Below are 60,948 nucleotides of genomic sequence, written 5' to 3' on the forward strand. Positions count from 1 at the left end.
CTGCTACTGACAACAGCCTGGTCAGTAGACACTTTCTGCCTCCCCTTGGACGCATGCTTGGGCTGCTTTGTTTGAATTTGCTTTTCCCCAACTCATGACCCCATTTTCATAATCACCCCAGTCATTACTCCACAAAAAAAGCATTAAATGAAAACCTTCCTGCCCCAAACCACAACTACTCATCTTATACAAGGAACTTGCCAAAGTGTGACAATCTCTTAAACCTTTGCTCTGCACAGGTTTTTTTTTTTTTTTTTTTTTTTTTTTTTTTTTTTTTTTGAAACGGGTTTTATCATGTGTCTTTGTATATTTATCTCCATTTTGAAATCGTTTAGCTCTTGTTGCGGTAAATATTTAAAAAATGAGCTCGACCGGTTCCCACATTACCATTCCACGTATCATGACCTGGCTCCCTCTGACCCTGGCAGTCCACGAGCCATTTTAGCGTGGCACCCCGCCACACTGCTTTCACTCACTGTCCCCTTATCGGATTGTTACCACCCCAGGCATGCACATCCCAATTCTGCAGGCTTGGTGCTCCCTGCCGCTGCACTCTCTCCTGAACTCAATTAAGTCTCCACACGAAAGAGTACTCCACACAATAACCTCTGATTCAATTGATAAGATACAATTTTCCATCTAGACAGCACAGAATTCTACACACACCCATCCCTTAGAAATATTCATAACAACCTTATCAATGCGCAGAGAAGAATTTTAACATCTGCCGCCATGTTGCTCCCAGCTGCTTCTCCTTGTTCTAGCTCCTCCTTCTCCTTCTAAAACTTTGTTTCTGCCCACCTTTCCTTCTCATCCAATGACAGGCCTCGCTTTCTTCTGGACCTGCCTTCCTGCATAAAGACACCATCTTCAAGCTCTAAAAGTACCCAGCTATGCAATGATCGTCTATCTGGCAATAAAAACATTATTTAATGAATGTATATTGCTCTGCAAGGTAGGAAAAGAACAGGCAGATCTTCGTAAAACTATCTCCATTTTTATCCTTTCAGGGTAACAGTTAGGCATAGGCCCAGAGCTTGCTTACTTCACCGGAGAAGCTCGGAGGCCTGTGTGGGATTCGAAAGCCAGGAACACAGCTTTGATTGGGGGTGATGTCCTGAGACATGGGTTAAATTTAACTTACATCATTAACGAGACAAATTTTAGGCTAAGATTTTAGGTGTAAACAATCTGACAAGGTGATTGGCAGCCTCTCATAGAGCCTAGTGATTAATTAACACAGAGCTTAATTAATTTTGTAAGGCAAGGAACATTATTTCTTTGCAGTGAAAAATCAATATTTAAATAGATGAAGTCCGTGCTCATCCGTAATTCCACCCAGACATTTAACCTACTTTCTTTTTTTCTTTCAGTTCTGTGAAACAGGATTTCTCTGTGTAGCCCTGGCTGCCCTAGAACTCTCTTAGTAGACCAGGCTGGCCAAGAACTCAGAGAACTGCCTGCCTGCCTCTGACTCTCGATTGCTGGGACCAAAGGCTTGAGGCATCGTGCTGCCGAATTTACTTTTAATTCTCATTTCTTGATAAATGTTATCTGCTTCCAACTATTAAGGTAATTGAAAATATATAATATTGTAACTCATTATTGTTGAATGTCAAATGTTACATCCATTTATTCTTGCTTTGATTTTTCGAAAACATATTTATGTTAGTCCATGTAAGGATAAGCAATATCCTTAAAGCTGACAGTGTAGCAAACAGCTGCAAAAATATTCAGTTCTCTGCTCTTGTGGGGAACTCACCACCAGTGTGTCCAGTGTATCTTCAGTACTTTAAGCCTGCAGGGGTTAGAGTTAATCTTAAAGGCTAAGGAAAGGTAACACTTTTTTTTAACATTTGCCATAGTAAATTCTACTCAAACAGCAACAAGAACAAAACACTGAGTATATGAGTATATAGGATCTTCTTTGGCTTGACAAATTTTTACTGTGAGAGATCCAAAGAACATTTAGAGTTGGGAATTAGTCTAGTCATCTTCCTCTGACTGCTAGAAAAGAAGCTGTAACTTGCCCAGGTACTAAAGATTAAGAGTAGGCAATATGGCAGCCATAAAAAACATGTAGGACATGATCTCCCTGCAGCCAATAACGATAACTCACTCTTCAGACAAAAAGCTGTGAGCGAGAGACTCAGGGAGAAATAGGTCTAGGGACAGCTTGCACTCTAGTACCAAGTCAATGAAGAAAAATGGGCATCTACTTTTTACTCTTAAGTTTTCTGTTAAAGAACACATCTTAACAGACCCTAGAAAATAAACAGTGCCCTACAGAGGACCAGATCCATCTTGGAGAAGGAAGTCCCCTTTGAAACTGGTTGCATATCTTCCTTCTTTGACAACACACAATCATTTAACTTATGCTCTGACAAAACTGTATTTCATCTAAGCTTTCAAGATATTGTAGTAATTTAACGGTGATTTAGCTTTTAAGTAAATGCGCCTTTTATCTTGGCTCTTTACAGCCATAGAGCAGAGGGCAGGAAATGTAGGAGAGCATCTGAAGCCAGAGAGAACTGGAGATGCCCAAGCAGGAGGAAGAAAGATGTGGAGACTGCATATTATGTCTGTTCTTTTGTGACTGGGTTATCTCACTCAGGATGATATTCTCTAGATGCAGCCATTTTCTTAAGAATTTCATAAAGTCATTGTTTCTGATAGCTGAGTAGTACTCCATTGTGTAAAATGTACCACAATTTTTGTATCCATTCATCTACTGAAGGACATCTGGGTTCTTTCCAGCTTCTGGTTATTATAAATAGAGCCGCTATGAACATTGTGGTGCATGTGTCTTTGTTGTATGTTGGAGTGTCTCTGGGGTAAATGCCCAGAAGTGGAATAACTGGGTCTTCAGGTAGTACTATGTCCATTTTTCTGAGGAACCGCCAGACTGATTTCCAAATTGGTTGTATCAGTTTACAACCCCACCAGCAGTGGAGAAGTGTTCCTCTTTCTCCACAACCTCGCCAGCATCTATTGTCATCTTAGTTTTGGATCTTGACCAATCTGACTGGTGTGAGGTGGAATCTCAGGGTTGTTTTGATTTGCATTTCCCTGATGGCTAAAGATGTTGAGCACTTCCTTAGATGTTTCTCAACCATTCCATATTCCTCAATTAAGAAATTTTTGTTTAAGTCTGTACCCCATTTTTTAATAGGGGTGTTTGAATTCTTTGTATACCTTGGATATTAGGCCTCTATCTGATGTGGGGTTGGTAAAGATCTTTTCCCACTCTGTTGGCTACCGTTTTGTTTTCATGATAGTGTCTTTAGCCTTACAGAAACTTTGCAATCTCATTAAGTCCCATTTGTCAATCTTTGACCTTAGAGCTCGAGCTACTGGTATTCTGTTTAGGAAATTTTCTCTTGTGCCTATGAGTTCTAAGGTTTTTTCCCTACTTTCTCATCTAATAGTTTCAGTGTACCTGGTTTAATGTGAAGATCTTTGATCCACTTGCACTTGAGCTTTGTACAAGGAGACAAGAAAGGGTCTATTTTTATTCTTCTGCATGCTGTGTGCCAGTTGGACCAGCACCATTTGTTGAATAGGCTGTCCTTTTTTCCATTGAATGTTTATGTGAGGGCTCATTTCTGGATCTTCTATTCCATTCCATTGATCCACGTGCCTATATCTGTACCAGTACCATGCAGTTTTCAGCACAATTGTCTTGTAATATAGCTTGAGGACAGGGATGGTGATTCCCACAGATGTTTTCTTGTTGTTGAGGATGGATTTCACTATTCTAGGTCTTTTGTTATTCCAAATAAAATTGCACATTGCTCTTTCCAACTCAGTGAAGAACTGGGTTGGAATTTTGATGGGGATTGCATTGAATCTGTAGATTGCTTTTGGTAAGATTTTTAAAATGTTGATCCTTCCAATTCATGAGCATGGGATATCTTTCCATTTTCTGAGATCTTCCTCGATTTCCTTCTTTAGAGGTTTGAAGTTCTTGTCATACAGGTCCTTCACTTGCTTAGTTAGAGTCACACCAAGGTATTTCATAGTTTTTGTGACTATTGTGAAGGGTACCTTTTCCTTAATTTTTTTCTCCACATGTTTTCCTTTGAATATAGGCAAGCTACTGATTTGTTTGAGTTAATTTTATATCCGGCCACTTTGCTGAACTTGTTCATCAGCTGTAGGAGTTCTCTGGGGTAATTTGTGGGGTCGCTTAAGTACACTATCATGTCATATGCAAATAGTGATGTTTTTACTTCCCTTTTCCAATTTGTATCCCTTTGATTTTCTTTTGCTGTCTAATTGCTCCGGCCAGCTATATCCTCAAATTAATAACCTCTTTTCCTATATTATTGTTACATATATACATATGTGTATGTATATATACCCACAAATACTTAATTACAACCTTATAAAAATGCATTTGTATACTTTTATGCAAAAATGCTTAAAATTTGTACATTTATCTTTGTTTTTTAAAATAAAGTTTTAAAAAAGTATAGATTGATGTCAAGACAATATATGATTGGACAGCAGAGAGTGGGCAGGAACAAAGTTTTGGGAAAGCAGAAAAGGAGAAAGCAAGAAATTCATGATGGAGGAGGCAAAGGAGAATGGTTCATATCAAAGTGAATCAGATAGGTTGTATCTTAAGTGGGTGGTTTATATATTTATTAAGTGGCAGTGATTGTACTGTTAAGATGTATTGTGGATTGAGAATTTAACATATAAATCTGTTTGATAAGTTAAGAAAATAAAAATGATGTACTTAAACTTAAAAAAAAAAGAGAGAGAAGGACGTTGAGGGAGCATTTCATGTCAGCGGTGGCAGCTAGAGCCCTCATGTCTGCTTCTGTTACCAGAGCCCAAGGAAATGCTACACTAGGCTTCTGTGACAGCTTGATATCATGTCATCTGTTCACAAAGGGGCAGTAATTTGCTAGTAAAGATAAGTGTGACTTTCAGGTGTCTCCAGAATAATATCCAGCTCAGTTTCCTTCCCAATTACAAACCGATTCACCTGGTTGAGCTAGCTTATGTGGTTTCCTTTTTTAGTTTTAATGACTTTTTTTTCAGAGAGCATCCTCAAAAAGAACTCTCAAACACAAGCCTTAAATAGGAACCTACAATTCACACTAATTGATTGCTTATTGAGCTTCCAATCGAATCTTTGTGTACTCACTCCATCGTGAAATTGAAAAAGAAAAATGAATTTCAAAGCTTCTAAAGCTTAGTTTGAGGCTATCTTTTTTTAAAAAAATCTCTTTGCTATTTGCCTATCTTTTTCTGCCTATACTCAACCCCTAGTTTATTTCACACATTTCACATTCCGTATATCAAATAGTTCATAAAGATACAATTTTGAAATCTAGACTCATATTCAACTCCTAAAAGCTATCACTCTCCAATTGGATATTTGACAGCTTAGACATAAAAATGTCTAAAAATCTCCAATTTTCCACTCTATAATTCAATTTTTATTATTTTGTATTATAAATTCATTAATTATTGGGTATATGTCATTTGCCGTATTATGGCTGAGAAATGATCAGTGAACACAAAGACAGGAAGCAAGAACAGTGCTAGGAACACTGCTTCAGGAGGGCCTTTTCTTAAAATCAGAGCAATAAATAATGGTAATTTATCCCAGGGTTGTCCTAGAGGTACTAGATGTGTTTTCATGGAACCCCAGTAGTGTAATCACATGAGAACTACAGTATTTTCTCATAGACTGTACACAAGTTAATAACTAGGGGACTAGAAAGCAGGCTAAGCAGCTAAGAGCACTTGCTGCTCTTGCAGAAGACCCTGGTTCTGTTCCCATGTTCCCAGCACCAAAATGACTTATAACTTTCTGTAATGGCAATCCTAGGAGATTCAGTTGTGTGTGTTTGTTGTGTGTGTATGTGTGTATCCTTGTGGTACTTTTCTGCTCCCCACCCCAATGGTCTATGTTCCCGAATGAAAGACACACACACTGCCCTTATATTTTGATATGCCTTAAACAGCACAACAACTGAGCCAATTCCTAGCCTTTATGTGGTTAATCCACTTCCCACTGATAATCCCGAGTTATTGCATACTAAATTCTATATTCTGCCTCGGCTGCCCCGACCCAGAGGACCACACAACTGGGCTGCATTCTTCAGTTCCCTTCACATGCTGGTTATGCCTCCCTGTCCTTCACTCTTCTTTGGCACAGCATCTCTCCTGTCCTTCTCCTTTTCCAGATATGGCATATCTCCTTCCTCACTGCCCCCAGTCCAGGAGTCCTAAAAGTCGAATCTCTGTCCACCCTGCCCAGCCATTGGCTGCTGTCATCTTTATTTATCAACCAGAACCAACTTGGGGCAGGGTCCCTCAGTGTCTTATGTGCAGACACTCACCTATGAAGTTGTGGGGACCAAAATTAACATTATAATACAAGAAGCATTAAGCCAAACCTATTACATTCAGTGACTTCTTCTGGCCTCCTTTAGCACTGGTCAGAAGTGTATGCGCATATGCAGGCAAAACACTCATAAGCATAAAAATGAATAAGTGCTTTTTTTTGAGGCAGAATCTCACCAGGTAGTTCTGGCTATTCTGAAACTCACATTGTAGACAAGGCTGGCCTCCAGTTCATGGAGATCTACCTGCTTTACCTCTACCTTTAGAGATTTCTGTCAGACATTCAAGTGGTGATACTGAACAGGTGATTGGAAATGTGTATGTGTGTGCTCAAATTAAAGGCGCCAGGTGACGAGTGTATATTTCAGTGTTAGGAAAATATACGTGACATTTTATCAAGGAAGTGAGATGAAATGTACGAACAAAAAGGACCAAGAGTGGAAAGGACATTCCAAAATTAAGAACGTGGGGGATTTGTGGAGGAATCATTCAGAAAGAGCAAGAAATTGCCAGTGAACAAAACCATTGGAAAATGTGGTGTCTTGGAGCTCAGAGAAAACCTGTGCATTCATAGAGTGGGGGTGAGGGAGTGGGGGCGGGGCTACCACTGGGACAGGAAGTGAGCACTGAGAGAGGTCGACTGGGCTCAGCAACGCTTCATCACTGGGGTCCAGGACAGCAACATGTTGTCAGGATGATAGATGTCCCAGAAAAAGCCTGATTGAAGCTGTGAGATTTTTCAAACTCTTTTCAGGAGTTTGCGCTCCTCACTGGCACTAGAAATGTAGAGGCAAGTGTCGGAAGAAATAGGATTAGGATTTCTTTATTCTTACAAAACATGTTAATTGAAATATAACAAATAGGATTTGTAAAACACCCTAAATACCCCGGGAATCGTTTTTACAAGGCAAGGAAACAGACGTTGTCAACGAAGACAGCTTTATGCCCGATTCCAGGTATTATGTACCAAGTTTGTTTTTCTCGTCTTTGAACTTTACATAACTAAAGTCAGTCCTGATGTACACCCCAGTGTGGGTTCTCTTTTTGAAGACATTTATGAAATTCATCCATGTTATCGTATGCAGAAGTGTGCATCTGTCTTCCTTCCTGAGGAGCACGCCATTGCACACGGTCCCACTTCTAAACTATACCTACCACCTTTCTGTGTAATTTAATGGACACGATTTATTCGTTAAACCCACTGTGGTGTGGGATTTTGCTATCTCACTTTAAAAGTTTCCTAAAGCAAAATATGAAACTCTTAGGATAACTCCCAGAAGCTTTATGGCTTTGCCTTTTACATTTAGATCTGGGGCCTGCTTGGAATCTCTTACGAACTCGCTCTGAGGACGAGGTTCAAGTTTGTGCTCCTCAGCTAAACGCACCATTTCCAATCGCCATGACCCTCTGCCTTGTGGGGTAAATGGCTGCACATACTTAGAGCCACATATAAAGTGTGTACTTCGGTCCCTCTTTTTGAGTCCCAAATAAACATAATTATCACATCTTTTCCTGATGTTCCACTGTCTGTGTCATCTTCCAACTTGGTTCACTTTTATTCAGGTTAGTCTCCACTAGGTTGAAATGATCCCACCTCTAATTACATTCTATAAACAAATCAACATCTTGTATTTGAAATGCTATGTTAATTTTATCTCTTTGAAGGTACAGACATCACAAGGAGGGACAACGGGTAACTTGGCAGTACACCTTCTGTGTTACAAATCAGCATTTTCATCTGTGAACATAGTGAATTTCTCCACTTTCTCCAAGTCTTCTTCAGTTTGCCACAGTCCATGTTAATAGTTGCCTATGTGTAGGGTTTTTGTTATTTGATACAAGTGTTTAATGCTTACTAATACTTTGTAATTTTTTTAAAGAAACTACTTTATAACTTACTGCTATTATATAGAAATTTAATCTTTTGTGCCATCTAGGTACACAGCAATACAGACAGGCAAATTCATTTTTTAATTCTACAGTTTGTATATTAATGTGAATATTCCTCGAATGTGATTATGTAATCTCTAAGTTTAGAATTTACTCCTTTTTATCTTTACAGATTTTTTTCCTTTCTTCAATCACTGAAAAGAATTCTAATTACACTAGAACTTAACAGACATGGTGAAATCATTTTTTTATTTTTTATATAGGCTTTAATTTTAGGTTTTTAACTGTGTGTATGTGTATGTGCCAGTACATAGGTTTGTACCTTACTCCTCTCAGTCTACTCCTCCAGTTACAGCCTTTATATCCCTGTCAACCCATCTCTTCTATTTCCCCTTCCTATGGAGATACTTCCTTTCCTGTCGTCCTTGTGATGACTATGTAAACCCCCTCGGAATGTACAAACAGGCCCCTACCGTTCCAAATCCTAAAGATAAAAAGGTTTTCAGATGATGCCTGGTTTCTCTGATTTGCTGTTATCCAGTTATCCTGATATTCCCCAGCAAAGTATTTTTTAAGTGTCTTGATTGAGGGTTGTCTTTGTCATCACACTACTTTGGAACGTGCTGTTGGAGTGACCTGACTGCCTTTCCAGGAGATACTTGGTTTCAGAGTAAACTCATGTCCTCTGTGATGGTATGAATAGGAATGGCCCCATAGATTCACAGGGTTGAATGCTTAGCTCATAGGGCGTGGCACTCTTAGGAGGTGTGGCCTTGTTGGAGTAGGTGTGGCCTTGTTGGAGTAGGTGTGGCCTTGTTGGACTGTAATATCCATTTCTCTTATGTTTTTCAATTTGATGGAGTGCCATTTTTAAGTATGTCCCTTTGAGTCTCCGTATTCCCTTAATGCCTGTTGATATTTCTCCCTTTTCTCTTCTAATTTTATTAAATTGAATATTCGTTTTCCATTTTTAATTAACTTGCTAATGATTTATTATTCTTATTGATATTCTCAAAGAACCTACTCTTTTCATTGACTCTTTATATTTATTTGTTTTTTATTGTTTTGAGCCCTGGGTGTGATAATTTCTTGCCATCTTCTTCTTTTGGGCATCATTTCTTCTTTTTGTTCTGGAGTTTTCAATCGTCAAGCTACAAATGTGTGTGTGTCTGTGTGTCTGTCCTTGTGTATGTCTGTCCTCATGTGCCTGTGTGTGCGTCTTTGTGTGTGTGTGTGTCTGTGTGTTTGTCCACATATGTATGTGTTTGTGTGTGTGTCTGTGTGATATAAGCACTTAGTGTTGTTAACTTACCTCTTGGAATATCCTTCATTGTGTCCCATACTTTCTGGACATGCTATATTTCCATTCTTATTCAATTCTGAAATGTTTTTAAATTTCTTAATTTCTATAATTGACTTGTTTTTCACTTATTAATGAGTTGTTCATCTTCCATGAGTTTGTAAGCTTTCTGTTGTTGTTGATATCTAGATTTAATCCATGGGGATCTTTCTGAATTCTGCAGATGTGTTGTCCTGGATGTTACTGTGTTTTTGCACTGGTGTCTAGGTATCTGGATTTAGGATGACTGTAATTCTAGCTGTTTGATATCTGGTCTTGTCTTTATGGAGTGTCTTTATCTTGTTCTTTGGTTTTTGTTGCCCTGTCTGGATCTTAGGAGAGAATGGTAGTTGTATGTTGTCTAGTAAGAAGCGCTTCTGAATTCCTGCTACATGTGTCCACTGTAGGTCCAGGGAAGAATGTGTTTTTAGGTATTGGGGGCTGATAAGAAGGAACTGGGTTAGTCTAAATTGAAGGAAGGGGGCTTCAAGTGTTTATAGAAAGAAGGAAAGCTATGACTGCCCTCAGGGAGTGGAGTTAATGAGGGAAAACTGGCCCTTTCAAGTGGTCTGTCTTAGTCAGGGTTCTCTAGAGTCATAGAACTTACAGAATGTCTTTATTTACTGAGGGAATTTATTCTAATGAATTGGAGTCCAATTAATCCAACAATGGGCAGCTATGAATGGAAAATTCAAAGATTGAGCAGTTGCTAGTGGGTTCAGCTGGTCTTCTGTAGAAGTAGGTTCCAACAGATATGTTGGCATGTAAGAGTGAATCTTCCTTCTTCCAATGTCCTTATGTAGGCAGAAGACTTGGCTCAGATTAAAGGCATGTACCACCATGCCTGGATCTAGAACTTGCTTTGTCCCAGGCTGACCTTGAACTCACCGATCTGCTTATCTCATTCTCTTGGGATTAAAGGCTTATACTACCTTTCATGGGCCTAAGCTTTTCATGACCTCCAAGTCTCAAGATTTTCATGTCAAGATCCAGGTCAGAAGCCTGTGTCTTGCAGCCTCAAGATCTGGATCACAGGTGTGCTCTCCATTTCTGGATTGTAGTTCATTCCAGAATCAGTCAAATTGACAGCCAGGAGTAGCCATTATAATGGGCTCCTGACAGAGAAATTTGTTGGAAGAACGGAAACAGAGTGAAGGTGAGATGCCTGATTCCTAGACCAGCAGGTCCCCATGTTGAGAGTGCCTCCCTCCAGTTATTTCTGGTTGACCAAAAGCCAAAGGGATGGTGTGAATGAAGAGGGCTGGGTCTTGTAAGCATCTGTAAAGTCCCCAGGGAACAGAGACAGACAGGGAGGGCAACCTCTGCTGGTCTAGAGTAAACAATTATTCAAGCAAATACTCTCTTCACAATTTTGAAATGATCAAATATTTTCTTCTTTAGTATCTTCACATAGTCAATGATATTGTTCATTTTTAGTTATTATGTCAATCTTGCTGCCCTGAATCCTAACTTGATTGGGAAGTAGGTCTCTTTCTCTCTGGATCTAGTTTCACAATATTATGTTGGAGAGATTTACAAGGAAGAGAATGAAAGCCATTGGCCTTACTTGAAGTATTGTGGTTGTGTTCTCCTTAGTCTGATCAGGAGTGCCAGGCCAGCTCCTAGCAACAGGACACAGCTGATCAAATGCTGTTCTTAGTCACTGTCTCTGCCAACTGTGAACTGCTAGACCACAGGGCACTAACTCAGACAGAGCTCTCTTTGTTGTCTCAGACCGGGAGTTTGTTCAGAGATGTAGGAGGTGGTAGAGGGTCACCGTGTCTGATACATTCTGTTACAGGACTCCACAAAGTCACAATCACAGCCCAGGTGAACAAAATGGCCATTCATTCTCTTAGTAGACCCAGAAGCCCAGGTCTGCACTGCCGGCTATGGTAGTTTAAATAAGAATGGCCCCCTTAGGCTTGAATATTTAAATACCCAGTAGAGTTAGGAGGTGTGGTCATGTTGGAGAAACTGGGTCACTGGGCTTTGAGATTTCAAAAGCCTATGTTACCGCCAGTGTTTCTCTGCCTGCAGCCTGTGGGTCAGGATGAAGAGCTCTCAGCGTCCTGCCTGCCACTCTCCCTACCATGATCATAGTGGACTAATGTTCGGAAACTGTAAGTAATCCTTAAATTATATACTCAGTATATATATATTCAATTTATGTCTTCTTTTATATATCCCCTTCGTTGTGGTATCTCTTCAAAGCAACCAGAACACTAACCAAAATATAACATCACAGGATATAAAACATGTCCCAAACTTCAACTTCTGTTTCCTAGAGACACAGGTATCTTTTCTCCTTTAGTTGGCATACAACCTTCTATTTGACATCTAGAATTTGTGTCTGCATAACAAAAAGGAGTTGGTAAGGCACAAACTACAGACAGGGGTATGGTCTTAGTGGCAATAGTACACAGACTTTTTAAAATGCAGAGATGCCTTAGGTAAGATGGTACAATTTCTGGAAACCAGGCTGGAGAACAAGGCTGGAACAAGAACAGCTCTGGGACAGTCCATCACTCTGGACGGAGTCAAAGGCCTATAATCCCTATCAGCCTATAAGCTACTATCAGATAAAGTTCCTCTCCTTTACCTTCTTCTGTTGGTTGACATGTTTGGTGAAGAGGAGGTATCTGAAGTACTTGAACTAAATTTTGGAGACAGCTGCTCATTCAAGAATAAATACACATTGTAATAGCAGCCCTTGTTTGGCAATTTTAACTTTTTCCTTTTTTTTTCTGCAATAGTAATAATAATAATAATAATAATAATAGTAATAATAATACAACTATTATTTGTGGGTCATAAAATGTAATAACCATTATTATTGTTTTATTATTATTATTTATTATTATTGTTATCTTTTATGATCTTCAAACAAAACTGAGTCAGGGCCATGCAAAGTCCTTCTGTGATATAGGTCATAGCTATCTCGTCTTTGGCACTGAAGCCATCAGAGGATCCTCCTTGGGTAAAGAAAGGAAGGAGAGGAAGTGAGTTTGGGGTGTGCCACAGCCTCCTGTCCCACCCAAGGACAAGCTCCTTGGCCTCTTTCCTTGTTTGCTTTGTGTCGCAGGAGTGAGTCATAGTGCTTTCCAATGGGAGCTTCTGTTCTTAGGGCCTGTCACATTATAGTCTCTGTTGACATTTTCTCCAACAGAAGTCAGTGCTGCATAGTCACTAAGTCTGAGAGAGAGAGAGAGAGAGAGAGAGAGAGAGAGAGAGAGAGAGAGAGAGAGGGAGAGGAGAGGGAGAGGAGAAAACACACACAACCATTTCTATGGCAGTCAATTTATGATATGAACTGATGTTCTCAAAAACAAAAGCTATATTTACAGGAACGTATCACCTAGCTGACTAAGCAGAACATCGGTAGTTGCGCTAAGTTGGAACATTACAGGTCCAAACACAAGCTATGGAAAATTAACTTAGCCCCACTTCTGAATATGACCCAGTTTCCTTGTGACGACTTTGTAAACCCCCTCGGAATGCTCAAACAGACCTCTAGCGTTCCAAATCCTAAAGATAAAAAGGTTCTCAGATGATGCCTGGTTTCTCTGATTCGCTGTTATGCAGTTATTCTGATGTTCCCCAGCGAAGTATTTTTTAAGTGTCTTGATTGAGGATTGTCTTTATCATCACACTACTTTGGAACGTGCTGTTGGAGTGACCTGACTGCCTTTCCAGGAGATACTTGGTTTCAGAGTAAACTCATGGCCTCTGTGATGGTATGAATAGGAATGGCCCCATAGACTCACAGGGTTCAATGCTTAGCTCATAGGGCATGGCACTATTAGGGGGCATGGCACTATTAGGAGGTGTGGCCTTGTTGGAGTAGATGTGGCCTTGTTGGAGTAGGTGTGGCCTTGTTCGATTGTTGGAAGTATGTCAATGTGGAGGCAAGCTTTAAGGTCTCAGAAGCTCTGAACACAGATTCAATGGCTCCCAATCACATTAAGACCTTCACTCTGCCAACTCTGATGTAGAATGCTCAGCTTCTTCTCCAGAACCGTGTCTGCCTGCATGCTGCCATGTTTCCTGTGATGATAATTCCTCCTGCCAGACTTCGAAGAATCAACAGTCTCAACTCAAAGTCAAAGTCACTTCCTTTATCATGCTGGTAATTTAAGCGTTCCGCAGCATCAGATTCAAGTAGGAGCTGGCTGGTTGTCGTTCCTCTTCCAAGGTAGGGATGATTTTCCTCAGTTTCCCCAATTGTCTCAATATCCACACTGATACTCAGGATGTGCCCTGGCCGCTGTTGTCTGACACTGAAACTCTGGTGTTGTAGTCTGTATAGACAGCCTTAATGTTCTTGTCTCCTTTTCCAATCTCTGCCCCAGCATTCTTGCTCAGAGGCAAAATGTGCAATTTAACCATCTCATCAGTATTTCTAGATCTTTTGAAGACTTGCTCCTCTTCCATATTTTCTGCAGGGCACTTACCAAATTCATCACTGGTTTTGGTGTTGGGGAAGGTTTCTTCTGGCTGTCCGGTCTCCATTTTCTTGAATTAAATGGATCCACCAATAGGCAGCCATCGAGTTGGAGGCGATCACGACAGAGACGTCTATGCAGTGGAAAAGCAGAAAATAATGGCGCCTGCCAACTTTGCATCTTCTAATGAGCATGCCCATGCATGTATGTGTACTTACAAACACGTATGTACAACATACATACACACAAGTCAAAACAAAAGTAAAGGAAAGCTGAGTTTCAGGGTCCGCTAGACTTCAGAGCCGCTGAAGTGCAACCAGACAGTCTTTGGATAAAGAGTTTAAAGTTGACATTTTAGCTATGAGCTCAAAAGCACAGTTCTCATCTCAAAGGGAATAATAGATGCTTTCATTCTACAGCCAAATGCGAGTGAGCGTTGTAAAATGAGTTATTTTTAATATAAATGTAAACAGTGAATTAATCCGGTGGCTGTATTTCTTTACATTTGCTATTGTCCAGTAACCACATGGAGAAACCAAGATTTATTTTAAAGATTCACCTCACTATCTGAAGAGTGATCTATCAATCCTCTACACTAATCTGGCTACCTCCCAGCCGTGATTCCAAATATACTTGCTTTTTATTACTGGTCTGGCTCTTTGGGCTGCAGGTGCGTTTCCATGATCTTTCTCAAGACGACTCCTGGCTTCCACTCCCCTTCACCCTCATGGCAGATCTGAATCTTCCTCCTTCTTTCCCTCTCCTTCCCTGGCTGGCAGAAATGTTGTAAGACCCCGAGGAGTCTTAGCTCAGGAATTCGACCCACAGAACACAATTAGAGGATAGACTGCTGTCATAACAAAAGGGTTTTTTTTTCCATGTACATGGGGTTGCCCATCCTCACAGGGAGAGTCAACCTCGAACTCAAAAAGCACACCTCTTTTATCCTTTTTTGTGAGGGGGGTTAACCACTATTTCACCATTGGTCAGCAGTATAACTTTCAGAAAGAGGAGAAAAAGAAGGGGGGAGGGGTGGGGGAAAAACTTTGGCAGTAAGGTTGTTGACAATTTGCATTCTCCTTGGAATTCAGTACAGGGAGGGGTAGGGGAGGTGTTTCTTTCTTTCTTTTTTTTTTTTAAACTTTATTTTAAAAAACAAAAATAAAAGAAAAAATTTTAAACATTTTTGCATAAATGTATACAAATACAAAAGCAGTCATTTTTGTGTTGTCTTAACTCAGCTTGGTCAGTGTAGCTTGACCTGTCCACTAAAACTTTGTTTTTTTACATTTTCAGAACCTTGCTTATATATATCAAAACTTTGAGAGGTTTGTCCTTGTTTTGTTTCTCAGAATTGGGTGATTAGAGCATGGGTTAATTATGACATTCGTCAGGACCCTATCTAGGGCTTTCTAGAGGTCCAGGTGGCTATCAGTCAGTATATATTGTGTGTATGTTTTTTCTGAGAATTACTCTGGGCCATTGTTTTTATTTGTCAGGCACAGGTAGAATCTCATAGCCTTGGGATGACTTGGAAAGTCTCTGAGTCTGACTTCAGCCATTTCTGTGTCATTAGGGTCTCATATTCTAAGAAAGGGGTGTTTTGGAAAAGTCTCAGAGCCCCTAAAACCTTTTATTTTCTACATCAGAAATTCCATCCTATTCTTTCTTCTGCCAAGGCATTTGTGTGATCATCATCTATTGACAAGGCAGAGACCAAATGGTAAGAATGGTGTATATAAACCATTCTTGAAACAGGAGATTCTTGACTAAGCCATATCTGGATTGAAACAAGATACGAGGGCAGAGAAATCAGCATTTGAATAACTCAAAGGTAAATTTTACACAGTGCACAAAAATATTATGCCTACAGATGATAGATCACAAACAAATCTAGGTTACTCTAAGTTCTATATTTCAGTGTGGTAATGGTTTTTATCAATTATTTATACTAATCAAACAAGTTTCAAAATACATTGATGGGGCTGGTGAGATGGTTCACCCATTAAGAGTACATTCTGCTTCTTTTAGAGGACCAGAGTTCGGTTCCAGCATATTCCCCCAGAAGCCTCACAACCTGAGGATTGAACGTTCCCTCTGGCCTCTAAGGGCACCACATTGAATGTGTCCACACACAGACATAATTTTTCTTAAAAAAATCAAAATGTTTAAAATATATTTGTAATAACATCAGATATGCAGGTTTCATCAAATCAGGGAAGTCTCTACTGTATGCCTCAGGTGTTATCTGAGGACATTCTTACCATGTGGCTTGGTGAAGGCAACAGCATTGTGGGCATATTTTACGAAGGTTAACCTACTACTACAGGGTAAATGTTGGGTCACAAAGGTAAGCAAGGGACAATTATTACTAAGTGGTATTATGACAGGCCCAGATAATTTGACAGTTCTTTTCTTCATCAACACAGGTCTTTATCTCTCTAACAATCTTGTAGAGCCTTTAACATAGGGAAAACTCCCAGGGCAGAGGAAAGTGACATTTATTACTACTCTGGCCAAAGTGAAAACCTAGCTCATCAGCCTAAGGAAGCCCAAAGAGAGCAGAACTTCCTAAGTTCAGATGACTTCATTTACCAGAAAGGTTTGACATGCCATTTCTGGTAGAATACCCAATTTACGTACGGGCAGAATTGTTGTGTTGATGCTGTGTTTATTTTCCTGGTGCTTAGAATCAAATGTAGGCCTGTGCATACCATGTAGGAGTCTTACCATGGACATGTATCCCCAGCCTTGCCCATCAGTCTAGCTAAGTGTGCAGCAAATACCGAAGTCTAGAGTTTGTGTGTTCAGCTGGTTGGCATACCAGTGGGGTATTGTGGTTAGCAGTTTTTGATTGCGTAATCAGTAGGTACATATTTTGAATATCACACTTGGTTATGTCACGGTGTCTCCCCTTGTGATGTGAAAGGAGTTGTGTACAAAAGGCTTACCTGTTCAGACATACTTGTATATACAGGTTGACATGCTTTAGTTCCTAAACACTTGCCAAGTGACCTTATAACAATGATGGTTTCAGGTCCTTTAATGTCTTTTCATCCTTTCTTCCCCTAGATGGGAAAAAAATGGCATAAACTATTTCTGGGACCTCCTTCCTATTGTCCCATTCCTGTTTAACCTTCAGTAGTATGTCCTTTATTCCTGGTGGACTGGCCTTCTTGGTAGCTCCTAGGCTGTACACCCAGGTAAACGTGGATTTGGTAAAGTACACAGGATCTTACTCATGGCTTTGTGATTTCTTCAAGGACACCATTTTAGTCAGTGTGATAAGAAAATGCTGTAGGTTTATATTTAACTGGCTAAACAACCAGTGTTCGCTTCTCCCAATTTAAAGACTAGGAGTTTCAAGATCAAAGTGCACACAGATGTGAAACGTGAGACCCTCTTCCTCCTCTGTGTCCTCAGATGACAGATTCTTTCTCTCCCATTTCTTCTGACAAAGCCACCAAACCCCACAGGGCCCCAAGACCTAATCGATTTAAGAGAGATCCCATTTTTAAATAACCTTGGTCAGTTGAGATTAAAGGGGCATGAGGAAGATAAATATTTACTCTATTAGAAAAACTCACAATACTTAATGCAAGTCAAAAAAGCAGTTGTAAAGTAGGAAGCCGGTCAGCCCTGTGGGTTGCTCACTGTGCTTCTCTGCCTAGGTCAACAGAGAAATAGAGCTGCTACTCTGAGGAGTCCGGCCAGAAGGAGAGGGGGTGGGAGGATCCTCATCAGCTAGGTGGTACCACAGGCTGAGTGAAACCCAGGCTCAGGGGAGGAAGTCTACTGTTTATTGAACAGACTGGCAAAAGCAAACATGAGCAAAATAACAAGTGGTTGGTGGCATCTGAACTTCTGTGTTTAAGCCAAGAGTAAACATCCATGGCTATCTTTGGGTAGTGATTTTTGTTTGTTTTTTTTTTTTTTTTTAAGCATACATGTGTGAGCTTAACAGGCCATGGGAATTGGGGAACAGAAAATTCCCGCACAGCGTCAGCTTAAGCACATCCTTTTCACGTTCTTTCCTTGCTCTTTCTTGGCAAATATGTAATTCCACTAGTTTATTGTTTATTTTTAAATGAGTGAATGAATGAATGAATGAATTTAGTGGTGTGTGTGTGTGTGTGTGTGTGTGTGTGTGTGTAAATGTATGCAGACTTAGCATATCTGTACAGCTCAGAACCCAACTTTTGGCAATCACTTCTTTCCCATCATTTTGTGGGATCTGTGGACTGATTTCAAGTCAAAAATCTATACACGGGGGTACCTCACTAGTACCTCCCACTAGTCTTCATTAACTTTATAAATTTGCCTAGTTATTGAAAATAACTATTTCTTTAGTTTTAATAAAATATATTAAATTCTGAAAAAAAAATCTGTCAACTTTCACTTCTCCAGTTGGGCCACAAAAATCACCACAAATTAATTTGTCAAGAAAATACAGTTTCTGTTCCATGTGTTGGAATTGTTGGGCTCAAAGGAAAATTCTGAAAAGTCTTTTGATACTGAGGGCTTTGACAACAGTTCTCCATACCCTGTTAAATGCGAGAGGGTGAAAAAAATCTTGTTTTGTCTTGTGTCTTTGCCTTTCTTTTTACCTCAAAGACCTACATATTTCTGGGTCTTCAAGGGGACATAGAAAGTCACTGACACAGTTTTTCATGTAACAATTAGAACACGAAATGTAGAATTGCCTCATACCCAAATATCAATAAATACGAAAGTGCATGCTGAGGTAACTGAATGTGCAGCTAAATGAGAGATAAGAAAAGGACCCTTAACATAACCCAAATAATAATGTGGGGACGATACAGGAGGTAGAGTTCAGCCTTTCTGTCTGGTCACCTGGACCGAGTGAATTCGATGTGATGAAGACCTTTCGAGGAGAGGAAATAGTAAGGCAGCAGAGAAGGCTAGCCCACCTGAGTTTCATCAGGGAATCAGGGTCAGCATGGCTACAGAAGTCTGACTACTGTCATGCTGACCAACAGAGGATGGGATGAGGTGTGGGGGAGGGGCGTGTCCCAGCGGGTTTCTTCCTGCTTCTCCATGTGAGAGATACCAGACAGGTTGAATACCTACTTCACTGGTATACCTCACATTTCTAACGCTGATCATTACATCAAGGAAGGGCTAAAGGAACTGTCCAAGACAAGCCGAAGCAAGGCGACCTACACTAATGCCAGGTAGTATTTCCAATGGGATTTTGAGGGGAACTGGGAAATCAAGGGTATTAGCCCAAAAACTCGTGACATTTGCAGACAATTTGGGATTTGTCAATAGTAATGGACGTTGTTAATTTCATAAGTTTTCAATGAAGCCACCTCTAAGGAACTATGCACCTTAGGGGCTGTGGGTGATTCATTCGAGGGAACTCTTTCTCCTGATTTTGCAACTGTTTGGTTTCAGATCATCCCCAAATAAAATGTTTTATTAAACACACACACACACACACACACACACACACACACACACACACACACACACACACACACACACACGAGAAGTGAATTTGTGGACTTAGGGACACTACTAGAACATCATCAGCAGGGCCTGTCCTTAGCTAGAGTCTTTCTCCTGAGACAAGCGCCTTAGGGCGGTGTCTGGTCTTTCCACTGAGGTTCTACCGCCCCGGGCATTGGAGAGCCAGAGGCTCCTCCCAGAGGTCGGGACACCGGACTCTGCCCTGGGCGTGCCCGCCTAACTGAGCACTTAGCTGCCCACTGTCGCCAAACTACGGCTGTTGAGGACCCAATCCTGGGCTCTCTGCCAGGTTTCCGGAGGTGGAACAGGCAGAGGCCTCCTTTAACGCCCTCCAAGGTAGGCGATCCTGCGACAGCTGTGGACCGCTGCCAGGTTGGGGGACACCAGGTGACCTTGGCGCGGGCCACCGGGGGAGCTTTGCACCCCGGGGCGTTTCCTAGGGAAGAGGGGGGAAAGTCTTAGAGAGGTGAAGAGGGTGTTTTGTTGAACCTCTGCTCTGGGCTCGGGTCCCCTGGTGCAAAAGTTTCCAGGAAAAGAAAAAGTTGCCTTTCCCTTCCCTCTGTGCACACACCTGCTTGTTTATTTAGACTGTTGTAATCTAGTCTCTTAGAAATCCTGAGACGTCTGTCTGCCTGTTTCAGGGGTCCCGGGAAAGGTAACCCCGAAAAAGCTGCCGTCTGTCTGGTGTTCGTCTCCGCCTCCGCGCGGTTTAGCAGCAAAAGTGAGCAAAGCCTCAGTTATTCGCATGGACTTTCCTCCCTGCAGGCGCTGCAAGAGAACAGCCCCCTGCTAAAGAGTTTGCTACTCACTCAGCAGTCTGGTTTGTGGAGGGGCCTGGGGCAGCTTTGCAGGAGAAGTAGTAACTCCTGCAGGGGCAGTTCTGGTGCTAGAGTGGATCGTGATGGTTGTGAATTTTCAGACTCTTTCAGAAGGAAAGAGTGAACGTAAACTTCAGAGCCTAGAGCATGCCTCCGGGCCAGGACGTAACTGATGTTAGAGCATCGTATTACAGTTAACTTTAAGCGATGGATTGAGACCCCTGCCCCCCCCCCCACCCCGCCTCCGTCCGTCTGTCTGTGCGATATAAAGATTAACTTAATTAGATGATGCTTAGGAATGTCAAAAGGGGACTCTAGCCTCCGGACTTTACCCAATGCTATTAAATATTTAGCTCTGTGTAGACCGGTTTTCCAGAAACTTGAGCTGGGCCTGAGTGTCGGGTGCCCGAGTACACAAGTGACCAAGTGACCAAGTGACGCTGTTGTTCAATTGTTGGGGCGCCCTCCTCCCTCTGTCTACCTCCATGGAGAGGGACCAGGCAATAGGAGAGGGGGGAGGAGATAGAGAACTTGTCTCAGGCAGGGAAAAGCACTGTTGGTTTCCTCAACTCCAGAAATATTGGTAAGAGGCTGGGTGTCCTAAGACCCAGGCAGACTTATTAAGATTCTTAAATATGTTCTTTTCAAAGTAAATCGATCCTCCGCTCTAACTGAAAAGAGACTGAAACAAAGACAGCCGCGGTTCCACGACTTACTAAGAGAGACTAGAACCCGCATGAAACCCCACGGGATCATTCGTTAGCCTGGCTGTTTCTAATGAAGCTTCAACACTGGAGTTGGGCTGCAATCCCCACTTTTTTGCCAAAGTGCTTAAAAATGTAAGTTAGACTTACCCTTAAAAACATTTTAAGGCTGATAACTGCTGATAAGAGAAAGGATTTTGAAGAGAACGGAGAAGTGTTTAAAGTCGTAGGTTCAAGTGATTTTGAACTGAGACAGGTACATCCAATTTAGACGATCATTTACTGATTGAAACATTATAAATATATCACAAAGAACATGTGGGTTCATCCAGGTTGTAGTCTCTATTAGGAAGTCACCGAACAATGCCTGTGTCTGATTAATTAATTTAACCTGATTACATAGGCTTAATTATTGCTAAGCATAAAATCTGCCCTCTACATGGATTTGGAGAACAAAAGTTGGTTTGGGGCAGCGCCTGTGCTTAGTCTTTCAGTACACATTTTAATCGACTGTGAACTTGTGGAGCAGATCACAGACTTGTAAGGTCAGTACTGAATGTGCTCCTGCCAGGCACGACGTTCCATGTTGATGGGACAAGAAGAGACATTCCTCTAGGACTTCATACTCTTGTGTATCTGGAAGCACAGCAACAAACACCTGGCATGGAGAAGAGAACCTTCTTCCCAACAGAAGCCTCTCACTTATAACCAAATCTACAACTTAGAGAGGAACGCCATATTCGTTTGGCTAGTGCCGTTCTATTTTGTGTAGATTGGGCAAAAGCTTAGGAATTATGGATTCTAGGTTCGATATTATTAGCATGGAAGAATTAACACTAAAGAGTCAAACATCGGTTTTATGAGAAAACTCACTGAAAATTAAATGTGTTGCTGGGGAGCTGTTGGCAGGGCAGGAGAATCAGTCTTTGTTGAGGTCATGGGCCTGATATGTTTCACATGTTCCGGTCAATAGCACCATATTTATAGTCATGAGAGTGGCCTTGTTGGATTTAACGGCTATTGAGATAAATAAAAGACAGGAAGTTGTGATACAAGCTTTGGAGGGATATGAGCAGATCATATTTTCTTGTATATGTGAGTGAAACTCTCAAAGAAATTTTAAAAGTTGCTTTCCATTTAAGAAGGAGGAGGAAGTGGGATATGTTGGACTCTATAATACGTCATGAAACCATGCACCCTATACAATTTCTCACATATTCTTTGAGCTCCCCAGAAAGGCATGTGGCCTGGACATCATCTAGCCCATCTTTTTCAGGGGTTTTCCTTCTTTGACTGCAGGGAGCCACAGCTCGGGCAAACTGATGTGTGTGATAGTCATGTCAGGCCCAGAAGATTCCATTCCAAAGCAGTCTCCCCATCACCTGTAGTAGCTCATTTGCAGAAGGTTGACCAGGTATGCATCCACGGGCTGTGCCCGCCGCAGAAAGAAGGCTCATGTTGAGAGCACCTCGGCTCTTATGATATAAACATACCATTTAGAGGGCAATTGGACGACAAAACCATTTAGCAAAGTAATAATAGAAAGTTTCACCCCAGAGCGTAGAACTACCCCAGCTGTGGGCTTTTGACTGGGATTATGGCACAAGGCCTGAAATTCCATCCTGGGGAGCAGGCCTCAGAAAGCAGTTAATAACTCTCCCCCAAAACAGTCAAGCCACTAAAAGATCAAGAGTTCATCTTGCTTGGCAGGTTTTATTGCTGCATGTAGGATCCTGACCTGAGCCTCCAGAGAGGCTTTAGCTGGGAGGGTCCTGTATGTATAATGACAAGCAAACCCTATGATGCTTAGATATTATATAGTTTATTGTACTTTCGGTAATATTTCATCTTTCTTCGAAAGAGATACCTTATATTTAATAACTGGGAATTTTCTCTAGGACTTACCCATACTCCAAACTTATGCATGTGTGCACAAGAGTCCCCACATGCATGCTGGAACAGAATTAGTTGGGATCCTCTGTTACTTACATGCCTTTGGTGGCCTGTACTTCATTGTCATGTGAACCTTGTCACCTGAGGCTTTTAGGCAGACACTGGATGTCAGCATTGTGCTGTGTAATGTCATAGAACAAGTGTGATGCTTAGTACTCTAGGCGTATGCAAACCCTTCAAGGTTTGGGAGAGGTGCTGGCCCCGCTCCCCACGACCTGCAGGGCTTTTATTCTTACTTTTGCAGTTTAGCTGATATCTAAGTATATGTTTATCTTGGCGATCAAAAGTGAACAATTTTGTTAGCTCAGAACCAAAAAGTCTGAAACCTGAAAGAAAAAATCAGAAAATGTGGCAAAACTGGTCTGGGCTCCTACTTACAGGACACAATCGTTGATGAATGGCTTTTCTGATGAGGATCTACTGGAAGGATGTGGAATCAATCCCCAGAATTGATAAGGAACTTGAAGAACTAGGTTTGGAAAGTGGGGGTGGGGGGGTCCCTGTCCAGCTCATTGCTAGATTAGGACTTTGGGACTGGGGTGCAGGGAGCAGGTGAGGTCCCCCAGAGGTTCCAATGGCCACCACTGCTGGACTTCCTGCTTCTGAACTCAAAGCAGGGTCCTTCCTTGGTGAATTTGTAAGTTTTCTTTCAAGCATCAAGCAAAGTGCAAATGGAGATTCTGTCAATCTGGGGACATCCTGCTCTGGGTAGCCAGTGTCACCTGAACTGTGCTGTGTGTCACAGCATGCTCAGAAACAGCTCCAGAAAACCCTGTACCCCCCTTTCTTCTCTTTCACCTTTATGCCCTTTCTCCAGGTAGCCTCTGGGTTTTCCTCCATTCCAGACTTCTCTCCAGTGAGGAGTTCCTGGGTTGGCCTTACTTGTGTTTATTAAGAGCACCACTTCCTTTTCTCCTGCTCCCTCACAGTCGTTCACTCCTCTCTGCCTCCCTTCCTGAAGAGCCCAGTGTAACAGCCCTGAGAGGCCCCTCCTGTAGACAGAGTTACCACCACACCAATGTGCAGGGCATGTCTACTACAAGACGGATGAGTCAACTGTTAGGTAAAGAAATAAAATCCTCTTCTTAATGTTTCCTGACTGTAGATAACCTTGTTTTATATTCCTAGAGCAGCCATGATCTAGAACCACTGAGTAGCTTAGATAGAAATTTGCTACCTTGTCATTCTGAGGATTTGACATCTGAGATCCAGGCCTTTCCAGGTTAGATCCATTGGAGAGCATGAGAAGGAGTCTGTGTAAGGGTCCGAAAATCACTGAAGGAAGACCCCAGACTCAGTTTGCAAAGACAAAGAACATTTATTCTCCAGAACAACCAGCATGAGGAGATAAACTATGTTTCAAAATGGCGACCCCAGACAAAGGCACACAGGCCTTCTTATAGGGAACTGGGAAAAGTCTCTAGAAGGATTAAGTAACCTAAAATTTCATTGGTGGGTTCTAGGGAGTCACAGGTGGTCCTGTCGAGAATGTTTAACCATAGGATGAGAGAGGTAGAGCTGCCCTTCACAGCTGGCCTGTTCTGAGATGTTTCCCCATTTTTGTGGTTATCCCCAGGCTGTTCTTTGGGTTTTATGGCCTTGTTTCTGGATTTTATGGTCTGTTCCTAGAGCTGATGCCTTATGGCCTAGTTCCTAGGACCTATGATCTGTTCCTGGAACTGGTACCTTATGGCCTTCTTTTCAAAATCAAGCCTGGTTCTTAAATGGAGGCAAATGGGTTTTATGTTATCTTTTCAGCTCTGGGATCCTAGGTGTTTGAGGCAAGTCCTTGGTACTTTTTGGCTGGTAGAAATATCACTTCATGTGTGACTTCATCTTCACCCAGCCTTGTTTTTATGAGTCCGTCTATCTGCAAACCTCTCTTCCACCTAGAGCTGCCTACAACTGAAGAGAAGATCACACTACTGCTGTGCGATGGCATTTTCAGTGAAGTCATTACATATATGTAGTTAGTTCATATATGATTAGTTCAAAGTCATGTTCTGCATTACTAGGGTCTGTACATTTGGCAAAAATGACAAGATGGCAGCCATCTCAAAGCTCTGTGAGCTTACTTAGTACTCCAGCAGCTCTTCTCTGGTCCTCGAACAGCGAAGTGGGTTTACAACGTCCTGGGCCAGTGGTGTGTTGGTTCATCCGACAGGAAACGATGCACCGCTGTGTGGAGCCATTGTTGTGCGGACTGAAAGCTATGGTTAGCATCCTCTGGTTTTGCTGACACAGTACTGATGGTTTAGCAGTAAGGAAACACTACCATAATCCCCTGGTTTTCAAGTTTCTGCTTTATAGCAAACTACCACTTATAGCTCACCCCAGAGAACAGACTATGCCAAATCTTACCTGATTTGTCCCCAAAGGGAAAAAAAAGCACTCAAACTTCTCTCCAGCTTTAATTATGGATAATTGTCTCATATTTTATTTACTCGTTTGACAAACAAGTACAAATCATTTATTATGCATTATATGTGCTAAGCGCTTGACGAATATTAACTCACAAACCACCCCCTGTCGATTTTTTTACTATTAATAATTCATATGACCATAAAGGAAACTGAGGCATTGAACAATAGGGGAGCACTCATGCTGATTGTCTACTGGGTAGTGACGTATCTCCAGGGGTCATGAAGCTAAGAGACTAACTCTCTCAAACTTTTCAGCTGCAGAACCCCTTTTTATCCACTGAATGTTCTTGGGAAGATGCTGTGCTGTTAAGACAAAGAATTTACTTTGGCTAAAGATGAGGGACAAGGAGCACCATATCCCAGCATTCCCTGCTGCCTTGTTTCCATGGCCTGATATAGGAAATACCTCCTCTTGGCGTGATGCCACGTGTAAGCTGTCTTCAATCCATCCTAGCATAAAACAAATAAAGCTTTCCCTCACTTTAATTAACTGATTGTGTTTTATTTTGAAATTTTTATCTGTCTAATCTACTTCTGGCTGAAATAAAAGGCCAACATGGACTTTCCCCAGGATACCATATGGCTGGTTGGACTTTGCTGTTTATCTCCCACTCACCCCCCCCCCCCCAAATCTGGGATTTCTTTATTCAACTCAAACTGTAGGCACAAAAGTTTTCTGAACCAAAGAGAAATGGAATTTAACTTCATATTGATACTGTTGGATATAATGCTTTCCAAACACAGGGCCTGACTCTACTCCTCTGTAATGGATGGTTTGTCTTCTGAGGTTTTTAGGAATATAAAACAAGGGAGGTGGTAACATTGATGTTTGCCATCCATTGGTTCACAGAGTCCCTCCTGCAACCAGCCATTTAAAAAAAAAAAACCCATTTTTCATTTCTGGGAGGATATTTCCCCTTATTTTACAGATATATACATCCATGCTAAAATTTTGTGTGACTTTTACAACTGATAAGCAGGAAAAATGGTGGTTTGGAGAGAATATAATGAACTTTACTTACCAGGGACTAAGGCAGCGATGTTTTAGTTATTAGGAATAAAAGGCGAAGAAGAAAATATATTTCAGTATCTATATGACATAGGCTCATGTGTTTGCCAGATTAGGAAAGACTGAGAAAGCAGGATGCGTTTTTTTTTTTTTTTTTTTTTTTTTTTTCTAAAGACTCTTCAGTGAGGAAATGCGCACACATGTAAAAGGGAAATGGAAGTACCTCAGCCCAGTGGAGCTGAGGAGAAGCAAATTGCAGTAGAGAAAAGAACCCAGTCTAAGCAGGCGATCACTTCACTGGCCTCTAACTGCCCACCTCTCCAGTCCCTGTTCCCTGCCAGGCCATGATACAGACTTTTTTTTCCCCCCTGGAAAAGGACAGATGGTAAACATATCAGGTAAATGCTCACCTGTGCTATTGTAAGGCCAAAATATCAGGAACTGTATGTCAACAAGCGACCACCGCTGTCTCAGAACAAAACCTTGCGTTGAACCACCACGTTGGTTACCTAGTGTTCCATGACCACAGACAACATAAGGGTAGAAAGGTCTCTCTAGACTCAACTCTGGGAGATTTCAATGCATCATGACAGGAAAGTAGAACAGCGGAAGCTCATGGCCGAGGCAGGTGGCAATGCGACAGATCACTGCCTAAAAGTCCCAGTCACCCTCAAACAATACCACCAGCCAGAGGAAGAGGCATATGCTCTTGTCTTGCTTATATTTCAGATTCAAACTAAATGCCTTTTTTCTGAATTAAATGCTTTAAAAAATCAGCTTTATGTATATTTCACATTTCATGACATGAGATACTTCTAGATGACCTGAAAACATTAAAAATATCTAAGGATGCTCTTCCTTTATACGCTGCTTGAACATGGGGAACCAGATAGAAGGCTGACCACTTTGGTTCAAGTTTCTGAACACGTTGCTTATTGTCTCTGGGGGGCTTTTATTTATTTATTTTCTTTGAGCATTCAAATGCTGCAGTGGAGCAAGTCCCTAATCCTGGAAGAGACTTCAGAGGCCCAAGAGAGTGAAGTACTTCCCTGCCATCCCACACAGCCAACTTGCTGGGACTTGATGTTGCCAAATTGAGTTCTGCTGAAACAAAAAGACTGGCTGCCTTCTGAGAGGATTTGCAGTAAAATGGGAAATTCTTGGCACGCCCTGTCAATTTCAGTTGAAGATTAAAGGATAAAGGAGAGGCTTTGTGGCTTCCCCCAGGCAATCTTCTTTCAAAGGGCTGTGGGCCAATATAAAGATTCTCGGTCTTTTAGCAGCTTGAGTCATTCCTGGATTTTAGGCATTTTTTTTTTCTTTCTAAGGAAGACAGTCTGAATGGGGTGGAAAAACCTTTGAGCTTGGGCTAACAAACAAACAAACAAACCAACCAACCAACCAGAGTTTGGGGGGGAGGAGGGAACTACTATTATTTTCGGTAAGTTGACATTAGTATGGGGAGTCACTTCCAAATCAGTAGAACAGGTTTAATAATTCTATACACAGTTTTTGTTTGTTTGTTTGGTTTGGTTTGGTTGTTTTTTTTTTTTTACTGTAGCTTGCTTTATATTTGTCAATTTTCTCATCGCTGTGACAAAGTGTCCGAGGTTCAACTTAAAGGAGTGTAGATTTACCTTGGCCCACAGTTTTGGAAGGGTGGCTCTGTGATGGGACCCTGCGGTTGAGTCCCTCAACTAGAGGCCAGACTAGGTGGCCAAGCACTGGGCCAGAAGCAAAGCCTGTCTGTGGTGCTGCAAGGGACCCATCTCCTCCAGGCAAACGTCATCTTCCAAAGCCTCTGTCATCTTCCAAATCAGCACTATCATGTGCATACACTAACCCATGGAGGACATCTTAGATTCAACCACGTAGAGTTTGCCAGACTTTTGAATAAGACTCAAAAGTCATCTTTATCTCAACTCCATCTTTACTGTGTCTTCCTTCACCTCAGGGACAATCGTTATTTTATCTACAAATATCTCACTCAGCAAATGCCACCAACAGACACAGTTTTCTAAAAAGATTTCTTAATTCCTTTAAGCTTAGAAACATACGGGATCCTTCGTGTGTGTGTGTGTGTGTGTGTGTGTGTGTGTGTGTGTGTGTGTAATATATGTATGCATGTGGACACATGTATGTGTCTGTTCATGTTCCTGTTGGTGCATGTATATGTACATGTGTATGCATACTTGTGGAGGTCAGAAGACAACCTCTACTTTTATTCTCAAACACTGCCCACATTTTGTTTCTTTTTTGAGACAGACTTTTTCTCAAAATTGGGGAAACCCATTAGGCTAGTTGGCCAGTGAGTTCCAGGAATCTGTTTATTTCTTACCTCTGAAATTCTGGGGTAAGGACTTTACCAATCTACCTATCCCCAGTATGTGATAAGAATTTTTTCCTACCAGCTTTTTTTCCAGTCAACCAAAAAATAAAGTGCATCATATATGCCTAATGTGTTTAAGGCAGGATCCAAATGAGATTCCTCTATTGTATTTGGTTATATGTTTCTTAAAACTCTTAAGAAAATAGCTATTTTAATTGTGTATGTATGTATGTGCCTGTATGTTCTCTGTGTGTATGTATAGCACATGCATGCAGATACCTGGGAAGACCAGACAAGGGCATCAGATTCCCTGGACTGAAGTTTCGGGTGGTTGTGAGTTGTTGATGTGAATGGTGGGAACTGAATCTTTAGGGCAGCACTGTTGTAACACCAAGTGCTCTTCCCAGCCCTGGGACACAATGTGTAGGGATTTAGTTATAGGACGCCTGAGTTCTGAAGCCCCTCAGGCGGTTAGGCTTCTCTTTAACCTTTTCACCCAGAGTTCTTAGCTGAGCTTCAGGGTTAATTCAGATCCACTCCTTCATGAGCAGTTACAAATGCTGGGCTTTCTAACTCGGTCAATTCTTTTGAGTTTATTAAGTGACATCCCATAAAAACTGTCCATTATTATTTGGTGACCAAAAATTACAGTGTGTGTATTAAAGACGTGCTGTGTGTTTGCTATGACCTTTTTTTTTCCTCTTAAGTTCTATTTCTATTACACTTTATTCTCTAGTGTTTGATCTCCTGCTATACTTAGTTTTATGGACTTCATGTCCTCAACCTGAATTACCCAAGAGGCTCTAGATTCTCTGCAGGAGGACTTGATATCTAGAGAGCGTAGGCTGGCCACCTGTGACTGCTCTCCCTCCTTTCCTGTGTGTGTGTGTGTGTCTGTGTGTGTGTCTCTGTGTGTGTGTCTGTGTGTGTGTGTATCTGTGTGTGTGTGTGTGTGTGTGTGTGTGTGTGTGAGTTTGAGGAGGCAGGATCTTACTCTAGAGCTCAGGCTGATCTGAAATTTACTTTGTCAAAGCCAAGACACATATATTTCTCTTCATCATATACATTACCTTATTTTTAAAAAACAATAAAAAATACAAAATTAAGTATTTATTCTGTACCATGTTTTTTGTTTCTTTTTCTTTTTTGTTTTCTAACTGACTTACACACTGTAAATATTACTCCATAGCAGTAATCAACTTCCCAGTCCCATTTGTGTGCTCTTGGGTTTCTTCCATTATTATTTCTTTTATTACAACATCCTTTACTAAACAGCCTTTACAGAGTTACTGCAGAATATACATTACACAGTCTGACTATAACTGCATTTTTAGTCTCATAGACATTTATTAAGCACTTCCAGTACGCTATAACAGAAAATGAATAAATCAGGGGCCAGCTTCTGAGATTTTGCAGTCTAAGATGATATTAAACATTTCATTTGATACTAAAACTTTGATTACAATAAACTTCCTTTACATTGTTTTGTTGAGCTCATTTATGTTTTCCTAAAGCCAGTGTTGGAATTTTGTAACCCCCACTCCACAGTTATCTAGCAACAGCCAGGTAGCCTCAGCCCCAGTTACCTGGCACTATAAAAGGGGCTGCTTGCCCCTCCCCCTTTCGTGGCCTCTTGACCTCTTTGTCTCTTTGTCTCTTGGTCCTTACTGTCTTGCACTCTTGCTCTCCCCCCTTGCCTCTCCTCCCCCATTTCCCTTTCTCTCCACATGCTCTTGGCCGGCCTTTATTTCTCTACTCCTCTCTCTTCTCTCTCTCTCTCTCTCTTCTCTCTCTCTCTCTCTCTCTCTCTCTCTTTCTCTCTCTCTCTCTCTGCCCCTACTACTCTAACTCTCCTCCCTTGCCCTGAATAAACTCTATTCTGTACTGTACCAGCCTGTGGTGTGGCTGGTCCCTCAGGGGGAAGGAATTCCCAACATGGCTTCTCAGAGGCATTCTTCTTGCCCCCAGGCCTCGAATATCCCCAGACTCTCTTCATTTTTTTCCTAACATTGGTGCTGAAACTTGTGACATCTCTTTTCTTTCAGCCAGAATTCACCATGACAACTGTAACGGTGACCACAGAAGTTCCCTCAAGAGGTAAGCCAGAAGACAGACCCCTCTTCTATGGATCTTCGTCAGCTCACGTTATCGAAGAAACGGAGTATGTGAGAAAGGTATGAGGGTGCCAGTCACGACTATGGCATGACCGTCTTATGATAAGTACCAGTATGGATTATGGGCTTTGTTCCCACACCCATGTAACATGAAAAGGGAAGAATTTCTCTTGGCTTAGGATAATATCATTAGGATAGTATTACAAAATGGTTAGTATCATTTCTTTAGGATATACACCCGTGCTTACAGACATGTGAAGTAAAAGACTTTTCTCCACTCAGTAAAACTGAATAATGGCCAGGAGGGTTCAGAACACCTATCAGCATTTAGTTTGCACCCCATCCTTTACTGCTGGATTTCCTGCTGTTTTATAACCTTCCCTGGTGGTTTCCTGAATGGGATGCTGAGCTCCCAACTAGATGTTGATGTCTCCTGCTGATTCTAGCTCTTTCCTTACCTTGTCTCTCTGCACAACTCCAGCGAGCTAATGCCTGGGATTTCTCTGCAAATGACTTCATTAAAGATGTCACTTAGGAGAATCCACTTTAAAAAGAATGAACAAAAGATGCTCACATAAACTGCCTCTTACAGCAGGTAGAAAAATTCTGACATTGGTAGTTTGTAACTTGTTCAAATCAGCTAATTAAATTATCTTGGACAGTCTTGTAATTCCCCAGGTCAGCAAGACTGGAGCTCAAATTTCATGCATGGATTTGTATGATCATGACTTAGTGATTTTCTGTGGTAATTACTTAATAGCAATTATTTTGTGGTAATTACTGAGTAGTAATCATTTTTTAGTAATTACTATGTAGTAATTATTTTGTAGTGATTACTAAGTAGTAATTGTCTTATAGTAATTAGTAAATACTAAATTAGTATGAAATTGTTGGTAAAATTGATCAAAATCCACAGTTTTAAAGCACTACTCACCAAATTATTTTATAGTATACTATTAATTTAGTTTGTCATAATTTATCTGAAAAAATATTAAACTCACTTCTTTTTATTAATCTAAACATTATAAATCTGAGTATAATTTAGGTTGCAGACTGGTGTTTAGATCTGACGTCAGGATAAATGTGTTAATAAAAAAGCCTGCATCTAGTATAGAGAAATAAAGATACATTTGGAATAAAACACCTTGTAAAAAAAATTAACTATTTTTTTTCCTCTTCCAGATTCGAACTACTCTGGAAAAGATCCGGAATCACATGTTCAAGGATGAAGAAGGCCGTGGTAATGCAAGGAGCAAACTAGATGCAGAGGTAATAAAGCATCAAGACTCAGTACCTCCATTGCTTCAGAAAATGAACATGAAGCCATATAGAGTTCTACTCAATCAGCTCTGCCAGTATTACTCCTTGAAGCTAAGTGGTAAAACACTTTATGCATAAAAGATGTTAATGCCTCTATGTATGATGTGTTAATCAAGAATATTATTGGATGGATCAGATCAGAATGCCCAGGCCTTGCTGAAATATTGCAACTGAAACATAATTATGAATTATATAGGAAGATGTTAGACTAAGGAGAATACATGGTAGTAATACTTCTCATGCATGAAGATGCAAACTTGCAAGCCTGCTGTGGGACACAGCAACTGTCAGACAATGAATTAAGCGATCAATAAGTTTAAGCACCTCTGTTTTATTCCAATAGCATCTTTGTGTACTTAAGTTCAAACAAACCTCTTTTAGCTCAAACTGTACCACATTAAATATCATCAGAACCAAGTGCATCCCATCAGCATTACTGACCAGAACCCATAATCATAATCATCTACCACATGAGAAAGTAGTACATGCTACATAAAGGCAGCCCCTATGTCATCCTTAGTGTCTATTTGAGCATGGTCAGTGCTAAAGATTTTCTTACATTAAGTACTCTGAAGCTGGGCTAATAGGGACTTTTGATGAGGTATGGCAGAGGAGATAAAATTTAAAAATCATTTTTGGTCAAGTTGTGTTATCTTCTACAACTCTTATCTGTGGGTAGGCATAATCTTCTAACGTGAGGATACACATCTGAATTAGAAGGTTCAGGCTACTGTCTTATTTAGAATTTTATTGCTGTGAAGAGACACTGTTTCAATAAATATTAAAAAGTGGAAACCTTTTATCCTGCACTAGTGCCGGCAGCTGTGCCTCCATGCCACCTTTAAGGACTCAGGTGCATATTGTTTTCACTCGCTTTCCTCCACCATGTTTCTACTGACATGACACCATAAAGATTAACTTATCAAACAGGTTTATATGTTAAATTCTCAATCCACAAACCCTCTACACAATAAGATTACACCCATCAGACAAAGATAGAAACTGCCCATCTAGAAAAGATAAATTAGACTCATAGAAACCCTTAGAAATAATCATAACAACCTTATCAAGCTAGAGATGCGCCCAGAAACATACATGTCAACTTCCATCTTCTTCCTCCCAAATCTCTGCCTTTTCTTCCTCTCTTCTGCATCTCCAGACTCTTTCTCTGCCTACCTCTCCACTGTCCAATCATATATAGCCTTAATATCAAACTACAAGACACCATGACCCAGGCAACAGTTTTAAAAGAACAACATTTAATTGGTACTGGCTTACAGTTTTAGAGGTTCAGTCTATTATCGTAGTGGGAAGCATGGCAGCATTCAGGCAGACATGGTGCTGGAGAAGCCTCTGAGAGTTCTACATCTTGATTGAAAGGCAACCATGAGAGACAGTCTTCATGGCAGCTAGGATGAGTGTCTCAAATCCCACACCCGAGGTGAAACTTCCTCCAACAAGGCTACACCTATCCCAATTGGTTATTCCTCCTAATACTGCCACTCCTTGGACCAACCATATTCCAACCACCACATTCCATATCCTGGTCCCCTCAGACTTGTTCAAACATAGAGTCTATGGGAGCCATACTTAGCCATAGAATAATGTAAAAAACATTTATCCCAACTTCCAAAGACCCCATAGTCTATAGCAGTCTCAACAATGTTAAAAGTCCAAAATTCATAGTCTCTTCTGATACTCAGCCTTAACTGTAATCTCCTATAAAATCAGAATCAAAATGCAGCTCATATACTATCAATATTATAGGATGTATATTACCATTCCCAAACATCATAGTAAGAAAATATTGGACTAAAGCAATACTAAATATCAGCTGGACAAACTCCAAACTCTACATCTCCATGTCTAATGTCAACACACTCTTCAGAACTCCAGCTACTTTCATTTTTGTCAACTACAACCCCATTCCCTTTTAGCAGTGTTCCTCAGCAGGTATCCCATGGCTTTTGCAACTCTAACATTTGGGGGGGCTCCAACACAACTTCGACTTTCCAGCTACTATTTCAATGTCTGAGATCCACACATAATCTTCTGGGCTCCTCCAAAGGCCTTGTATCACTTCTCTAGCTCTGCCCTCTGTAGCACTCTAAGCTCAGGTTGACTCCACTCCACTACTGCTGCTGTTACTGGTGGCATCTCCAATATGCTGGGATCTTCTGCATACTGGGCTTTAGCAGTAGCCTCTCATTGGTTCTCTCTCTTCATGATTCCAAGCCTCAGCTTCCTTGCATGATTCCTTCAGCCTTGGCTGTCTACTGCAAGTGAGGTTGCACCTTCACCAATGGCCTTCCATAACCTCTCACAGTGCCAAGCTTCAGCTCCATGACCCTTTCATACCACCCAAATCAGTACTACCTGGGTCTAGTAGCAGCATGAGGTACAGGCTTTCAGAAAACACTTTCCAGAAGATTTCATCTCAGTGATCCTGGCCTCTTTCTAATCATTACTAATTTATTAGGTCTAGCTAACCAGCGTCTATTGTCCCAGAAGTCTCATCTATTCTTGTCTTTAAAGCCAGAGCCATGTGGCAAAAGTTGCCAAGTTCTGTTGCATGTTGGGGCAGCAATACATCTGCATTGTTCTACTATATCATCACCAGCATTGTTTTCCAACTCCTTTACTGTCTAGGCTTGGCTGTCTTAGAACTTGCTCTGTATACTGACCTTGAACTCAGAAATTGACATGACTTTGATTTTGTCTCCCGAATGCTTGGGTTAAGTCTGGACCTAAGCTTTTCTTTACCTGGAACTTGCTCTATATCATGCTGGCTCTGAATTCAGAGATCTACTTGTCTCTGTGCCTGGGACCTAAGCTTTTCTTGGGCGCCATGCCTCGTGATCTGGATTACAGTTATGCCCTCCATTTATGGATTGTAGTTTATTTCAGATTAAAAGTCCAAATGAAAACAATAATCAGGTAATAATAACTATTCCTTGTTCAACTGCTAACACATAAACAATAAGTTTAGCTGGGTGGTATCTTGTCATGAGGTCACCACTCCCTTAATCTGGTTCCTCCTTGAACACAGGATTCAGCTTTATTCTACTTCCTGGTGCTCCTTTACTACTTGTACCATTGTATTTTTCCTTCCTCAGTTTGCTGTGCTAGTTCAAAACAACATTCATTATAGTGAACCATAGCACAGATTCTAAACTAGGCTATTTTGAGACCTCTGCTGTCAATGAAGTTAATCTGAATCTCTTCTCTTTAACCTCAGGCAGACTCTTTGGACACAGGCAAAAAGCAGCCACATTCCTTACCGAAATATCACAAGAATATATTATCTAGGTCACATACTAAAATTCTCCTCTGAAAGTTCTAGAACCAGGACCCCACAGTTCAAATCCTCACCAATGTATTCCATATTTCTACTAAGATGCCCCATTAAGCCCCACTCAAAGCATTTCACTGATTTCCAAAGTCCTAAAAGCTACATTCCTCGAAACAAAACAAGGTTAGGCCTATTATAGCAAAATCTCAGTTCCTGGTACCGACTTCTGTCTTAGGATTTCATCGCTGTGAAGAGACACCAAGACCAAGGCAACTTTTTAAAAAGACAACATTTTACTGGGACTAGCTTTCAGTTTTAGCCCATTATCATCGTGGTGGGAAGCATGGCAGCATCCAGGCAGACATGGTGCTGGAGAAACAGCCAAGAGTTCTACATTTTGATCAGAAAAGACTGTTTTTCATGCAGCAAGAAGGAAGATAATTAAAGCCTGCCCCCAAAGTAACACACTTCCTTCAACCAGGCCACAACTATTCCAACACGCCACACCTCCTAAGAGTGCCACTCCTTGAACCAAGCATATTCTAACCAACACAGTGGGCATATGATTTTAACTTTGAGAGTACAAATTTGTAGTAGAAGGTTTAGGCTGCAATATTGGGGCATTATGGTTGGTAACTTTCTGAAACTGGAGCTGGGTTTGGCATTTGAGCAGGAGGACAAGAGTACAAGGCCTGCCTGTTTGAAATAGCAAGACTTTATCTCCAGAATAAATAATAAAAGGCAGCAGTTTTGACAGGGCAGGGGATTTTATAGCACGTGAGTATACGTAGAAATGATAGATCATCTAAGTACATTGTGGTAAGCTTCCCAAAGCATGTGTCAGTGCAAAAAGAAAATCTATCCCAGAGGTTGAAGGGGATGGTGGAGACTTAGGAGAAAAAGTGGTAGAGGATGGAATCCCTGAGAGTGAGTAAAAGGAGTAACTGCAGTGTGGCTGCTGGGTCATGTTAACCAAGAACTGGCCAATGGTCACTGGAACCATTGAACTGGCATTTTGTTGACCTTGCTAGGAGTAGCTCTGTATGAATGGAGAGGACACGGTGCTGCTGTGATGTAGGGTCTTGCTACCATGTAAAGTAGCCAGGTAGCAGCATCTCTATAGGCTTATTGGATTTGTACTGTTTAAGCCTCCACCCAGACCTCCTGACTCAGAATCTGCAGCCTTTTACCATCAGATGACTCCTATTATGACACTTTACAACTGTCAACTACAGCAAGTAATTTAACTTTCCCCAAGTGTCTGTCAATTTTTCCTTAGTATATATCTATATATGGTTGTGGAAGGTGTACAGGAAGTCTGGACCACAAAAAAAAACAAGTCAAGGAGTTACTCTGTATATGTTATGTGCTTGGCTTTTATTTTTGGACTATGGATAGTTTATTATAGTGGGAAAATGATAGGTTTGGCTGTTAAGGAATCTTAGACTCTAAATCTGGTTTCATGGTTATTTATATAGGTGTCACTTTGGTGTCCTAGTTAGCTATAACTGTCAACTTGACACAGCCTAGATTCATCTGAGAAAAGAAAGTCAACTGAAGAAGTTCCCAGATCAGAATGGTCTGTGTGAGATTGTTTTGGCTGTCAGGAGATGTAGTAAGACTCAGGCCATGGTGAGTGGAACCATTTCATGACCAGCTGGCCCTCAGTTGTATAGCTATGCCTGAGTGTGTGAAAGAGCCAGCATGCAGTGTATCTCCCTCCAGTTTCAAGCTCCCACACTAGACCCCCTCACTGACTTCCCCCAGTGATGAATCTGGAGATAAGTGTGCCCAAAGTAAATTCATCCATCTCCCAAATTTCTTTTGATGGGCAGTTTTTTTTTTTTTTTTTTTCACACCAACAAAAATTAAACTAGAACATTTGAATTTATGAACCTGTGATTTTAAGTTTCCTTACTTCTATAAGGAGTATAACACTTTCATGTATTTTAAGCTCCCAGGAAAAGAAGCATATATGGATGAGATGACATAGTACATAATAGGTGCTTAACAAATAGAAGTCGTTATTAAAGCTACAGGGTATGTAGCGTGGTGAGACAGTGCTTTTATCTGCCATAAAATAAGGTGAAAGCAGACAGTGCAGTCAATGATCAAGGTGCTGCGTCAGCTCTTTGACCTGCATGCACAAACACTGCCTCTTCTGCTCCTCACTTTCCACATCCGTGAAACTGGTGGCCTGAGAGGTTTTCTAGTTTGTTCTTCACCTCCATGCGCCCGAGATTCTCTATGAGAAACGTGTTCCAGGTGTACCTTCAGAAACATGAGTGCACAGAATTACATCTTGGTGCAGCTCTATTCTGATATCTCAGTTTAGAAATTTAATATGACATTATGGCAAGGAAACACTGTTACATTGAATGTGCTATTCAATTCTATTTAACCAAAATATTCTTGTAGAAATGATTTTAATTAATCCAGTCTCATGGTTATGTGTGGCATGTACAATATTCTTAACTGTGCACTTAAAAGCTGTAGAAAGTATAAAATGCAGAAAGAATGCATGTTCTTATAAGACTGTGTAAATTTGAGCAGACTCAGAAGATAGCTTGTTTATCTAGAGTAACTGTTGAAAGTTGAGATTCAAAGAGTTCTTTTCTCTGGCTTGGATCCTCTTTGTCTTATGTAGGGAATGATAATCATTATTGTCAATGTTCACAGAAGAAAGGGAGAGTTGGCTTGAAGATTTTGGTGCTTGTTTATTTCAGGAATCTGGAAACATTCAGAATGGCTCAGATTCCACAATGGACCCCACCTGTCTTCATCTGCTCATGGAAAACATAAGAAGAAAAGATCAGCAGCTCCTAGAAATGAACAAAGAGAATGAAGTGTTGCAAATCAAGGTATGCCTACTAGGAGCTCATAGGTAGTTAGTATTTATTCATAGTCTATAAAGACTGGGACTCACCCACTCACACACAGAAACCCACATATTCAAACAGATGACAATGCTTTTGGAATTAAATTGAATCTTACTTTTGTAGACTACTTTTACTATTGAAGACATCTTTGGAAGATCCGTAGGTATAAAGTTTCATTTATGAAAAAGTAGCAAGTTCTGGAAGCTTCCTGTGTACCATGACACATACAGCTAAGGGTGCTTATACTGTGTTGAAGTGGAAACTGTAAGGGTTCTTTGGAAATTCAGTTGTGTTAGATGGTGCTTTGCTTGGGTAAACATGTGAAGGAGTGTTTTCCTGATGTGGACACAGGTGAAAGGCTAAAGCAGACTTGTGGTGGAACATTTCCTGAAGCAGACAAAATGAAAGGATGTTCTGCTAAAGCAAGCATGTGAAAGGACACATGACAAAAAGATTCTTCACTAAGGACACACATGGTCTGCCTTATGTTGTGTAGCTGAGCTGCACTTGTCAGGACTCCATAGAGAGAAACACACACACACACACACACACACACACACACCATTTCTGATGGTGTGCTGCATTTTCTTGCCACTTCCTTGGATTCAGGCTGATTGGCAGAGTGATGTCAGCTACAGACACACGTACTGTGGCAAGACCTATGGAGAATACGTGATGATTGGAGGTATAAATAGGACTTAAAGGACAGTGGTTGAGGCTGAGCTTGACTGTGCAATGCAATTCTTGTTAGTCTTGTGTCCTTGCTGATCCTTGCTGATCTCTGAGAGTGACACAGCTAAGAACTTCTCCTGGCATTTTTCCTGGTCCCTCCTGTTGACCTGTAATGAGGCTGAGGCCAGGCAGTCTCTGCTAGGTAGTGCCACCTCTGCTGACTCTTGTCTGCTATTCCCAAATCTACCGAACTGGACTTCTGGTGCATCTGTGAAGAGTTTGTGAGTGGACTGAGCTGCCACTGTTGACCTGTGAACTGAACTGAAGATTTCCAGACCACACAGATGAGATTTGCTCCAAAAAAGCAATTTGAAACAGGCCCACTTCCCCATATGTTTTCTTTTCCACTATCCCTAGTGAGTGATGGACTAAAAGGGAGGTTAAAGCATTTAAGAACCATTACCAAAAGTAGAATTTGTAGCTAGTATAGCTAGTATGCTTTGTTTTGGTTTGGTTTGATTTTGCTGGGAGGATCAGAAGAATCCCAACTGGTCACCCATTTTAAGACCTGAATTTACCAAGTTTCAAAAAAGGAAGATGGAAAAGAAGGAAGAAGGCATGGAAGAAAGGGGGGGTGGAGGGAGGGAGGAAGTTAGAAAGGAATGAAGAAAGAAGGAAGAAAGGAAGGAAAGAAAGAAGAAAGGAGAAAAAAGTGGGATTTGAAAAAAAAATTAAACTTACACCGTGTCTTAGTGTTTTACTGCTGTGAACAGACACCATGACCAAGGCAACTCTTATAAAGACAATATTTAACTGGGCTGGCTGGCTTACAGGTTCAGAGGTTCAGTCCATCATCATCAAGGTGGGAACATGGCAGTGTCCAGACACGTATGGTGCAGAAACTGAGAGTTCTATATCTTCATCTGAAGGCCACAGCGGAACACTGACTTCCAGACAGCTCGGATGAGGGACGTATAGCCCACAGTGACACACCTATTTCAACAAGGCCACACCTACTCCACTAGGACCATATCTTCTAATAGTACCACTCTCTGGGCCAAGCTTATACAAACTATAACACACGTTGTAATTAATCATTTATTAAGGGGAGAGATCTCAGGCTAACTTGCTTTTTATCATAATGCATTTTGAAGAGGTTTTGCATCTTTAGGAAATATTATAGCTAGGCAGATACCTTAGTCAGTGAAGGGTTCACTCTACAAGCATGAGAGACTGACTGAATTAGACCTCCTGCAGCAACAGAGACAGCTGAGCATAGAGTGTTTGCTTGCAATCCCAGTGTCTGGAAAGCAGAGGCAGGAGGATCACTGGGGTTGCTGATCAGACATCCTAGCTGAACTGGTGAGCTTTAGGACACCGCCTTTAGGACTCCATCTTTAGTGGGGAAATGACAATGTTGATTGTACCTGAAGAAAGACCTCCAAAGCTGACTCTTCTAATCTTCCTGTGTGTACGGGAATTGTGCATCCACAACCACACAGGCACACATGGGAACATACATGCATACCCCTACACACAAATACTGATCCCAACCTGTATTGTCAAATGCCTCCTTGATTGTCTAGTTAACCTATTGCTGAGTGCTTTATGATTCACCTCTGGGGTTTATTTTATATGTATCCCCACAGTGACTCCCTTGATATTTAAATGTCAGCATCCACCCCTGATGCCTCAGCTTACAGTCTTGATAGACTGACACTTGAACCCCACTGCTCCTACTTCTCCAGTCTCATCCCACTTCTGTTTCAGAGAGCTGCTTTTGTTAGTGTGCTATGAACACGGGTGATAAGGGGCTGGCTGCTCAAGGTAATGACAGGGTGCTGGCTACCTCTGTGAAGTACTGCTGTGCTGAGCACTCAGGTTTGGCTTAACCATGTCAGATGCCCATAGTCAGTGCCCTACCAGAGACTACTTCATTTGGTGCCTTGCTCTTACTTAACACCAGCAACTTCTCTCCCATTAGGTACTCCTTTTCATTGACCATAAAACTGTTCTGCATTCAGCTCCTTTTTTTTTTTTCATTTTGGAATATCAAAACATGCAGGGTTACTTTTATTTTTCTAGCTGGAAGCTTCCAGAGAAGCAGGAGCAGCAGCTTTGAGAAATGTGGCTCAGAGACTCTTTGACAACTACCAAACACAATCTGAAGACCTGGAGAGAAGGCACAAGGACAGTAAACATTTACTTCAGGTACTACCTCAGCCACAGCCTGGGAGCTGGGAACACAGCCCTACCCAGCCATATGTTGCCTGGGGATACACTCTGAATGGTGTGACCTGCAGGAACAGGTGTATGTGTCTTTACTTTAGGGGCTCAGCCCTAACCCGAGTGACCTGGAGTGAAGGCTCACCTGGTGTTTTCAAGGGCAGATATATACTCATGTTTTACTGAGCCATGTTGAGCTCTGTTTTCATATATGCACACAGATAAGCATGTGTACTATAGTGGAAGTCAGCTGAAGTCCCCTCCCTAATGGGCACACTGCTCTCTCAGGACTGACTTTTCAGTGCCAGCTACATAGCTAACAAGCAACCTTGGGATGCAGAAGGGGTAACTACCCTACTTTTAGGACATTTTCTTATAAGAAAGAAAGCACTTTAAATCAAATGTACAAGATGCTATATTGTGTTAGAGATAAATAATAAAAACAACAGCCTAGCAACTGTTTTTTTTTTTCTGACCACAGGTCAACAACCTTGAGAAAGAGCAGACTTTGAAGCAGCGTGCCGAAAATCTGAGTCAATTGGAAGAAAAACTGGAAGAAAAACATGGGCAAATCATAGGACTGGAGAACCGTGTACAGAGGATGGAAAACGTAAGTCCAAGAGGTAAAGGCATTTCCTTTTGATAGGGTTCTAAAAAGGGGACTAGATGACCAAGCTGGAAGTCTCCTTGGAGTCTGAGTTTGGGGGCGGGGGATGCTTCATGATTCTGCTTTTCTTCTTAGACTTCTTCTGTGATGTGCTCTGTACTTACAGCTCGCCTTATTTCTCCTTGTAGTCCCTGTGTGTATTTGGTCAGCTATGAATGAAATTATGAATTAAATCACAAAATGATGCTGTTACGAGAAGAAGCAGACTAGATCCTATAATCCAGCATTTAGATATATTAGAGCCAGTGTAGGATCTTTCCGAAGCCTGTGACTTCTCAGAGCTTATAACAAACTATATAAAATGTGTGCGAAAACTTGGTGGCTGTTGGAACTCTGAAAGGTCTATTTTGGAGGAGCAGTGGAAGGAAATCTGGCAGTCTCATAGAATACCTTCTCATAGTGGTTAGCACTACAAATTCCAATATAAATCACGTAAACTTAGCATATGCCTTCAAATTCAGAATTTGGATAAAGTAAGGATTGTCCTTTACTAGCAACACAAAACACCTCAGAAACCAAAGTGGAAGTACATAAAAATGTAGCCTTAGGCTTTCAGTGAGTTATGACTTGTTCACCCTCTCACTCACTATACTCCCAGAAGGGCCCCGAATCCACTAAGCTTTCCCTCCAGTGAGCTCTCCTACGTTTTCACCATTAGGAAACTTTTAATTCTTGGGTGTTACGTTTCTGTACTATACAGGTTTCTGACCAAAGGAAGCTTAATTAGTTTTAACATATAGTCCAATAATATCAAATGTGATAACACTGACTATGAAATGTACAGTCCTAATGAAGATCACGAGAGGAAATCAGAAGTAGGAAGTGTGCACAGAGATATCAGGACCTAATGGTGAAAGCATTAGGTTCCCAGAATCACCGAATCGTCTTTGGCAGCTTGCTTACCCAAGCATGCAAGTTTATACTCCTTGGGAAAAGTGCAGTGGTTGTTGAATACCTGATAGCATCCTTATATCTCAGTAAATAATTTGAAGGGCTGAGACAGCACAGTGCATGTTTACATTAAGAAAAGGAAGACAATTCTGTAAAGCAAACAGAATTATCTAACCAAACTACTGATTAAACAGTGTAGAATGGGAGATGAGACTTGAGATCACTACCTTCTAAAACCCAGAGTCAGGTTAACAAACATTCATTGGTAGCCACCCCTGAGTGCATCAAACTTAGCAAAGGAACAGTGGAAGTAAATTCCCCCTCCCACAGTTCCAGGGGGTCTGTACTAGAGGCAAGCTCCTGTCCACCCTGGTTGCGTAGAGTACTGTTATTTCAAAATATGTGCTACCATATGTATGCTGCACAGAGCCAGACACAGGAGATATATTAATACTTGTGAATGAACGAAAGAATCACTGTTTATGAGGATCTCAGTGTGCATAACTAGATTGTCCTGTGCATAAGGGACTTGCCAAATTTCCTGATTTTCATTTTGCTAACGGTTGTTTGGAGAAGCGGGAAGCCCACTTCACTTAGGGCCATGAATCCAAGAACGATGATTCTGACCCACAGCTGTGATCCTCCCTCAGAGCTCTGTGACAGAGTAACTAGAGAGGATGTCATCCATGGTCAGCAAGGCAACCTTCCATGTCTCTGATAGCTAACGTGGGGCAGTTAGAGCCTCGCTGGTTAATGGAGGTGAATGGCAATTGAATAGAGGTCATAATGGGCAAGACTATTTTCAGATACATTTAGCCTATATGTTTATTCCCTCTTTTTCACGTAAGCGTGGAGATGAGAAAAGCTAGCAGCGAAGCTCGGAGATATCTTCTTGGGCTCAGGAGACAATGAGAAGATGTGTGTTCTATACAAGTCTTTCGGGTGAGGAGTGCGTATTGGAAGAGTAGAGAGCATTCTCAGCCTCTGTACTAATGGGACAGACGCAGCTTGGAAGCGGAAGTGAAGGTGAAAAGCACCACACCAGGAAGGCTGAGAGATGCTCTCCCAGCAGTGGCTGTCCCCTGAGAGGGATTCATTTGCTACTCACTTGAGCAAGGCCTCGCTCCAGCAAATCACCATTAGTGCTGGGAGATCTGGTAATGAACACATTCCTTAAAGCCCCTGCCATCTGTCCCAGTTTAATCAGGGATGCGGCGAGAATGAATTCCGAACACACAGCAAGAAGTGAGCAGAAACGCCCTGTAAGTGCATTTTTGCACAGCATATGTTCCTTTTGCCAGCAGTGCGTTTCTGTTGGTTCCCATTTGTTTGCTGGTGTCACTGATGTGACTCCACTAGGTTCTAAGGGCTCAAAGGCACATCAGAGACCACCTACTTCCTCAACATGGGCCCATGAAGGAGGGTGTAACAAACAAGAAACCATTTCACAATCTCCCATCTCCACTTCATAACATTTCCTTTTATAGCCTGGTTTTGGAGGTGGGATAAATGCTATATTCTGGGGCCAGTGAGATGGCTTGGCCAGGAAATGTGTCTTGCCACTAAGCCTGCCACTCTGAGTTAGATCCCTAACTCATTCCCACACACTGACCTCCACATGCATGCCGGGACACACACACAATATGTAAAACAAATGCGATTATTTTTAAAAGACTGTGTTCTGAGTTGTCAAGGCATTCATATGTTGACATTTACAATGTCTCAGTCAGTCCACTTTCATCAATAGTGAAGGGAACTCTTGAGTTCATGGTCTGTAGCCTGTGTTTCTTTGAGAATACAGACGTCAACCTCCGGGTATAAATTCTGACATTCTCAGAAATTAGTTGAAGACACTTAAGGCTAACATAGGAATGGTTAGTATGGGATAATTTCTATGAGGAAAGATTGCTCTAAGAAAATAATTTAAGTAAGTTAGCATAATTAAAAGTAGCCACTCACACAGGATAGGAAGTAATTGGTACCTCTAAATTACTCTATTTAAGTCACTCTATCTAATACTGAAATCCAAATATCTGTCAGGGAAGTGAGTAGGTTTCTCACCCCACACACATTGTCTCCACTTACTCCATCTTAACTCCATTTTAGGGATATTCATATAGTTAAAAGTCATGGCTCATATAATTAGAGAATGAATACATTTTTATTTTATTACTAATTTTGGAACCAGTATAATAAAATTCATTTAAATAAGGTACTTATACGCATTATGTGTTGTGGGCCCAAGGATGGACAGAATACAGTGTTGTGTTGCTAGGATAGCTATGTCTAATTTATTTTCTCAAAGACAATGAAACTACAACCTTTAAGATGATCTTTTCCACCAAATAAAAGTCTATAAATTAAATTTGACGTGGATGATCACACCTATCATTCCAGTACTAAGGAGGTTGAGGCAAGGGGATCATGAACTGAAAGGCAGTTTTGGCTGCATGGTCAGTTGAGGGCTAGTTTGTACTGCAAGAGAGCGTGTCTCAAAAATAAAGCAAAAGAAAAATCTAAATTAACGTGTCATTTAAGAGAATTCGGGTCCTAATCTATAAGTAATAAACATGGAAATTGTCAACCTGAATTAGATCCCTAAGACATGTATGGTGGAAGAAGAGAGCTTATTCCCTAACTGCCACACGTGTGCTATGGCACATGTGTACACACACAATAAATAAATGAAATCTAAGATAATGGTCACATCCTATTATTGAACAATGACCTAGCATGCCATTAGAGATTAATGCTCTAGATGACTTTTTTTCCCATTAATCAATTAATTTATTCACTTTACATTCCTAATTGAAGCCCTCCTCTTCTTCCGCTATCCCCTTTACAAACACTTCTCCTTCCCCCCCTTCATCTCTGAGGATGGGGAAGAGGTCTCTCCTGGGTACCAACCCAACCTGGTACTTCAAGTAACTGCAGCACTAGGCACAGCCTCTCCCACTGAGGTCAGACAAGGCAAGTTAGGGAAACAGGATTCACAGGCAGGCAACAGAATTAGGGTAAGATCCCACTCCTGTTTTTGAGGGAGCCAAGCAAAGACCAAACCACACATCTACTATGTATGTGCAAGGGGGTGGGGGTGGGGGACTAGGTTCAGCTCTTGTATATTTTTTGGTTGGTGGTTCAGTCTCTGGGAATCCCCAAGTGAACAGGTTAGTTGACTCTGATGATCTTGTTGTGGGGTCTTTATCCCCTCCGGGTCCCTCAATCCTTCCCCCAGCTCTTCCATAAGACTGCCCAAACTCCCTCTAATGTTTGGCTGTGGGTCTCTGCATCTGTCTTGGTTAGCTGCTTGGTGGAGCCTCTCAGAGGACATTTATGCTAGGCTCCTGTCTGGGAATCCAGGCTGACAGATACAAACATAGCCTGAGGCTCCAAGGTAGTTGACCGAGGAAGGCAGGCCTGCAATGTGATCCTCCAAGAAGAGAAGAGCTCAGCACATTCTCTCCAAAACTGGCCGGGCTTGCTACTGCATTCATTTAAGTCTGTCTTACACAGGGCACCTGTGTACGTAGGACAGCAGTGACAAACCTATCTGTCATTAGTGCCTTCACCTGTTGTATCACTGTGACAAGGCTTTGACCAAGGACGATGCATTAGAGTCTCACAGTCTGTCCCTGTGAATCCACCACCTGTGTAGTCACGGTAGTAGTAGTTTTCAATATCCACACATAGAGCTCCATGGAGACATGGCTGACTGGTGCATTCATCAAAGTGGAATTCACAGAGGTCCCTGAGAAATCCAGGTGTACAATCACGAGTACGCCCCTTGAGCACCCTGACGTGAGGCACCGTGCAGACTGAGATCCCTATCCATCGATTTCCAGCTCACAGTTCCCACCAGAATGAAAACCCTTGAGGGCAGACACATGTATCTGCCGATATCATGGAGGGATCAGAAACATATTAATCCACTTCTAAGTAACAGAAGCGTACGAAGGCTGGCCCTAGGCCCCTGCACACATGTGGTGGATACGCAGCGGGGTCTTCATCGCCAGTCCCCCAACTAGAGCAGGGTCTTTCCCTGACTGTTGCCTGCCCGTGGATCCTTCTTCCCTTACTGGGCTGTCTTGACTGGCTCAGAGGGAGAGGGTGGACTTCGTCCTACAGTGACCCGAGACACCAGGATATTCATTTTGCAACAAAAACAATACCAGGTGTCTCTTCAATTCTTGCTAAAACAATTCTGTGCCCAAGGGGTTTCCATAAGACAACAATGGTTGCTTAAACATAGCTAATCATTTGGACAAAGACTGGGAAGACCTAAAAGACCCTTCTCCAGCCTCCGCCAAGGAATTGCTACTTGGGGGAAATTGCTACAGGGGAAAGGGGCTGCCTGTGCCAATGTCCTCCGGGGTACAGAGGGCTAACCTGTGAAACTGTCACTAATTCCTGTGGAGGGAACCCCTGCCAACGTGGAGGCTCCAGCCATAAAGACCCTGAGCGCCCTGTTTGTATCTGCCCTGCTTGTTATGTGAGAAGGTTTCTGTGAGACTGATCACACAGCCCTTCCTATCATGAGGCTGTGTGCCCGGATGGGCTCAATGGCTACCCCTGCTTCAGTGTGCCAAGGTAGGTCGAGAAAGGTTAAAACCTTGGCCAAAGCCTCAAAACCAGTGTATGGCAGGGGCTTTCTGGAGTTGGTGGAATACCGCTGCTTTGTACAGTCTCCGGTTCCACGCTGTGCTGGGCAGTGATTTGAAAGAACACTGCGCATGCTCTGAAACACTTCCATTCTCTTCTGCCTCCTATTCTGTCAATACCAATGTTTGCCTCCTGCCGCCATCCCTGGTTCCCCCAACTTGGCAACTCAAACTCTGGTTGCCCACGCTTGGTCTTTCACGGACTTCGTCACTTCTCCCTCCGGGTTTGGTTTAATAAATAAATCACAGCGTCTTTTCTCAGTCTTACAGTTTCTCCCGGATCCTCATTAGGAAGTGGTTTTAACATTTGTGGCCTCAAGCCCTCATTACGCGTACATTTACGGCTTTACTACACTGCGACAGATGCTGTGAGAGCAGGTGGAAGCATCAAAGGCATGCAGGGGTGTCCTTGGGTAGCAACAATCCTCCTAATGTGGTAAAGAGGCAGGTGCAGAGGTAAGGGAATTCACATCAGGAGAGGCCGGGCAGGCTTTGTAATCCAGGCGGCATGGGAGGGTGGGTGGGCAAAGTTGTACCACCAGGGCTCCAGTTTAGCAGTGGACTGGAAAAGGAGCTCTTTCTTTTAGGCGAAATGAGTAAGTGATAGAGACTTTTGTTTATTTTGAGACAGGGTCTCAACTCATGAGACCTTGAACTTGCTGTGCAGCGATAGCTGGTCCTGATCCTCCGGTGCTGAACCCCCAAAGGGCTAGAATTAACCAGACGCAGAACCACGACCATGCCAAACATAATAACAACCCAGCATTGATTTACTTTTGAAACACAAGAGACATTGCCCGACCAGGCTTCTTGGTGGCACATGGTTACTCCTAAGGGTGAACTCTGAAACACAGGCCATATTTCTAGCATCCCAAAACACATATATTATAAACAGTTTGCAAGCGCACGTGCACACAAACAAAAGCTGCAATCTTTATTTTTTCCCCCTCGTAGGAAAAGAAAACACTCCTAGAGAGAAAATTATGTTTGGAAGGCAAGCTGCTCCAGCTCAAGTCGAACGCTGCGAATTCGAAAAGGTTTGGAGAATCTACCTCCGACAGGAGCAGCTTCTTGTAGCTTTCCTGTTTGTGGCTGCGCTGGGTGGTAGGCACATTGGCTTTGTAAGCCTGAAGCACTGTGTCCCAACCTTCCTGTAGCTATGACCCCTTAATACAGTTCCTCCTCGGTGACCCCAGACCATAAAATTAGTTCCTTGCTACTTCCGAACTGTAGTTTTGCTACTGTTAGGAATATACAGGAGATCTGATTCAAACCCCAGAGGGGTCGTGACCCACAGGTTGAGAGCCACTGGCCTGAAGGAAGCAGAAGTGGAGTGGATAGCAAATCCCTAGTATTAACAGACATTCGGGCCAGAGTACTGGAGAGCGACTTGGAGAGTTCAGTCTTCTGAAGCGTGTTCACTTCTCCATGTACTCAAAGATGCTGGAGGTATCTTTATCCCATGAGCGTTTGCCCTTGTGAGTGGCTGTCCTCGTCAAACGGGCCAGTCATGGAGTAAACCTGTGATAGGCTGTCACCCTTCAAATTCCACAGAAGGTCACTCCAATGAAAAGCAGCCTTAGTTTGTTGTCTGGTTTGCCCATACTCATAATTTTCAACTGGGTCTGTCTCAGTCCTTACTGGGAGTGGGGGGGGGGGAGGGTGGTCACCATGGCAGCTGTGCTCCGTTGCTCTTAGGACATCCTCCAGGATGGTAAGTCCTGATTTGTATCACATTTCCTGAGATATCTTTCCCTTTTGATTCTAAGCTCACTATCGTCATGCTGTGTCCGAAGTCAAGACAACACACACTCAAGACAACAGTGTCAGTCACTGGGCTATTGGGCACTGTTATGAGTCTCCAAGGGACAAATTTTCCTTATCCTTTATCTATATTGCTTTACAGTCACAGACATCTTTATTCCTCGATTTGTTGACTCCACCCCCCCATACACACATTTTCTTCTTCGTTTCTTATTTTATCTCTATTTTCATCTTTCTTTATACTCCTGCCTCCTTCTGGATGGTTACTGTGCATTTTTGACCACTTATGATGAAGGCCGGAAAGAGGCTGAGCTTTAAATTGGACACACATATTTGAAATATGCTATCATACTATTGGGCTGTTATCTTCCTCCTTCCTATGAGAACCCAAGGGAGCAGAGGAGTGATGGTGTACCGCTGTCTGTTGGTAAAGAAGGACAGGGCAGCTTACCCCTGCTATCATCTTAGATAGTCACTGTTGAGCCTTGATGTTTCTCTTCTCCTCCCTTCTCTCCCCCCACCCCTCTCGCTCTCGCTTGAGGGGAAATGAGAGCTTTGTGTTTCTAGAAAGGTGACTGAACATCCAGTCGTACTTCGTTCTCAGGCTGTGGACATCACGGACACTTTTGTTCCTCACTGTTTCTAAGCTGTGTGTGGGGGCATTGTTCACTTTGCTGGGGGACAGTGAAGGTGAGGTCAGTATGGATTGGACTCTGAAACTGAAGCAATAAAGGCTTGTTTAGTGAGCCACAAATGAGACTTCTCTTAGTCTGTTAGATAAACGTAAGAAAAAGACAGGGTCATTTTTTAAAAAAATTATTATTATTAGACATCCTAGCAGCAGTTTCTCTTCCTTCCTCGAAGTCCACCCCTCCTCCCTCCTGCCTGCTCCCATCCATCCCTTGGCTTCTCATCAGAAAATAGCAGGCCTTTCATGGATGTCAACCAAAGATGGCATATCAAGTTTCAGTAAGACTAGGCACCTCCTCTCCTTATAAGGCTGAACAGGACAACCCAGTGGGAGGAAAAGGGACCCAAAAGCATCCAAAAGAATCAGAGGTAGCCCCTGCTCCTACTGTAAGGAGTCCCACAGGAAGATCAGGACACACAATGGTAACATATGTGCAGAGGACTCAGGTCAGTCCCATGTAGGCTCCTTGGTATTTTTCTTAACAGTAAAATTGACTTCCTGTTGTTGTGGCTATTGTCTGCTGTGAAGCACTTCACAGCTTACAGCACGACCGCCTTTGCATTCATGTGCTTCTCAAGGAGAGCCTGAGTCCCGAGTGCCTAGCTCCTCAGACGTTACTCTCCTTTGGTTTCGGTATTCCCAGAAACAGCAGAGCCTTGCATGTTGCCATGGAGGGGTTTGGTAGCCTTTCTTTCATCTCTGAAAGCCTCTATGACCTCGGAGACTAGTTCTCTTATTCTCCAGTATGACAGTGGAGGAGAAGCCATGGAGAAATGCTGCTAACTGGCTTTCACTGCTTGTTTTTCATGGCTTACCCAGCCGACTTTCTCCTAGAAGGTAGGACGACCTGTCTGGTTTTTATTAATCAATAAAATACTCCTACAGGCTTGCCTACCGTACAGTCTGATCCTGGTTGAGACCCGTTCTCATTGTGGGTTCATTCTGCGCATATGACTCTAGCTTGGCTCAAAACCGTAACCTGCACACATATGTAGTAAAGCCCTTTGCCTCGACAGAGCACCCAGAGTCCTGGCTCCTTTTCAGAAGAGATGCCAATCTGACCCCTGAGCACACCATTGTTGCTCTTTTTCTTCTTTTTCCTCCTTCACGGGAGGATCTTTTAACACCAACTTCCATAGCCTTCTGCCCTGTTTTGTTCCTCACACCCTGCACTGAGCTCAGACTGTCCTCTGTTGAGAGTCTGCATTCTCCCGTCCTCCAAATCTCAACAATTTCTCCTTCTCAAGGGTCTGTACATCCATCTCCTAAGATGTTTTAACTGCCCTGCTTGCCTGTGCCCAGCCTCCCTGAATCCCAAGAATCGCTGATCCTCTAGCTCGAAGCTTCTCTCATTTTCAGTTTGGACTGTCTGAAGACCTCAGAGTTCATGGTCCTTGGAGGGGTCTGAGTTTCCCACTCCTTCTTCCATAGGCATGCGAACCTCTCGCTAGGTGTCACAAAATGCCCTCACAAGCTTCCTTTGCCCTGGTAACAAACTTGTTCCTGTTGAAGCCCAGAGAGAACTGAACTCTGAGGTTGATGTGAACTAATGTAGCAGCAGCCATTCCTTGGACACGAATTTGAGGAAGGATGAGACGGCTGAGAGATTACAGTCCGCTCGGTTCCAATCAGAGGAATTTACATGTTTCCATGGGGAGCATGTATCTAGCTTGTTTTATTCCAAGCTCTTTGCCAGGCACATGGAACGGAGAGGCACATCAATGTGCGTGTAATTGGTTAATTCCTAGTGCCTCTTTCTAAGAGAAAGGTGGAGGTTTGCATTTCTGCTGTGCATGGACCGTACCCTTTACAGAGCCATGTTACAGAAACAGAGGTGAGTGTAGCTACCACATTCAGCTTTACACTGGCCCACAGACTCCAAACTCAGGTCCTCATACCTGCATGGCAGGTAATCATAGCGAACAATCTCTTTCCTCATCCAGCTTCTGACCTCGACACATACCTCACTCAAGTTCATAGGCAAGCAGAGCACAGAGCTGTTCTTTTCCATGATTTTTGGTATGGTATGTGGATCCCAGGGTCTTAGACACATAAGGCTCAACAGCAGAAAGGGAGGGCTGGTGTATCAAAAGAGGCCTCACTACCTCCACCTTTGTGTGCATTCTCAGTTGCCAGGATCTTCAAACGGAGATCTCCATCCTCCAGGAACAGATCTGTCATTTACAGTTCGTGATTCACTCCCAGCACCAGAACCTGCGCAGCGTCATCCAGGAGGTCAGACTAACAAGCACATTTCTCAGAGAGATCTCAGGTTGACAGCACAAAGCCCAAAGCTGGGCAAGCCATCTCACAGTTGTACCCTTTTGGTTCCTCGTGCAACCTGGCTTGGGGCTTCTCTTGCCTAGAAAGTCAACACCTTTCAGATTCTCTATGAAGAGAGTTTGAGAAACTGTGCTTAACTGCTCTTTAGATATTTTAGTATTTTGTGTGTGTTTGTGTGTGTGTGCAAGTGTACATGTTCCATGTGAGATGTTCACTGATGTATGTAAGACTGGGGGGGGGGATTCAAACCTTTCCTAAGTAATCAGGTTCTTTGGATTGTGTGTGATTTTTTTGAATTCAATTCTTTTTCAGTAATTTCGATTGAGTGTGCCTCGCATATGGTAGCTAAGTGCTCCAACACTGGGCCATAGCCACAGCCCTATTTTCCTTTGATTCTTGAGATACAGTCTTCCTCAGTTGACCACGGTAGTCTGGTAATTGCTATGTAGCCCAGGCTAGCCTGATTTTGGAATCTTCCTGCTTCAGCTCTCTGAGTAGCTGGGCTTTCAGGCATGAGCAGGTTAGACTGCTATATACTCATATTCTCATAAACAGTGAATCCCCGTGGGGGTTCTTTTAGAGCAGGAATCCTTCTCCTCAGCAAGTTCTTCTGCAGGATGAGACATGATACCTGCTGTAGCCTTCTCCCACCTCTGCACCTGCTGGATTTTCCTGCAGGCAGGTTTCTCCTATAAATGGGAAGGGAAAGCCGTACCTCTGATCTTTTTCTCCCTGGGTGCCAATTTGGCATGTGATCTTAAGCGGCCTGCTGGCTCTGCTCACACTCTGGTTTTGTGTCTTTCTATTTGAGGAACATCATTTGACCACAGAAATTCTTAATTTAGGTCACTATTCCCCACAATCTGACAGGATTTCCCAATTGTTCTTCCTGATTCCTAGATGGAAGGACTAAAAAATACATTAAAGGAACAAGATAGAAAAATTGAAAATTTGAAAGAAAAGGTCACCGTGCTTGAAGCCCAGGTAAGAAGAGAATCTGTGCTGTGTGTTTCAGTGTTGGTACATGCTTAGGCATATATGTGTAAACATATGCCGGTGTGTACATGGTAAACTACTGCAATGCACATGCCTGTGCATGTTTTTATGCCTGTGTGACTTTGACTGTGTTTGTGTGTAAAACTGCATCTGTGTCTTGGTGTCTCTAGGTAAGTGCATGCACCATGGGGTTTTGTATGAGTCTCCAGTGTCTTTATCAGTGTATATGAATATGCTATGTATGAAAAATCATAGCTCACTTTCAATAGCTAGTACACTATGACTAATTTATTATTGAACCAACATTATTTTTATTAGCTTTAGACACTAAATAAATGTTGAAAGGTTTATACACATTGACCCTGGCTACTCACCGTATTGGAAAGACAGGATCATCCTTAGGCTAGGGCTTGTTCTAAGCGTCTCATGTAAATTCTCTAGCCCGATGGTAAGGCTTCTTGACTTCTTTTCCCTATCTCTACCTCTTCCTGGCCCAGGACTCCTTCATCCATAGCTGTACTGGGTTTGCCTCCAGCCAAAGTCTGCTGATGTCAGGCTTTTCAGTGTTCTTACTGCTCAGTGAAAGTGGGAGTCTTTTCTTGGGAGTTGGTTGGAAAAGTGGCATGAATTAGTTTTCCTTCACAGGAGAAATTCTCTGCCACGGTAAAACCAAGAGCTTACCACATTGAAGTTACATCAAAAACTGATCTTTAAAAAATGTAATCAAAGTAATTTTACAATGGCATTAAATTCCACTTCTGTTAGTTTTCACTTAACAGTTCATCCTGGACAACCATTTAAATTGAATGTCATTATAAAGACTTAAAAATAAAAACAAATAGAAAAAAAAAAACCAACATGTTTTAATTTCCCGTGAGAAGGCATGGTTTTGCTCCCAAGCACTCATTTTCTCTCTTGTAAAACCCTTCCTGGATTTACAGTAGATTCCTTCTGCTTCAGAGGAAGTACAGGAAAGCCTTCCAAAAGTGGGTTCCCTCAAGAAGACTTTTGTCATCCAATAAGCTAATTATAATTTATCCTGGATCCTGTGTATTGACTTAGTTGAGGTCCAGGAGTGGGGCCGGGAACTTGTGTCTTCTCCGCCTTTATATTTCAGATTTAGCCAGGAATTATTGATTGGCATTAGTGGGGACATGAGCAGACCTGCATTGCCCCTCACAGAAACATGTTAGTTGGCTATGGATACTTCATAGTAACCACACATTTCAGTGTTTTTCTAGATTCTCTGAGTACAGCTAAACTCTGGTTTTTCTGTTCTGAACTTTTATTTTCTTTAGTAGGAAATTGTTCTCTTTGTGAGTACACTATAGTCATTCCCTTGGAGAGTTATAAAGACTATAAAAGCACAAGCATTAACGTGTGTGCGTGTGTGTGTGTGTGTGTGTGTGTGTGTGTGTGTGTGACGCTTGACTTACTACACAGCCAAGAATTTCAGATACTTCTGCCACTACACCCTGCTTCCCTGAAAATTGAGATTAGAGGTCTGTCTAAAGATTACAAGCTGCTTGGGATGAAACTCAGGACTTGCATGTTTAATTATCAAACCGACTCCAGGAGAAAGTCTTTTTTTCTCCATTTCCCCTTTCTTCCTTTCTTTCATTTTAGAAGTGGTGAATGGGATTCAGAGAAAGTAAGAAATTTGTTAAAAGATGCTTAGTGTCCTAATTACTGTTCTATTGTAAAGAGATCGTGATCAGCTTTAAAGAGAAAGCATTTAATTGGAAGCTTGCTTACATAATTGGTCCATGTTTATCATGGTGGGGACCGTGGTGGAAGACAGAAAACCTGCCATGCTAGAGCAGTAGTTGAGAGCTTACATCCTCATGTGAATGCAGAAGAGTGAGACTTGACCTGGAATGAACTTTTGAAACCTTAAAACCTACCCTCAGGACACACACCCACCCTTTCCAAAGAGGTCACACATTCGATCTTCCTAAAAAGTTGACTAGAACCCAAATGTTGAAATATTAGCAGATGGGGGCCATTCTCATTCAAACCACAGCACTCAACAAATAGAAGGTCACTGCAGGCCACTGCAGGTGAGTGTGTACTTGACTTTAAAGCATATGACCTACTCTACTATCTCCTTAGGTGGTCAGATAAATGTATATGTAGGTATATGCATATTATGTAACATACATGGAAACACACGTCTTTATTGGTTAGAAATGAATTGTTAGGTCTGGAAAAACATTTCAGTGGTTAAGAGGTCTTGTATCTCTCACAGAAGACTGGGAGTTGATTTCTAGTAACCACATTATATCTCACAACTGTCCATAGTTCCAGTTCCTGAAAGACCAATGACTTCTTCTGCCCTTGAAGAGCATCAGGCATGAATGCTTGGCACAGACATCAGACATGTATACAAGCAAAGCACTCATAGACATAAAATAAAAAGTACATGTATCTTAAAGAGAACAAATGATATGAACAGCTATGTTAAATGTATATAATAACGCATTTGTTCTCTTGCTATTATCAAAGTTATTATATTAAATGCTTTTGATTTTACTTAATCTTCTGGTCATAAAAGAAGTTTTCCTTCATGGTTTCCTTTTCATACCATCTCCATGTTTGTGCCCTTTCTCTAACCAGGGGATAAAATTGACTCCTAAACCCTACTTTAAAAGCATTCCCTTCAGCCATTTAAAACTCCTTTAAATATCAGAAAAAGAAATTCTGTTCAACACAACTCAAGTAATTTTTTCTCTTTCTACTTCTCTATCAATTTAGTTTATAGTTTCAATATTCCCCTTCTATTCCCAGGATTTCTAACTCCCAATGATCTGCTCATGGGGAAGGATGTCTTCAGAAATCACGGACACTTCTAAATATTAAAGATCTATCTTTAGGAAATCGTCATTACCCTTAAAATACAATTCACACAAAGTATCAGGGGGAAAAATTAAGTGTGCAAAAATGCTCCACCAGAATTCTGTGTCAATGAACTACTATAGCATAGAGTCATGATAATAGTAGGCATAGTCTGGTCAATAGTTTGTAGGTTTGTAATATGGGGGATGGAATGAAGACTTAGCCACATGGCTGTCATAAGGAAAAAAGTAGAAAAGATTAGAAACAGACTAAGATTGGATGGAAGAATTCAGCATTCAAGTTGAAGCTTGACAGTCAGTCCATGGCTCCTGTTTTGTGTTTGGGATCCAACGTGAGCAAGTAGGGATTTGTTTGGGAGAATATCCAAACAGCTTCAGCATAATTGTCTAATCACAGTACATTTTTATTCCAATGAAAGCTATCAGTGTAGCACTGTGTTTTCAACTGCTTCATCGTGTATGAAATACTGAAAATGGGCACTTTTCTCAGTCTCATACTTGGCCTATGGTATGAATCTGCATTCATGCATGCATACATTAGATTGGGCTCCTAAAAGGAGGGCAAGGTTCAGTATCATTTTGTCGTATCTGTAGTATATTTCCTGGATGAGATGTACATGCTTAACACTTGAGATAGGACAATGAAATGGTGTCTAGTGACGCTGTCCCTTTCTTCCATCTTAAAGTTCTCCTTGAAATTCTAATACATGCTGAAGACAATGACTCATCCTCGACCTGCTACTTCTCAAAACTGACCTACCCTTAATGGGCCAGCTGAGTTTTATTATATTCATCAGTAGGCACTTGGGTTCTGATTCCACAGGTCCTCAGGGATGGAGACTTTGTAGAGCCCACAAGTTCCCAGATGATGTTGTTGACTCTGGGCTTACACAGTAGGAACAGCAGCCATGTGTTTCACCCTATTCTACTTCATCAATTTCCCTTTGCCTTCAAGATCCCAGTTCAATCTGTATGTGTCTGAAAACGTCATCAATGATTCCACTTGATCTGATTTAGTTTACATTTCTTCTGTAACCATCAGCTACTAATTGTTTTATGACATCTACTAAATTGTTTTTTTATTAATTTTTCTCTGCTGTCACTTCAGTGATAACATGCATCCTACATATTGAAAGAGAAGTTTTCAATGCTTTCATTGGCTCCTTTACCTCCCCTGGTATTGGATTAGTGATGTCCGTGTGGCAGGTACTAGATTACTGAGGTGTGGGATATGAGGCTCAATGGCTAGTTAAGTTAACTGTTGCTTTTTTTTTAAGTTACATTTTTATGATACCTGAACTCTCTTCAGATACTCTTAAATGTCTGTAGCTTTTGCAATCATTGCTTATTCTCTTGCAAAGTGAGGAGGTTGAGCTAGATTCGGTGGTCCTAGCAAAACCTAATGTCTTACAGGGAAAAGAAAATGGGCTGTTGTGTTAAACAGCCTACCAACAGACCACAGCTGGGTATGCGGGCTGTATGGACTACCTGTGGTTTACCCAAATTAGCTATTTTGTCAATTTGAGATAATTTAGTCTTATTCTGTTAAAAAATATGTGTATTAACTTTATATAATCTGTTACATATTATAAAGAATCTTTTAATACATTTTCTCGAGCTAAGTCAGTCAAATGAAGGAAAGTAATATATAAAATATCTGACAAAAGTCTGGAATCCTGGACACTCATTAATTTTCTAACTTCTATCAAAACTAATGTCTGTTTCTCAAAACTTTTCTGTTCAGTATTAGCTTTCTTCAAACTAGTGGCTCCTCTGAATCAATATGTGCCATTGATCATATGTTTCTTTTCCTTATAGTAACTTATATAAGAAAGGTAACATTGATATATTTACCAGGAATAAAGACATCAAAAAAGGTGAAGATGAAGACATCATGAACTATCAAGAAGAGAATGTGCCTATTTTTATAAGATTTATCATCGAGAGGTTTCATCAGCAAGATAATTATGTAATCAATATCGTGTGTACCACTAAGATTATTTTTATTTGCCCATGAAAAGGAATCTTTATAAACTCAAAGAGTTCAAAGGCTGACTTCAGAGTGCTATATTTTAACTCTTTTGTGTGTTATGTACTTTTCAGGATGCATTGACATATTGTTTCCTTGGTTTTAATAAAATAACCACAATAAACATCCTCTATCTATAGGCATGAGGCAGGAGGGGAGCCAAGCATGAACATGTGAGGATGGAGGCAGTTTGTGGATTTGATGTCTGATCTCTGTCCTTTTGGCTTCCAATTTTAGAATAAAGAACTAAAAACCAAGGTGGCGCATTGGACTGAATCACCTAGGACATCAGTATCTAAGGCCGTCTCTACAAGGTACAGGTGTCTCCCCTTCAGTCCCACCTTCTGCCTTAAATTCTTTCCAAAAACTCCCTTAAAGACATCCTCAGAGGTGTATCTCCTCAGTTCTTCTAAACCCATTAGGTTGATGATGAAGATCAACCACTACACCATCTGTCACCCAAATGCTGTTCAGTATTGCTCGAATTACTCACTCCTCAGTACTTGAGGCTGGATATATTGATACTCAATAAATAAATGTGTATCTTCTCCCCTTCTCCGCCTTAAATCAAGCCCAAACTTAACTTCAGAACTTTCTTCAAATATTACAGATATTTTTTCTCTATTCTCCTTCTTCCTTGGCCGCTCTATTCTTTGTGCCGTCAATGGATGTTTTAATCATGATTTGTTAGTTGTTTCTAGAATTTTCATGTCAGCTCTTAGCCAAATGGACTGTAAGTATTCCTAGGAAAGGAACAGGTCCTTCTGTTTCTTTTTATCCTCTATGCTGCTAAGAACATATAACTTCAAAAACTCCCGGCTACCGTGGGTGATTTCAAGTAGTGATAATGGCTGAAGGAAGCAATCAAAGTGATACTTAAAACCAGACGGACTGCTTCGTCTATGACACTTATTGTTGTTGACTGAGTCAAAATTTGAATCTGAACTTAAATCTCATTTTCAGAAGCTCTAGGAAATGTTCATTTAAGAGAAAGCATAGCTTGTAATTACATGAATCATTTAAAAAGTGATTAAAAACTTCCTGTTCTAGTTCCGTTTGAATTCCACTGTCTGGTCCCTACAGGACAGAATCTCATTTTCTGAGACTCTTGGGAACAGGATTGAGGTGGAAAATCAGACTTGCCATGATTAACATTAGTCTAGGAATTCAGACTGATTCATCTTTCTCTTTAAGCCTCCTAGCAACAACGATTCAGTTTGCTAATGCGTACATAATTAGAGAGTAGAGATGAAGCCATTTTAAATCAAGTTCTCTCAGATCTCCAGGTGCAAAATGCTCAACTTGTTGGTCACCAGCATTACAACTCTTAAAAAGTAATAAGGAATTAAGCCCTAGAGGCACTGACAGAGAAAGCCAGCTCTCCCAGAGAAGGGAGGGTGGTCAGTGTTCTGTTTCCTGCCTTGCATAATTGTTTTCTAGAACTTGGTGAGCATCATGTCAGAGGCAAGTGGCCTTGGCTCTGGGGTAGTAGAGGCAGAGTGGGGTCATGAAGAAAGTGCTGGATGTATCTATTTTCAATGATTTTGCATTGAACGCTGCAAATTTGACTGGGAAAGAGGCAATACACTGGAAAGATGATTTCAACGGTGGCAGATTCTAGCTGTACCTAATTAACACATCAAGATCACACGTTAATAAGTTTCTTTTTCTTTCTATGACTCAGAAAAAAGTCAACTAAGAGAAACTTCCTAACTAAAATATTAAACCTAAACATTTTTTTTTTGTTCTTTTAAAGATAAAAGTTCCAGTGTTGAGGGCATAAAGTCTGTTCTTCATTTTCAATAGTGTTGGCTAGCTGCTTTTAGAACAGATGCAGATACTTACAGCCAACCTCTTGGACTGAGGTTGGAGACTCCTGTGGAAGAATTAGGGGAAGGGTTGAAGGAGCTAAAGGGGATTGTAACCTCACAGGAAGACCAACAGCGTCAACTAACACTGCACTTAAAGGCTTCAACTCTTGGCTTTCTCCCACTTCCACTCACTCTTGCCTAATTCAACCTAGATGAAATTGTTGATGATATATGATGTTTTGATATGATTTTACTGTATCCCATGTGGAATTCATCAGGATATATACATTAGTAACTGTCTCTTAGGTCAGACCTTGCAGTGTGGTGGTAGTTGAGACCTACCTCAACTAGGCCTAACCCTAGCTAATGATGGTATAGTTATTATCTTATGGGGCTCAACCTTGTTCCACTTTCATAATTTATGTTGTCTTTTTCTACAGTGAGTTCAAGACTGAAGGTGCTTCACCCTATTTGATGTTGATTCGGCTACGAAAATGAACTGGTGGCTGCAGCTCTGATAGAGAAGGACTTCTACAGAGTCTGTCTATTCTTTAAAATGCAGTTTCAGCTCCCAAGTTGAAAAGACATCATGCCAGTATTTATCCAAATGTAACTCAGCATACATCAATAACATCATAAAAAGGTGATATCTTAGGCAACTCAACAAATGTCTACTGGAGAGAAGAAACTTTTTTCTTTTTTCAAAACTTAAAAGGCCAAGAAACTAGGATCTTCCCCACATGGAAGATAAATTATTCTTTCATCCTAAAAAAAATTATTTTTGACTCTATATCGTCAAATATTTTACAAAGAAGACTCTTTTAAGATTGTCAGATTTGACCTTTGATAGTGGTTTTTATATGTATAAAAAAGGGAAGCATGTAAATATATATTAATAAATGATGTAATTTAATCTGGCATTTAGGTAATAAATATTTTACCATGCCATTCTCATGTCCTGCCATGTTGATCCATTGCTACCAGTTGGTGTGAAGAGGAAGGCATAGATTTCTCAAGGTTCATTTCACACC

General features: G+C 41.6%; 1 protein-coding gene across 1 annotated transcript; it reads left to right on the top strand.

Moving 5' to 3' along the window:
* Positions 1 to 19,766: 19,766 nt before the first annotated feature.
* Positions 19,767 to 60,736, top strand: CCDC68 (coiled-coil domain containing 68). The gene is made up of 11 exons (XM_080919815.1): positions 19,767 to 19,869; positions 30,815 to 30,943; positions 32,066 to 32,152; positions 38,222 to 38,356; positions 41,132 to 41,257; positions 41,754 to 41,882; positions 48,443 to 48,525; positions 52,073 to 52,178; positions 53,127 to 53,210; positions 58,344 to 58,420; positions 60,358 to 60,736. The coding sequence occupies exons 2-11, from the start codon at positions 30,827 to 30,829 to the stop codon at positions 60,413 to 60,415; spliced, it is 1,002 nt and encodes a 333-aa protein (XP_080775941.1). The 5' UTR covers positions 19,767 to 19,869; positions 30,815 to 30,826; the 3' UTR covers positions 60,416 to 60,736.
* Positions 60,737 to 60,948: the final 212 nt, after the last annotated feature.

This window comes from Micromys minutus (assembly GCF_963924665.1).
Source record: "Micromys minutus genome assembly, chromosome: 8".
Lineage (NCBI taxonomy): Eukaryota > Metazoa > Chordata > Mammalia > Rodentia > Muridae > Micromys > Micromys minutus.

Excerpts from the sequence above, each read along its gene's own strand:
- CCDC68 (XM_080919815.1), top strand. The coding sequence starts at position 30,827 with ATGACAACTGTAACGGTGACCACAGAAGTTCCCTCAAGAGGTAAGCCA. Across the intron at positions 32,153-38,221 it reads GGAGCAAACTAGATGCAGAG|GAATCTGGAAACATTCAGAA; the intron begins GTAATAAAGCAT and ends TGTTTATTTCAG. Across the intron at positions 48,526-52,072 it reads AACGCTGCGAATTCGAAAAG|TTGCCAGGATCTTCAAACGG; the intron begins GTTTGGAGAATC and ends GTGCATTCTCAG.